Source organism: Haemaphysalis longicornis, unplaced genomic scaffold, assembly GCF_048455015.1.
Source record: "Haemaphysalis longicornis isolate Haplotype H1 unplaced genomic scaffold, Haemaphysalis longicornis Haplotype H1 scaffold_11, whole genome shotgun sequence".
NCBI lineage: Eukaryota > Metazoa > Arthropoda > Arachnida > Ixodida > Ixodidae > Haemaphysalis > Haemaphysalis longicornis.
The window spans coordinates 96,305,089-96,377,177 of NW_027526214.1; the positions used below are offsets into that span (position 1 = coordinate 96,305,089).

Sequence of the window (72,089 nt, forward strand, 5' to 3'; positions counted from 1 at the left end):
GCGACTGTGTTCTCCGTCACTTTCTGGGGTATTTATATTCACTCCAACTGTATCTGACGCTTGAGGGTGGTAGCCAGCGCCACTTAGACTACACGGGGAGAAGGGGACCTTCTTTTTCAACCCCCGGGGCGTGACGCGAACGTCTTCAGCCTGTCATAAGCGGCTAACTGGCGGGAAACCCTCCTATGCAACCTTGGCATCAAGGCTGCCAGAACCGAGGCCCTCGCTAAGCTTTCGCACGAATATAGGGTTCAGAAATGAGGGGCTCGTTAGGAAATACAGAAATAAATGCCGGCAGCCTACAACGCCAAAGAAGGCATAGGGGAATGATTAGACAATTTTTTATCGTTAGTGACGTTACATTTTTTTTGTTATTATTTACATGAGAAAGAAAGAAAGAAAAACACGCGCCCAGAGTGGGGACCGAACCCACGCCTTTCGATTAGATCTCGAATGCCTTACTAATTCGGCTATCTGGGCGACTGTGTTTTCCGTCACTTTCTGGGGTATTTATATTTACTAAAACTGTATCTGACGCTTGAGGGTGGTAGCCAGCACCACTTAAACTACACGGGGAGAAGGGGACCTTATTTTTCAACCCCCGGGACGTGACGCGAACGTCTACAGCCTATCATAAGCCGCTAACTTGCGGGAAACCCTCTCATGCTACCTTGGCATCAAGGCTGCCAGAACCGAGGCCCTCGCTAAGCTTTCGCACGATAATAGGGTTCAGAAATGAGGGGCTCGTTAGGAAATACAGAAATAAATGCCGGCAGCCTACAACGCCAAAGAAGGCATAGGGGAATGATTAGACAATTTTTTATCGTTAGTGACGTTACATTTTTTTTGTTATTATTTACATGAGAAAGAAAGAAAGAAAAACGCGCGCCCAGAGTGGCGACCGAACCCACGCCTTTCGATTAGATCTCGAATGCCTTAACAATTCGGCTATCTGGGCGACTGTGTTCTCCGTCACTTTCTGGGGTATTTATATTTACTACAACTGTATCTGACGCTTGAGGGTGGTAGCCAGCGCCACTTAAACTACACGGGGAGAAGGGGACCTTATTTTTCAACCCCCGGGACGTGACGCGAACGTCTACAGCCTATCATAAGCCGCTAACTTGCGGGAAACCCTCTCATGCTACCTTGGCATCAAGGCTGCCAGAACCGAGGCCCTCGCTAAGCTTTCGCACGATAATAGGGTTCAGAAATGAGGGGCTCGTTAGGAAATACAGAAATAAATGCCGGCAGTCTACAACGCCAAAGAACCCATAGGGGAATGAGTAGACTATTTTTTATCGTTAGTGACGTTACATTTTTTTTTTGTATTATTTACATCAGAAAGAAAGAAAAACACGCGGCCAGAGTGGGGACCGAACCCACGCCTTTCGATTAGATCTCGAATGCCTTACCCATTCGGCTATCTGGGCGACTGTGTTGTCCGTGACTTTCTGGGGTATTTATATTTACTACAACTGTATCTGACGCTTGAGGGTGGTAGCCAGCGCCACTTAGACTACACGGGGAGAAGGGGACCTTCTTTTTCAACCCCCGGGGCGTGACGCGAACGTCTACAGCCTGTCATAAGCGGCTAACTGGCGGGAAACCCTTTTATGCTACCTTGGCATCAAGGCAGCCAGAACCGAGGCCCTCGCTAAGCTTTCGCACGATAATAGGGTTCAGAAATGAGGGGCTCGTTAGGAAATACAGAAATAAATGCCGGCCGTCTACAACGCCAAACAAGGCATAGGGGATGGACTATTTTTTATCGTTAGTGACGTTACATTTTTTTGTTATTATTTACATGAGAAAGAAAGAAAGAAAAACACGCCCCCAGAGTGGTGCCGAACCCACGCCTTTCTATTACATCTCGAATGCCTTACCAATTCGGCTATCTGGGCGACTGTGTTCTCCGTCACTTTCTGGGGTATTTATATTTACTACAACTGTATCTGACGCTTGAGGGTGGTAGCCAGCGCCACTTAGACTACACGGGGAGAAGGGGACCTTTTTTTTCAACCCCCGGGGCGTGACGCGAACGTCTACAGCCTGTCATAAACGGCTATTTGGTGGAAAACCCTCTTATGCTACCTTGGCATCAAGGCTGCCAGAACCGAGGCCCTCGCTAAGCTTTCGCACGATAATAGGGTTCAGAAATGAGGGGCTCGTTCGGAAATACAGAAATAAATGCCGGCAGTCTACAACGCCAAAGAAGGCATAGGGGAATGATTAGAATATTTTTAATTGTTAGTGACGTTACATTTTTTTTGGTATTATTTACATGAGAAAGAAAGAAAAACACGCGCCCAGAGTGGGGACCGAACCCACGCCTTTCGATTAGATCTCGAATGCCTTACCAATTCGGCTTTCTGGGCGACTGTGTTCTCCGTCACTTTCTGGGGTATTTATATTCACTCCAACTGTATCTGACGCTTGAGGGTGGTAGCCAGCGCCACTTAGACTACACGGGGAGAAGGGGACCTTCTTTTTCAACCCCCGGGGCGTGACGCGAACGTCTTCAGCCTGTCATAAGCGGCTAACTGGCGGGAAACCCTCCTATGCAACCTTGGCATCAAGGCTGCCAGAACCGAGGCCCTCGTTAAGCTTTCGCACGATAATAGGGTTCAGAAATGAGGGGCTCGTTAGGAAATACAGAAATAAATGCCGGCAGTCCACAACGCCAAAGAAAGCATAGGGGAATGATTAGACTATTTTGTATCGTTAGTGACGTTACATTTTTTTGGTATTATTTACATGAGAACGAAAGAAAGAAAAACACGTGCCCAGAGTGGGGACCGAACCCACGCCTTTCGATTAGATCTCGAATGCCTTACCAATTCGGCTATCTGGGTGAGTGTGTTCTCCGTCACTTTCTGGGGTATTTATATTAACTACAACTGTATCTGACACTTGAGGGTGGTAGCCAGCGCCACTTAGACTACACGGGGATAAGGGGACCTTCTTTTTCAACCCCCGGGGCGTGACGCGAACGTCTACAGCCTGTCATAAGCGGCTAACTGGCGGAAAACCCTCTTATGCTACCTTGGCATCAAGGCTGCCAGAACCGAGGCCCTCGGTAAGTTATCGCACGATAATAGGGTTCAGAAATGAGGGGCTCGTTAGGAAATACAGAAATAAATGCCGGCAGTCTACAACGCCAAAGAAGACATAGGGGAATGATTAGACTATTTTTTATCGTTAGTGACGTTACATTTTTTTTGTATTATTTACATCAGAAAGAAAGAAAAACACGCGCCCAGAGTGGGGACCGAACCCACGCCTTTCGATTAGATCTCGAATGCCTTACCCATTCCGCTATCTGGGCGACTGTGTTCTCCGTGACTTTCTGGGGTATTTATATTTACTACAACTGTATCTGACGCTTGAGGGTGGTAGCCAGCGCCACTTAGACTACACGGGGAGAAGGGGACCTTCTTTTTCAACCCCCGGGGCGGGACGCGAACGTCTACAGCCTGTCATAAGCGGCTAACTGGCGGGAAACCCTCTTATGCTACCTTGGCATCAAGGCTGCCAGAACCGAGGCCCTCGCTAAGCTTTCGCACGATAATAGGGTTCAGAAATGAGGGGCTCATTAGGAAATACAGAAATAAATGCCGGCAGTCTACAACGCCAAAGAAGGCATAGGGGAATGATTAGAATATTTTTAATTGTTAGTGACGTTACATTTTTTTGGTATTATTTACATGAGAAAGAAAGAAAAACACGCGCCCAGAGTGGGGACCGAACCCACGCCTTTCGATTAGATCTTGAATGCCTTACCAATTCGGCTATCTGGGCGACTGTGTTCTCCGTCACTTTCTCGGGTATTTATATTTACAACTGTATCTGACGCTTGAGGGTGGTAGCCTGCGCCACTTAGACTACACGGGCAGAAGGGGACCTTCTTTTTCAACCCCCGGGGCGTGACGCGAACGTCTACAGCCTGTCATAAGTGGCTATTTGGTGGAAAACCCTCTTATGCTACCTTGGCATCAAGGCTGCCAGAACTGAGGCCCTCGCTAAGCTTTCGCACGATAATAGGGTTCAGAAATGAGGGGCTCGTTCGGAAATACAGAAATAAATGCCGGCAGTCTACAACGCCAAAGAAGGCATAGGGGAATGATTAGAATATTTTTAATTGTTAGTGACGTTACATTTTTTTTGGTATTATTTACATGAGAAAGAAAGAAAAACACGCGCCCAGAGTGGGGACCGAACCCACGCCTTTCGATTAGATCTCGAATGCCTTACCAATTCGGCTTTCTGGGCGACTGTGTTCTCCGTCACTTTCTGGGGTATTTATATTCACTCCAACTGTATCTGACGCTTGAGGGTGGTAGCCAGCGCCACTTAGACTACACGGGGAGAAGGGGACCTTCTTTTTCAACCCCCGGGGCGTGACGCGAACGTCTTCAGCCTGTCATAAGCGGCTAACTGGCGGGAAACCCTCCTATGCAACCTTGGCATCAAGGCTGCCAGAACCGAGGCCCTCGTTAAGCTTTCGCACGATAATAGGGTTCAGAAATGAGGGGCTCGTTAGGAAATACAGAAATAAATGCCGGCAGTCCACAACGCCAAAGAAAGCATAGGGGAATGATTAGACTATTTTGTATCGTTAGTGACGTTACATTTTTTTGGTATTATTTACATGAGAAAGAAAGAAAGAAAAACACGTGCCCAGAGTGGGGACCGAACCCACGCCTTTCGATTAGATCTCGAATGCCTTACCAATTCGGCTATCTGGGTGAGTGTGTTCTCCGTCACTTTCTGGGGTATTTATATTAACTACAACTGTATCTGACACTTGAGGGTGGTAGCCAGCGCCACTTAGACTACACGGGGATAAGGGGACCTTCTTTTTCAACCCCCGGGGCGTGACGCGAACGTCTACAGCCTGTCATAAGCGGCTAACTGGCGGAAAACCCTCTTATGCTACCTTGGCATCAAGGCTGCCAGAACCGAGGCCCTCGGTAAGTTATCGCACGATAATAGGGTTCAGAAATGAGGGGCTCGTTAGGAAATACAGAAATAAATGCCGGCAGTCTACAACGCCAAAGAAGACATAGGGGAATGATTAGACTATTTTTTATCGTTAGTGACGTTACATTTTTTTTGTATTATTTACATCAGAAAGAAAGAAAAACACGCGCCCAGAGTGGGGACCGAACCCACGCCTTTCGATTAGATCTCGAATGCCTTACCCATTCCGCTATCTGGGCGACTGTGTTCTCCGTGACTTTCTGGGGTATTTATATTTACTACAACTGTATCTGACGCTTGAGGGTGGTAGCCAGCGCCACTTAGACTACACGGGGAGAAGGGGACCTTCTTTTTCAACCCCCGGGGCGGGACGCGAACGTCTACAGCCTGTCATAAGCGGCTAACTGGCGGGAAACCCTCTTATGCTACCTTGGCATCAAGGCAGCCAGAACCGAGGCCCTCGCTAAGCTTTCGCACGATAATAGGGTTCAGAAATGAGGGGCTCATTAGGAAATACAGAAATAAATGCCGGCAGTCTACAACGCCAAAGAAGGCATAGGGGAATGATTAGAATATTTTTAATTGTTAGTGACGTTACATTTTTTTGGTATTATTTACATGAGAAAGAAAGAAAAACACGCGCCCAGAGTGGGGACCGAACCCACGCCTTTCGATTAGATCTCGAATGCCTTACCAATTCGGCTATCTGGGCGACTGTGTTCTCCGTCACTTTCTCGGGTATTTATATTTACAACTGTATCTGACGCTTGAGGGTGGTAGCCTGCGCCACTTAGACTACACGGGCAGAAGGGGACCTTCTTTTTCAACCCCCGGGGCGTGACGCGAACGTCTACAGCCTGTCATAAGTGGCTATTTGGTGGAAAACCCTCTTATGCTACCTTGGCATCAAGGCTGCCAGAACTGAGGCCCTCGCTAAGCTTTCGCACGATAATAGGGTTCAGGAATGAGGGGCTCGTTCGGAAATACAGAAATAAATGCCGGCAGTCTACAACGCCAAAGAAGGCATAGGGGAATGATTAGAATATTTTTAATTGTTAGTGACGTTACATTTTTTTTGGTATTATTTACATGAGAAAGAAAGAAAAACACACGCCCAGAGTGGGGACCGAACCCACGCCTTTCGATTAGATCTCGAATGCCTTACCAATTCGGCTTTCTGGGCGACTGTGATCTCCGTCACTTTCTGGGGTATTTATATAATTACTACAACTGTATCTGACGCTTGAGGGTGGTAGCCAGCGCCACTTAGACTACACGTGGAGAAGGGGACCTTCTTTTTCAACCCCCGGGGCGTGACGTTAACGTCTACAGCCTGTCATAGGTGGCTAACTGGCAGGAAACCCTCTTATGCTACCTTGGCATCAAGGCTGCCAGAACCGAGGCCCTCGCTAAGCTTTCGCACGAATATAGGGTTCAGAAATGAGGGGCTCGTTAGGAAATACAGAAATAAATGCCGGCAGTCTACAACGCCAAAGAAGGCATAGGGGAATGATTAGACTATTTTTTATCGTTAGTGACGTTACATTTTTTTTCTTATTTTTACATGAGGAAGAAAGAAAGAAAAACACGCGCCCAGAGTGGGGACCGAACCCACGCCTTTCGATTAGATCTCGAATGCCTTACCAATTCGGCTATCTGGGCGACTGTGTTCTCCGTCACTTTCTGGGGTATTTATATTTACTACAACTGTATCTGATGCTTGAGGGTGGTAGCCATCGCCACTTAGACTACACGGGGAGAAGGGGACCTTCTTTTTCAACCCCCGGGGCGTGACGCGAACGTCTACAGCCTGTCATAAGCGGCTAACTGGCGGGAAACCCTTTTATGCTACCTTGGCATCAAGGCAGCCAGAACCGAGGCCCTCGCTAAGCTTTCGCACGATAATAGGGTTCAGAAATGAGGGGCTCGTTAGGAAATACAGAAATAAATGCCGGCCGTCTACAACGCCAAACAAGGCATAGGGGATGGACTATTTTTTATCGTTAGTGACGTTACATTTTTTTGTTATTATTTACATGAGAAAGAAAGAAAGAAAAACACGCCCCCAGAGTGGTGCCGAACCCACGCCTTTCTATTACATCTCGAATGCCTTACCAATTCGGCTATCTGGGCGACTGTGTTCTCCGTCACTTTCTGGGGTATTTATATTTACTACAACTGTATCTGACGCTTGAGGGTGGTAGCCAGCGCCACTTAGACTACACGGGGAGAAGGGGACCTTTTTTTTCAACCCCCGGGGCGTGACGCGAACGTCTACAGCCTGTCATAAACGGCTAATTGGTGGAAAACCCTCTTATGCTACCTTGGCATCAAGGCTGCCAGAACCGAGGCCCTCGCTAAGCTTTCGCACGATAATAGGGTTCAGAAATGAGGGGCTCGTTCGGAAATACAGAAATAAATGCCGGCAGTCTACAACGCCAAAGAAGGCATAGGGGAATGATTAGAATATTTTTAATTGTTAGTGACGTTACATTTTTTTTGGTATTATTTACATGAGAAAGAAAGAAAAACACGCGCCCAGAGTGGGGACCGAACCCACGCCTTTCGATTAGATCTCGAATGCCTTACCAATTCGGCTTTCTGGGCGACTGTGTTCTCCGTCACTTTCTGGGGTATTTATATTCACTCCAACTGTATCTGACGCTTGAGGGTGGTAGCCAGCGCCACTTAGACTACACGGGGAGAAGGGGACCTTCTTTTTCAACCCCCGGGGCGTGACGCGAACGTCTTCAGCCTGTCATAAGCGGCTAACTGGCGGGAAACCCTCCTATGCAACCTTGGCATCAAGGCTGCCAGAACCGAGGCCCTCGTTAAGCTTTCGCACGATAATAGGGTTCAGAAATGAGGGGCTCGTTAGGAAATACAGAAATAAATGCCGGCAGTCCACAACGCCAAAGAAAGCATAGGGGAATGATTAGACTATTTTGTATCGTTAGTGACGTTACATTTTTTTGGTATTATTTACATGAGAAAGAAAGAAAGAAAAACACGTGCCCAGAGTGGGGACCGAACCCACGCCTTTCGATTAGATCTCGAATGCCTTACCAATTCGGCTATCTGGGTGAGTGTGTTCTCCGTCACTTTCTGGGGTATTTATATTAACTACAACTGTATCTGACACTTGAGGGTGGTAGCCAGCGCCACTTAGACTACACGGGGATAAGGGGACCTTCTTTTTCAACCCCCGGGGCGTGACGCGAACGTCTACAGCCTGTCATAAGCGGCTAACTGGCGGAAAACCCTCTTATGCTACCTTGGCATCAAGGCTGCCAGAACCGAGGCCCTCGGTAAGTTATCGCACGATAATAGGGTTCAGAAATGAGGGGCTCGTTAGGAAATACAGAAATAAATGCCGGCAGTCTACAACGCCAAAGAAGACATAGGGGAATGATTAGACTATTTTTTATCGTTAGTGACGTTACATTTTTTTTGTATTATTTACATCAGAAAGAAAGAAAAACACGCGCCCAGAGTGGGGACCGAACCCACGCCTTTCGATTAGATCTCGAATGCCTTACCCATTCCGCTATCTGGGCGACTGTGTTCTCCGTGACTTTCTGGGGTATTTATATTTACTACAACTGTATCTGACGCTTGAGGGTGGTAGCCAGCGCCACTTAGACTACACGGGGAGAAGGGGACCTTCTTTTTCAACCCCCGGGGCGGGACGCGAACGTCTACAGCCTGTCATAAGCGGCTAACTGGCGGGAAACCCTCTTATGCTACCTTGGCATCAAGGCTGCCAGAACCGAGGCCCTCGCTAAGCTTTCGCACGATAATAGGGTTCAGAAATGAGGGGCTCATTAGGAAATACAGAAATAAATGCCGGCAGTCTACAACGCCAAAGAAGGCATAGGGGAATGATTAGAATATTTTTAATTGTTAGTGACGTTACATTTTTTTGGTATTATTTACATGAGAAAGAAAGAAAAACACGCGCCCAGAGTGGGGACCGAACCCACGCCTTTCGATTAGATCTCGAATGCCTTACCAATTCGGCTATCTGGGCGACTGTGTTCTCCGTCACTTTCTCGGGTATTTATATTTACAACTGTATCTGACGCTTGAGGGTGGTAGCCTGCGCCACTTAGACTACACGGGCAGAAGGGGACCTTCTTTTTCAACCCCCGGGGCGTGACGCGAACGTCTACAGCCTGTCATAAGTGGCTATTTGGTGGAAAACCCTCTTATGCTACCTTGGCATCAAGGCTGCCAGAACTGAGGCCCTCGCTAAGCTTTCGCACGATAATAGGGTTCAGAAATGAGGGGCTCGTTCGGAAATACAGAAATAAATGCCGGCAGTCTACAACGCCAAAGAAGGCATAGGGGAATGATTAGAATATTTTTAATTGTTAGTGACGTTACATTTTTTTTGGTATTATTTACATGAGAAAGAAAGAAAAACACACGCCCAGAGTGGGGACCGAACCCACGCCTTTCGATTAGATCTCGAATGCCTTACCAATTCGGCTTTCTGGGCGACTGTGATCTCCGTCACTTTCTGGGGTATTTATATAATTACTACAACTGTATCTGACGCTTGAGGGTGGTAGCCAGTGCCACTTAGACTACACGTGGAGAAGGGGACCTTCTTTTTCAACCCCCGGGGCGTGACGTTAACGTCTACAGCCTGTCATAGGTGGCTAACTGGCAGGAAACCCTCTTATGCTACCTTGGCATCAAGGCTGCCAGAACCGAGGCCCTCGCTAAGCTTTCGCACAAATATAGGGTTCAGAAATGAGGGGCTCGTTAGGAAATACAGAAATAAATGCCGGCAGCCTACAACGCCAAAGAAGGCATAGGGGAATGATTAGACAATTTTTTATCGTTAGTGACGTTACATTGTTTTTGTTATTATTTACATGAGAAAGAAAGAAAGAAAAACACGCGCCCAGAGTGGGGACCGAACCCACGCCTTTCGATTAGATCTCGAATGCCTTAACAATTCGGCTATCTGGGCGACTGTGTTCTCCGTCACTTTCTGGGGTATTTATATTCACTACAACTGTATCTGACGCTTGAGGGTGGTAGCCAGCGCCACTTAAACTACACGGGGAGAAGGGGACCTTATTTTTCAACCCCCGGGGCGTGACGCGAACGTCTACAGCCTGTCATAAGCGGCTATTTGGTGGAAAACCCTCTTATGCTACCTTGGTATCAAGGCTGCCAGAACCGAGGCCCTCGCTAAGCTTTCGCACGATAATAGGGTTCAGAAGTGAGGGGCTCGTTAGGAAATACAGAAATAAATGCCGGCAGCCTACAACGCCAAAGAAGGCATAGGGGAATGATTAGAATATTTTTAATTGTTAGTGACGTTACATTTTTTTGGTATTATTTACATGAGAAAGAAAGAAAAACACGCGCCCAGAGTGGGGACCGAACCCACGCCTTTCGATTAGATCTCGAATGACTTACCAATTCGGCTTTCTGGGCGACTGTGTTCTCCGTCACTTTCTGGGGTATTTATATTCACTCCAACTGTATCTGACTCTTGAGGGTGGTAGCCAGCGCCACTTAGACTACACGGGGAGAAGGGGACCTTCTTTTTCAACCCCCGGGGCGTGTCGCGAACGTCTACAGCCTGTCATAAGCGGCTAACTGGCGGGAAACCCTCCTATGCAACCTTGGCATCAAGGCTGCCAGAACCGAGGCCCTCGTTAAGCTTTCGCACGATAATAGGGTTCAGAAATGAGGGGCTCGTTAGGAAATACAGAAATAAATGCCGGCAGTCCACAACGCCAAAGAAAGCATAGGGGAATGATTAGACTATTTTGTATCGTTAGTGACGTTACATTTTTTTTGGTATTATTTACATGAGCAAGAAAGAAAGAAAAACACGTGCCCAGAGTGGGGACCGAACCCACGCCTTTCGATTAGATCTCGAATGCCTTACCAATTCGGCTATCTGGGCGACTCTGTTCTCCGTCACTTTCTGGGGTATTTATATTAACTACAACTGTATCTGACACTTGAGGGTGGTAGCCAGCGCCACTTAGACTACACGGGGATAAGGGGACCTTCTTTTTCAACCCCCGGGGCGTGACGCGAACGTCTACAGCCTGTCATAAGCGGCTAACTGGCGGAAAACCCTCTTATGCTACCTTGGCATCAAGGCTGCCAGAACCGAGGCCCTCGGTAAGTTATCGCACGATAATAGGGTTCAGAAATGAGGGGCTCGTTAGGAAATACAGAAATAAATGCCGGCAGTCTACAACGCCAAAGAAGACATAGGGGAATGATTAGACTATTTTTTATCGTTAGTGACGTTACATTTTTTTTGTATTATTTACATCAGAAAGAAAGAAAAACACGCGCCCAGAGTGGGGACCGAACCCACGCCTTTCGATTAGATCTCGAATGCCTTACCCATTCCGCTATCTGGGCGACTGTGTTCTCCGTGACTTTCTGGGGTATTTATATTTACTACAACTGTATCTGACGCTTGAGGGTGGTAGCCAGCGCCAATTAGACTACACGGGGAGAAGGGGACCTTCTTTTTCAACCCCCGGGGCGGGACGCGAACGTCTACAGCCTGTCATAAGCGGCTAACTGGCGGGAAACCCTCTTATGCTACCTTGGCATCAAGGCTGCCAGAACCGAGGCCCTCGCTAAGCTTTCGCACGATAATAGGGTTCAGAAATGAGGGGCTCATTAGGAAATACAGAAATAAATGCCGGCAGTCTACAACGCCAAAGAAGGCATAGGGGAATGATTAGAATATTTTTAATTGTTAGTGACGTTACATTTTTTTGGTATTATTTACATGAGAAAGAAAGAAAAACACGCGCCCAGAGTGGGGACCGAACCCACGCCTTTCGATTAGATCTCGAATGCCTTACCAATTCGGCTATCTGGGCGACTGTGTTCTCCGTCACTTTCTCGGGTATTTATATTTACAACTGTATCTGACGCTTGAGGGTGGTAGCCTGCGCCACTTAGACTACACGGGCAGAAGGGGACCTTCTTTTTCAACCCCCGGGGCGTGACGCGAACGTCTACAGCCTGTCATAAGTGGCTATTTGGTGGAAAACCCTCTTATGCTACCTTGGCATCAAGGCTGCCAGAACTGAGGCCCTCGCTAAGCTTTCGCACGATAATAGGGTTCAGAAATGAGGGGCTCGTTCGGAAATACAGAAATAAATGCCGGCAGTCTACAACGCCAAAGAAGGCATAGGGGAATGATTAGAATATTTTTAATTGTTAGTGACGTTACATTTTTTTTGGTATTATTTACATGAGAAAGAAAGAAAAACACGCGCCCAGAGTGGGGACCGAACCCACGCCTTTCGATTAGATCTCGAATGCCTTACCAATTCGGCTTTCTGGGCGACTGTGTTCTCCGTCACTTTCTGGGGTATTTATATTCACTCCAACTGTATCTGACGCTTGAGGGTGGTAGCCAGCGCCACTTAGACTACACGGGGAGAAGGGGACCTTCTTTTTCAACCCCCGGGGCGTGACGCGAACGTCTTCAGCCTGTCATAAGCGGCTAACTGGCGGGAAACCCTCCTATGCAACCTTGGCATCAAGGCTGCCAGAACCGAGGCCCTCGTTAAGCTTTCGCACGATAATAGGGTTCAGAAATGAGGGGCTCGTTAGGAAATACAGAAATAAATGCCGGCAGTCCACAACGCCAAAGAAAGCATAGGGGAATGATTAGACTATTTTGTATCGTTAGTGACGTTACATTTTTTTGGTATTATTTACATGAGAAAGAAAGAAAGAAAAACACGTGCCCAGAGTGGGGACCGAACCCACGCCTTTCGATTAGATCTCGAATGCCTTACCAATTCGGCTATCTGGGTGAGTGTGTTCTCCGTCACTTTCTGGGGTATTTATATTAACTACAACTGTATCTGACACTTGAGGGTGGTAGCCAGCGCCACTTAGACTACACGGGGATAAGGGGACCTTCTTTTTCAACCCCCGGGGCGTGACGCGAACGTCTACAGCCTGTCATAAGCGGCTAACTGGCGGAAAACCCTCTTATGCTACCTTGGCATCAAGGCTGCCAGAACCGAGGCCCTCGGTAAGTTATCGCACGATAATAGGGTTCAGAAATGAGGGGCTCGTTAGGAAATACAGAAATAAATGCCGGCAGTCTACAACGCCAAAGAAGACATAGGGGAATGATTAGACTATTTTTTATCGTTAGTGACGTTACATTTTTTTTGTATTATTTACATCAGAAAGAAAGAAAAACACGCGCCCAGAGTGGGGACCGAACCCACGCCTTTCGATTAGATCTCGAATGCCTTACCCATTCCGCTATCTGGGCGACTGTGTTCTCCGTGACTTTCTGGGGTATTTATATTTACTACAACTGTATCTGACGCTTGAGGGTGGTAGCCAGCGCCACTTAGACTACACGGGGAGAAGGGGACCTTCTTTTTCAACCCCCGGGGCGGGACGCGAACGTCTACAGCCTGTCATAAGCGGCTAACTGGCGGGAAACCCTCTTATGCTACCTTGGCATCAAGGCAGCCAGAACCGAGGCCCTCGCTAAGCTTTCGCACGATAATAGGGTTCAGAAATGAGGGGCTCATTAGGAAATGCAGAAATAAATGCCGGCAGTCTACAACGCCAAAGAAGGCATAGGGGAATGATTAGAATATTTTTAATTGTTAGTGACGTTACATTTTTTTGGTATTATTTACATGAGAAAGAAAGAAAAACACGCGCCCAGAGTGGGGACCGAACCCACGCCTTTCGATTAGATCTCGAATGCCTTACCAATTCGGCTATCTGGGCGACTGTGTTCTCCGTCACTTTCTCGGGTATTTATATTTACAACTGTATCTGACGCTTGAGGGTGGTAGCCTGCGCCACTTAGACTACACGGGCAGAAGGGGACCTTCTTTTTCAACCCCCGGGGCGTGACGCGAACGTCTACAGCCTGTCATAAGTGGCTATTTGGTGGAAAACCCTCTTATGCTACCTTGGCATCAAGGCTGCCAGAACTGAGGCCCTCGCTAAGCTTTCGCACGATAATAGGGTTCAGGAATGAGGGGCTCGTTCGGAAATACAGAAATAAATGCCGGCAGTCTACAACGCCAAAGAAGGCATAGGGGAATGATTAGAATATTTTTAATTGTTAGTGACGTTACATTTTTTTTGGTATTATTTACATGAGAAAGAAAGAAAAACACACGCCCAGAGTGGGGACCGAACCCACGCCTTTCGATTAGATCTCGAATGCCTTACCAATTCGGCTTTCTGGGCGACTGTGATCTCCGTCACTTTCTGGGGTATTTATATAATTACTACAACTGTATCTGACGCTTGAGGGTGGTAGCCAGCGCCACACTTAGACTACACGGGGAGAAGGGGACCTTCTTTTTCAACCCCCGGGGCGTGACGTTAACGTCTACAGCCTGTCATAGGTGGCTAACTGGCAGGAAACCCTCTTATGCTACCTTGGCATCAAGGCTGCCAGAACCGAGGCCCTCGCTAAGCTTTCGCACGAATATAGGGTTCAGAAATGAGGGGCTCGTTAGGAAATACAGAAATAAATGCCGGCAGTCTACAACGCCAAAGAAGGCATAGGGGAATGATTAAACTATTTTTTATCGTTAGTGACGTTACATTTTTTTTGTTATTTTTACATGAGGAAGAAAGAAAGAAAAACACGCGCCCAGAGTGGGGACCGAACCCACGCCTTTCGATTAGATCTCGAATGCCTTACCAATTCGGCTATCTGGGCGACTGTGTTCTCCGTCACTTTCTGGGGTATTTATATATACTACAACTGTATCTGATGCTTGAGGGTGGTAGCCATCGCCACTTAGACTACACGGGGAGAAGGGGACCTTCTTTTTCAACCCCCGGGGCGTGACGCGAACGTCTACAGCCTGTCATAAGCGGCTAACTGGCGGGAAACCCTTTTATGCTACCTTGGCATCAAGGCAGCCAGAACCGAGGCCCTCGCTAAGCTTTCGCACGATAATAGGGTTCAGAAATGAGGGGCTCGTTAGGAAATACAGAAATAAATGCCGGCCGTCTACAACGCCAAACAAGGCATAGGGGATGGACTATTTTTTATCGTTAGTGACGTTACATTTTTTTGTTATTATTTACATGAGAAAGAAAGAAAGAAAAACACGCCCCCAGAGTGGTGCCGAACCCACACCTTTCTATTACATCTCGAATGCCTTACCAATTCGGCTATCTGGGCGACTGTGTTCTCCGTCACTTTCTGGGGTATTTATATTTACTACAACTGTATCTGACGCTTGAGGGTGGTAGCCAGCGCCACTTAGACTACACGGGGAGAAGGGGACCTTTTTTTTCAACCCCCGGGGCGTGACGCGAACGTCTACAGCCTGTCATAAACGGCTATTTGGTGGAAAACCCTCTTATGCTACCTTGGCATCAAGGCTGCCAGAACCGAGGCCCTCGCTAAGCTTTCGCACGATAATAGGGTTCAGAAATGAGGGGCTCGTTCGGAAATACAGAAATAAATGCCGGCAGTCTACAACGCCAAAGAAGGCATAGGGGAATGATTAGAATATTTTTAATTGTTAGTGACGTTACATTTTTTTTGGTATTATTTACATGAGAAAGAAAGAAAAACACGCGCCCAGAGTGGGGACCGAACCCACGCCTTTCGATTAGATCTCGAATGCCTTACCAATTCGGCTTTCTGGGCGACTGTGTTCTCCGTCACTTTCTGGGGTATTTATATTCACTCCAACTGTATCTGACGCTTGAGGGTGGTAGCCAGCGCCACTTAGACTACACGGGGAGAAGGGGACCTTCTTTTTCAACCCCAGGGGCGTGACGCGAACGTCTTCAGCCTGTCATAAGCGGCTAACTGGCGGGAAACCCTCCTATGCAACCTTGGCATCAAGGCTGCCAGAACCGAGGCCCTCGTTAAGCTTTCGCACGATAATAGGGTTCAGAAATGAGGGGCTCGTTAGGAAATACAGAAATAAATGCCGGCAGTCCACAACGCCAAAGAAAGCATAGGGGAATGATTAGACTATTTTGTATCGTTAGTGACGTTACATTTTTTTGGTATTATTTACATGAGAAAGAAAGAAAGAAAAACACGTGCCCAGAGTGGGGACCGAACCCACGCCTTTCGATTAGATCTCGAATGCCTTACCAATTCGGCTATCTGGGTGAGTGTGTTCTCCGTCACTTTCTGGGGTATTTATATTAACTACAACTGTATCTGACACTTGAGGGTGGTAGCCAGCGCCACTTAGACTACACGGGGATAAGGGGACCTTCTTTTTCAACCCCCGGGGCGTGACGCGAACGTCTACAGCCTGTCATAAGCGGCTAACTGGCGGAAAACCCTCTTATGCTACCTTGGCATCAAGGCTGCCAGAACCGAGGCCCTCGGTAAGTTATCGCACGATAATAGGGTTCAGAAATGAGGGGCTCGTTAGGAAATACAGAAATAAATGCCGGCAGTCTACAACGCCAAAGAAGACATAGGGGAATGATTAGACTATTTTTTATCGTTAGTGACGTTACATTTTTTTTGTATTATTTACATCAGAAAGAAAGAAAAACACGCGCCCAGAGTGGGGACCGAACCCACGCCTTTCGATTAGATCTCGAATGCCTTACCCATTCCGCTATCTGGGCGACTGTGTTCTCCGTGACTTTCTGGGGTATTTATATTTACTACAACTGTATCTGACGCTTGAGGGTGGTAGCCAGCGCCACTTAGACTACACGGGGAGAAGGGGACCTTCTTTTTCAACCCCCGGGGCGGGACGCGAACGTCTACAGCCTGTCATAAGCGGCTAACTGGCGGGAAACCCTCTTATGCTACCTTGGCATCAAGGCTGCCAGAACCGAGGCCCTCGCTAAGCTTTCGCACGATAATAGGGTTCAGAAATGAGGGGCTCATTAGGAAATACAGAAATAAATGCCGGCAGTCTACAACGCCAAAGAAGGCATAGGGGAATGATTAGAATATTTTTAATTGTTAGTGACGTTACATTTTTTTGGTATTATTTACATGAGAAAGAAAGAAAAACACGCGCCCAGAGTGGGGACCGAACCCACGCCTTTCGATTAGATCTCGAATGCCTTACCAATTCGGCTATCTGGGCGACTGTGTTCTCCGTCACTTTCTCGGGTATTTATATTTACAACTGTATCTGACGCTTGAGGGTGGTAGCCTGCGCCACTTAGACTACACGGGCAGAAGGGGACCTTCTTTTTCAACCCCCGGGGCGTGACGCGAACGTCTACAGCCTGTCATAAGTGGCTATTTGGTGGAAAACCCTCTTATGCTACCTTGGCATCAAGGCTGCCAGAACTGAGGCCCTCGCTAAGCTTTCGCACGATAATAGGGTTCAGAAATGAGGGGCTCGTTCGGAAATACAGAAATAAATGCCGGCAGTCTACAACGCCAAAGAAGGCATAGGGGAATGATTAGAATATTTTTAATTGTTAGTGACGTTACATTTTTTTTGGTATTATTTACATGAGAAAGAAAGAAAAACACACGCCCAGAGTGGGGACCGAACCCACGCCTTTCGATTAGATCTCGAATGCCTTACCAATTCGGCTTTCTGGGCGACTGTGATCTCCGTCACTTTCTGGGGTATTTATATAAATACTACAACTGTATCTGACGCTTGAGGGTGGTAGCCAGCGCCACTTAGACTACACGTGGAGAAGGGGACCCTCTTTTTCAACCCCCGGGGCGTGACGTTAACGTCTACAGCCTGTCATAGGTGGCTAACTGGCAGGAAACCCTCTTATGCTACCTTGGCATCAAGGCTGCCAGAACCGAGGCCCTCGCTAAGCTTTCGCACAAATATAGGGTTCAGAAATGAGGGGCTCGTTAGGAAATACAGAAATAAATGCCGGCAGCCTACAACGCCAAAGAAGGCATAGGGGAATGATTAGACAATTTTTTATCGTTAGTGACGTTACATTGTTTTTTGTTATTATTTACATGAGAAAGAAAGAAAGAAAAACACGCGCCCAGAGTGGGGACCGAACCCACGCCTTTCGATTAGATCTCGAATGCCTTAACAATTCGGCTATCTGGGCGACTGTGTTCTCCGTCACTTTCTGGGGTATTTATATTCACTACAACTGTATCTGACGCTTGAGGGTGGTAGCCAGCGCCACTTAAACTACACGGGGAGAAGGGGACCTTATTTTTCAACCCCCGGGGCGTGACGCGAACGTCTACAGCCTGTCATAAGCGGCTATTTGGTGGAAAACCCTCTTATGCTACCTTGGTATCAAGGCTGCCAGAACCGAGGCCCTCGCTAAGCTTTCGCACGATAATAGGGTTCAGAAATGAGGGGCTCGTTAGGAAATACAGAAATAAATGCCGGCAGCCTACAACGCCAAAGAAGGCATAGGGGAATGATTAGAATATTTTTAATTGTTAGTGACGTTACATTTTTTTGGTATTATTTACATGAGAAAGAAAGAAAAACACGCGCCCAGAGTGGGGACCGAACCCACGCCTTTCGATTAGATCTCGAATGACTTACCAATTCGGCTTTCTGGGCGACTGTGTTCTCCGTCACTTTCTGGGGTATTTATATTCACTCCAACTGTATCTGACTCTTGAGGGTGGTAGCCAGCGCCACTTAGACTACACGGGGAGAAGGGGACCTTCTTTTTCAACCCCCGGGGCGTGTCGCGAACGTCTACAGCCTGTCATAAGCGGCTAACTGGCGGGAAACCCTCCTATGCAACCTTGGCATCAAGGCTGCCAGAACCGAGGCCCTCGTTAAGCTTTCGCACGATAATAGGGTTCAGAAATGAGGGGCTCGTTAGGAAATACAGAAATAAATGCCGGCAGTCCACAACGCCAAAGAAAGCATAGGGGAATGATTAGACTATTTTGTATCGTTAGTGACGTTACATTTTTTTTGGTATTATTTACATGAGCAAGAAAGAAAGAAAAACACGTGCCCAGAGTGGGGACCGAACCCACGCCTTTCGATTAGATCTCGAATGCCTTACCAATTCGGCTATCTGGGCGACTCTGTTCTCCGTCACTTTCTGGGGTATTTATATTAACTACAACTGTATCTGACACTTGAGGGTGGTAGCCAGCGCCACTTAGACTACACGGGGATAAGGGGACCTTCTTTTTCAACCCCCGGGGCGTGACGCGAACGTCTACAGCCTGTCATAAGCGGCTAACTGGCGGAAAACCCTCTTATGCTACCTTGGCATCAAGGCTGCCAGAACCGAGGCCCTCGGTAAGTTTTCGCACGATAATAGGGTTCAGAAATGAGGGGCTCGTTAGGAAATACAGAAATAAATGCCGGCAGTCTACAACGCCAAAGAAGGCACAGGGGAATGATTAGACTATTTTTTATCGTTAGTGACGTTACATTTTTTTTTTGTATTATTTACATGAGAAAGAAAGAAAAACACGCGCCCAGAGTGGGGACCGAACCCACGCCTTTCGATTAGATCTCGAATGCCTTACCAATTCGCCTTTCTGGGCGACTGTGATCTCCGTCACTTTCTGGGGTATTTATATTTACTACAACTGTATCTGACGCTTGAGGGTGGTAGCCAGCGCCACTTAGACTACACGTGGAGAAGGGGACCTTCTTTTTCAACCCCCGGGGCGTGACGTTAACGTCTACAGCCTGTCATAAGCGGCTAACTGGCAGGAAACCCTCTTATGCTACCTTGGCATCAAGGCTGCCAGAACCGAGGCCCTCGCTAAGCTTTCGCACGAATATAGGGTTCAGAAATGAGGGGCTCGTTAGGAAATACAGAAATAAATGCCGGCAGCCTACAACGCCAAAGAAGGCATAGGGGAATGATTAGACAATTTTTTATCGTTAGTGACGTTACATTGTTTTTTGTTATTATTTACATGAGAAAGAAAGAAAGAAAAACACGCGCCCAGAGTGGGCACCGAACCCACGCCTTTCGATTAGATCTCGAATGCCTTACCAATTCGGCTATCTGGGCGACTGTGTTCTCCGTCACTTTCTGGGGTATTTATATTTACTACAACTGTATCTGACGCTTGAGGGTGGTAGCCAGCGCCACTTAAACTACACGGGGAGAAGGGGACCCTATTTTTCAACCCCCGGGACGTGACGCGAACGTCTACAGCCTATCATAAGCCGCTAACTTGCGGGAAACCCTCTCATGCTACCTTGGCATCAAGGCTGCCAGAACCGAGGCCCTCGCTAAGCTTTCGCACGATAATAGGGTTCAGAAATGAGGGGCTCGTTCGGAAATACAGAAATAAATGCCGGCAGTCTACAACGCCAAAGAAGGCATAGGGGAATGATTAGAATATTTTTAATTGTTAGTGACGTTACATTTTTTTTGGTATTATTTACATGAGAAAGAAAGAAAAACACGCGCCCAGAGTGGGGACCGAACCCACGCCTTTCGATTAGATCTCGAATGCCTTACCAATTCGGCTTTCTGGGCGACTGTGTTCTCCGTCACTTTCTGGGGTATTTATATTCACTCCAACTGTATCTGACGCTTGAGGGTGGTAGCCAGCGCCACTTAGACTACACGGGGAGAAGGGGACCTTCTTTTTCAACCCCCGGGGCGTGACGCGAACGTCTTCAGCCTGTCATAAGCGGCTAACTGGCGGGAAACCCTCCTATGCAACCTTGGCATCAAGGCTGCCAGAACCGAGGCCCTCGTTAAGCTTTCGCACGATAATAGGGTTCAGAAATGAGGGGCTCGTTAGGAAATACAGAAATAAATGCCGGCAGTCCACAACGCCAAAGAAAGCATAGGGGAATGATTAGACTATTTTGTATCGTTAGTGACGTTACATTTTTTTGGTATTATTTACATGAGAAAGAAAGAAAGAAAAACACGTGCCCAGAGTGGGGACCGAACCCACGCCTTTCGATTAGATCTCGAATGCCTTACCAATTCGGCTATCTGGGTGAGTGTGTTCTCCGTCACTTTCTGGGGTATTTATATTAACTACAACTGTATCTGACCCTTGAGGGTGGTAGCCAGCGCCACTTAGACTACACGGGGATAAGGGGACCTTCTTTTTCAACCCCCGGGGCGTGACGCGAACGTCTACAGCCTGTCATAAGCGGCTAACTGGCGGAAAACCCTCTTATGCTACCTTGGCATCAAGGCTGCCAGAACCGAGGCCCTCGGTAAGTTATCGCACGATAATAGGGTTCAGAAATGAGGGGCTCGTTAGGAAATACAGAAATAAATGCCGGCAGTCTACAACGCCAAAGAAGACATAGGGGAATGATTAGACTATTTTTTATCGTTAGTGACGTTACATTTTTTTTGTATTATTTACATCAGAAAGAAAGAAAAACACGCGCCCAGAGTGGGGACCGAACCCACGCCTTTCGATTAGATCTCGAATGCCTTACCCATTCCGCTATCTGGGCGACTGTGTTCTCCGTGACTTTCTGGGGTATTTATATTTACTACAACTGTATCTGACGCTTGAGGGTGGTAGCCAGCGCCACTTAGACTACACGGGGAGAAGGGGACCTTCTTTTTCAACCCCCGGGGCGGGACGCGAACGTCTACAGCCTGTCATAAGCGGCTAACTGGCGGGAAACCCTCTTATGCTACCTTGGCATCAAGGCAGCCAGAACCGAGGCCCTCGCTAAGCTTTCGCACGATAATAGGGTTCAGAAATGAGGGGCTCGTTAGGAAATACAGAAATAAATGCCGGCAGTCTACAACGCCAAAGAAGGCATAGGGGAATGATTAGAATATTTTTAATTGTTAGTGACGTTACATTTTTTTGGTATTATTTACATGAGAAAGAAAGAAAAACACGCGCCCAGAGTGGGGACCGAACCCACGCCTTTCGATTAGATCTCGAATGCCTTACCAATTCGGCTATCTGGGCGACTGTGTTCTCCGTCACTTTCTCGGGTATTTATATTTACAACTGTATCTGACGCTTGAGGGTGGTAGCCTGCGCCACTTAGACTACACGGGCAGAAGGGGACCTTCTTTTTCAACCCCCGGGGCGTGACGCGAACGTCTACAGCCTGTCATAAGTGGCTATTTGGTGGAAAACCCTCTTATGCTACCTTGGCATCAAGGCTGCCAGAACTGAGGCCCTCGCTAAGCTTTCGCACGATAATAGGGTTCAGGAATGAGGGGCTCGTTCGGAAATACAGAAATAAATGCCGGCAGTCTACAACGCCAAAGAAGGCATAGGGGAATGATTAGAATATTTTTAATTGTTAGTGACGTTACATTTTTTTTGGTATTATTTACATGAGAAAGAAAGAAAAACACACGCCCAGAGTGGGGACCGAACCCACGCCTTTCGATTAGATCTCGAATGCCTTACCAATTCGGCTTTCTGGGCGACTGTGATCTCCGTCACTTTCTGGGGTATTTATATAATTACTACAACTGTATCTGACGCTTGAGGGTGGTAGCCAGAGCCACACTTAGACTACACGGGGAGAAGGGGACCTTCTTTTTCAACCCCCGGGGCGTGACGTTAACGTCTACAGCCTGTCATAGGTGGCTAACTGGCAGGAAACCCTCTTATGCTACCTTGGCATCAAGGCTGCCAGAACCGAGGCCCTCGCTAAGCTTTCGCACGAATATAGGGTTCAGAAATGAGGGGCTCGTTAGGAAATACAGAAATAAATGCCGGCAGTCTACAACGCCAAAGAAGGCATAGGGGAATGATTAAACTATTTTTTATCGTTAGTGACGTTACATTTTTTTTGTTATTTTTACATGAGGAAGAAAGAAAGAAAAACACGCGCCCAGAGTGGGGACCGAACCCACGCCTTTCGATTAGATCTCGAATGCCTTACCAATTCGGCTATCTGGGCGACTGTGTTCTCCGTCACTTTCTGGGGTATTTATATATACTACAACTGTATCTGATGCTTGAGGGTGGTAGCCATCGCCACTTAGACTGCACGGGGAGAAGGGGACCTTCTTTTTCAACCCCCGGGGCGTGACGCGAACGTCTACAGCCTGTCATAAGCGGCTAACTGGCGGGAAACCCTTTTATGCTACCTTGGCATCAAGGCAGCCAGAACCGAGGCCCTCGCTAAGCTTTCGCACGATAATAGGGTTCAGAAATGAGGGGCTCGTTAGGAAATACAGAAATAAATGCCGGCCGTCTACAACGCCAAACAAGGCATAGGGGATGGACTATTTTTTATCGTTAGTGACGTTACATTTTTTTGTTATTATTTACATGAGAAAGAAAGAAAGAAAAACACGCCCCCAGAGTGGTGCCGAACCCACGCCTTTCTATTACATCTCGAATGCCTTACCAATTCGGCTATCTGGGCGACTGTGTTCTCCGTCACTTTCTGGGGTATTTATATTTACTACAACTGTATCTGACGCTTGAGGGTGGTAGCCAGCGCCACTTAGACTACACGGGGAGAAGGGGACCTTTTTTTTCAACCCCCGGGGCGTGACGCGAACGTCTACAGCCTGTCATAAACGGCTATTTGGTGGAAAACCCTCTTATGCTACCTTGGCATCAAGGCTGCCAGAACCGAGGCCCTCGCTAAGCTTTCGCACGATAATAGGGTTCAGAAATGAGGGGCTCGTTCGGAAATACAGAAATAAATGCCGGCAGTCTACAACGCCAAAGAAGGCATAGGGGAATGATTAGAATATTTTTAATTGTTAGTGACGTTACATTTTTTTTGGTATTATTTACATGAGAAAGAAAGAAAAACACGCGCCCAGAGTGGGGACCGAACCCACGCCTTTCGATTAGATCTCGAATGCCTTACCAATTCGGCTTTCTGGGCGACTGTGTTCTCCGTCACTTTCTGGGGTATTTATATTCACTCCAACTGTATCTGACGCTTGAGGGTGGTAGCCAGCGCCACTTAGACTACACGGGGAGAAGGGGACCTTCTTTTTCAACCCCCGGGGCGTGACGCGAACGTCTTCAGCCTGTCATAAGCGGCTAACTGGCGGGAAACCCTCCTATGCAACCTTGGCATCAAGGCTGCCAGAACCGAGGCCCTCGTTAAGCTTTCGCACGATAATAGGGTTCAGAAATGAGGGGCTCGTTAGGAAATACAGAAATAAATGCCGGCAGTCCACAACGCCAAAGAAAGCATAGGGGAATGATTAGACTATTTTGTATCGTTAGTGACGTTACATTTTTTTGGTATTATTTACATGAGAAAGAAAGAAAGAAAAACACGTGCCCAGAGTGGGGACCGAACCCACGCCTTTCGATTAGATCTCGAATGCCTTACCAATTCGGCTATCTGGGTGAGTGTGTTCTCCGTCACTTTCTGGGGTATTTATATTAACTACAACTGTATCTGACACTTGAGGGTGGTAGCCAGCGCCACTTAGACTACACGGGGATAAGGGGACCTTCTTTTTCAACCCCCGGGGCGTGACGCGAACGTCTACAGCCTGTCATAAGCGGCTAACTGGCGGAAAACCCTCTTATGCTACCTTGGCATCAAGGCTGCCAGAACCGAGGCCCTCGGTAAGTTATCGCACGATAATAGGGTTCAGAAATGAGGGGCTCGTTAGGAAATACAGAAATAAATGCCGGCAGTCTACAACGCCAAAGAAGACATAGGGGAATGATTAGACTATTTTTTATCGTTAGTGACGTTACATTTTTTTTGTATTATTTACATCAGAAAGAAAGAAAAACACGCGCCCAGAGTGGGGACCGAACCCACGCCTTTCGATTAGATCTCGAATGCCTTACCCATTCCGCTATCTGGGCGACTGTGTTCTCCGTGACTTTCTGGGGTATTTATATTTACTACAACTGTATCTGACGCTTGAGGGTGGTAGCCAGCGCCACTTAGACTACACGGGGAGAAGGGGACCTTCTTTTTCAACCCCCGGGGCGGGACGCGAACGTCTACAGCCTGTCATAAGCGGCTAACTGGCGGGAAACCCTCTTATGCTACCTTGGCATCAAGGCTGCCAGAACCGAGGCCCTCGCTAAGCTTTCGCACGATAATAGGGTTCAGAAATGAGGGGCTCATTAGGAAATACAGAAATAAATGCCGGCAGTCTACAACGCCAAAGAAGGCATAGGGGAATGATTAGAATATTTTTAATTGTTAGTGACGTTACATTTTTTTGGTATTATTTACATGAGAAAGAAAGAAAAACACGCGCCCAGAGTGGGGACCGAACCCACGCCTTTCGATTAGATCTCGAATGCCTTACCAATTCGGCTATCTGGGCGACTGTGTTCTCCGTCACTTTCTCGGGTATTTATATTTACAACTGTATCTGACGCTTGAGGGTGGTAGCCTGCGCCACTTAGACTACACGGGCAGAAGGGGACCTTCTTTTTCAACCCCCGGGGCGTGACGCGAACGTCTACAGCCTGTCATAAGTGGCTATTTGGTGGAAAACCCTCTTATGCTACCTTGGCATCAAGGCTGCCAGAACTGAGGCCCTCGCTAAGCTTTCGCACGATAATAGGGTTCAGAAATGAGGGGCTCGTTCGGAAATACAGAAATAAATGCCGGCAGTCTACAACGCCAAAGAAGGCATAGGGGAATGATTAGAATATTTTTAATTGTTAGTGACGTTACATTTTTTTTGGTATTATTTACATGAGAAAGAAAGAAAAACACACGCCCAGAGTGGGGACCGAACCCACGCCTTTCGATTAGATCTCGAATGCCTTACCAATTCGGCTTTCTGGGCGACTGTGATCTCCGTCACTTTCTGGGGTATTTATATAATTACTACAACTGTATCTGACGCTTGAGGGTGGTAGCCAGCGCCACTTAGACTACACGTGGAGAAGGGGACCCTCTTTTTCAACCCCCGGGGCGTGACGTTAACGTCTACAGCCTGTCATAGGTGGCTAACTGGCAGGAAACCCTCTTATGCTACCTTGGCATCAAGGCTGCCAGAACCGAGGCCCTCGCTAAGCTTTCGCACAAATATAGGGTTCAGAAATGAGGGGCTCGTTAGGAAATACAGAAATAAATGCCGGCAGCCTACAACGCCAAAGAAGGCATAGGGGAATGATTAGACAATTTTTATCGTTAGTGACGTTACATTGTTTTTTGTTATTATTTACATGAGAAAGAAAGAAAGAAAAACACGCGCCCAGAGTGGGGACCGAACCCACGCCTTTCGATTAGATCTCGAATGCCTTAACAATTCGGCTACCTGGGCGACTGTGTTCTCCGTCACTTTCTGGGGTATTTATATTCACTACAACTGTATCTGACGCTTGAGGGTGGTAGCCAGCGCCACTTAAACTACACGGGGAGAAGGGGACCTTATTTTTCAACCCCCGGGGCGTGACGCGAACGTCTACAGCCTGTCATAAGCGGCTATTTGGTGGAAAACCCTCTTATGCTACCTTGGTATCAAGGCTGCCAGAACCGAGGCCCTCGCTAAGCTTTCGCACGATAATAGGGTTTAGAAATGAGGGGCTCGTTAGGAAATACAGAAATAAATGCCGGCAGCCTACAACGCCAAAGAAGGCATAGGGGAATGATTAGAATATTTTTAATTGTTAGTGACGTTACATTTTTTTGGTATTATTTACATGAGAAAGAAAGAAAAACACGCGCCCAGAGTGGGGACCGAACCCACGCCTTTCGATTAGATCTCGAATGACTTACCAATTCGGCTTTCTGGGCGACTGTGTTCTCCGTCACTTTCTGGGGTATTTATATTCACTCCAACTGTATCTGACTCTTGAGGGTGGTAGCCAGCGCCACTTAGACTACACGGGGAGAAGGGGACCTTCTTTTTCAACCCCCGGGGCGTGTCGCGAACGTCTACAGCCTGTCATAAGCGGCTAACTGGCGGGAAACCCTCCTATGCAACCTTGGCATCAAGGCTGCCAGAACCGAGGCCCTCGTTAAGCTTTCGCACGATAATAGGGTTCAGAAATGAGGGGCTCGTTAGGAAATACAGAAATAAATGCCGGCAGTCCACAACGACAAAGAAAGCATAGGGGAATGATTAGACTATTTTGTATCGTTAGTGACGTTACATTTTTTTTGGTATTATTTACATGAGCAAGAAAGAAAGAAAAACACGTGCCCAGAGTGGGGACCGAACCCACGCCTTTCGATTAGATCTCGAATGCCTTACCAATTCGGCTATCTGGGCGACTCTGTTCTCCGTCACTTTCTGGGGTATTTATATTTACTACAACTGTATCTGACGCTTGAGGGTGGTAGCCAGCGCCACTTAGACTACACGTGGAGAAGGGGACCTTCTTTTTCAACCCCCGGGGCGTGACGTTAACGTCTACAGCCTGTCATAAGCGGCTAACTGGCAGGAAACCCTCTTATGCTACCTTGGCATCAAGGCTGCCAGAACCGAGGCCCTCGCTAAGCTTTCGCACGAATATAGGGTTCAGAAATGAGGGGCTCGTTAGGAAATACAGAAATAAATGCCGGCAGCCTACAACGCCAAAGAAGGCATAGGGGAATGATTAGACAATTTTTTATCGTTAGTGACGTTACATTGTTTTTTGTTATTATTTACATGAGAAAGAAAGAAAGAAAAACACGCGCCCAGAGTGGGCACCGAACCCACGCCTTTCGATTAGATCTCGAATGCCTTACCAATTCGGCTATCTGGGCGACTGTGTTCTCCGTCACTTTCTGGGGTATTTATATTTACTACAACTGTATCTGACGCTTGAGGGTGGTAGCCAGCGCCACTTAAACTACACGGGGAGAAGGGGACCCTATTTTTCAACCCCCGGGACGTGACGCGAACGTCTACAGCCTATCATAAGCCGCTAACTTGCGGGAAACCCTCTCATGCTACCTTGGCATCAAGGCTGCCAGAACCGAGGCCCTCGCTAAGCTTTCGCACGATAATAGGGTTCAGAAATGAGGGGCTCGTTAGGAAATACAGAAATAAATGCCGACAGCCTACAACGCCAAAGAAGGCATAGGGGAATGATTAGACAATTTTTTATCGTTAGTGACGTTACATTTTTTTTGTTATTATTTACATGAGAAAGAAAGAAAGAAAAACACGCGCCCAGAGTGGGGACCGAACCCACGCCTTTCGATTAGATCTCGAATGCCTTAACAATTCGGCTATCTGGGCGACTGTGTTCTCCGTCACTTTCTGGGGTATTTATAATTACTACAACTGTATCTGACGCTTGAGGGTGGTAGCCAGCGCCACTTAAACTACACGGGGAGAAGGTGACCTTATTTTTCAACCCCCGGGACGTGACGCGAACGTCTACAGCCTATCATAAGCCGCTAACTTGCGGGAAACCCTCTCATGCTACCTTGGCATCAAGGCTGCCAGAACCGAGGCCCTCGCTAAGCTTTCGCACGATAATAGGGTTCAGAAATGAGGGGCTCGTTAGGAAATACAGAAATAAATGCCGGCAGTCTACAACGCCAAAGAAGGCATGGGGGAATGATTAGACTATTTTTTATCGTTAGTGACGTTACATTTTTTTTTGTATTATTTACATCAGAAAGAAAGAAAAACACGCGCCCAGAGTGGGGACCGAACCCACGCCTTTCGATTAGATCTCGAATGCCTTACCCATTCGGCTATCTGGGCGACTGTGTTCTCCGTGACTTTCTGGGGTATTTATATTTACTACAACTGTATCTGACGCTTGAGGGTGGTAGCCAGCGCCACTTAGACTACACGGGGAGAAGGGGACCTTCTTTTTCAACCCCCGGGGCGGGACGCGAACGTCTACAGCCTGTCATAAGCGGCTAACTGGCGGGAAACCCTCTTATGCTACCTTGGCATGAAGGCTGCCAGAACCGAGGCCCTCGCTAAGCTTTCGCACGATAATAGGGTTCAGAAATGAGGGGCTCGTTAGGAAATACAGAAATAAATGCCGGCAGTCTACAACGCCAAAGAAGGCATAGGGGAATGATTACAATATTTTTAATTGTTAGTGACGTTACATTTTTTTTTGTATTATTTACATGAGAAAGAAAGAAAAACACGCGCCCAGAGTGGGGACCGAACCCACGCCTTTCGATTAGATCTCGAATGCCTTACCAATTCGGCTATCTGGGCGACTGTGTTCTCCGTCACTTTCTCGGGTATTTATATTTACAACTGTATCTGACGCTTGAGGGTGGTAGCCTGCGCCACTTAGACTACACGGGCAGAAGGGGACCTTCTTTTTCAACCCCCGGGGCGTGACGCGAACGTCTACAGCCTGTCATAAACGGCTATTTGGTGGAAAACCCTCTTATGCTACCTTGGCATCAAGGCTGCCAGAACCGAGGCCCTCGCTAAGCTTTCGCACGATAATAGGGTTCATAAATGAGGGGCTCGTTCGGAAATACAGAAATAAATGCCGGCAGTCTACAACGCCAAAGAAGGCATAGGGGAATGATTAGAATATTTTTAATTGTTAGTGACGTTACATTTTTTTTTGTATTATTTACATGAGAAAGAAAGAAAAACACGCGCCCAGAGTGGGGACCGAACCCACGCCTTTCGATTAGATCTCGAATGCCTTACCAATTCGGCTTTCTGGGCGACTGTGTTCTCCGTCACTTTCTGGGGTATTTATATTCACTCCAACTGTATCTGACGCTTGAGGGTGGTAGCCAGCGCCACTTAGACTACACGGGGAGAAGGGGACCTTCTTTTTCAACCCCCGGGGCGTGACGCGAACGTCTACAGCCTGTCATAAGCGGCTAACTGGCGGGAAACCCTCCTATGCAACCTTGGCATCAAGGCTGCCAGAACCGAGGCCCTCGTTAAGCTTTCGCACGATAATAGGGTTCAGAAATGAGGGGCTCGTTAGGAAATACAGAAATAAATGCCGGCAGTCCACAACGCCAAAGAAAGCATAGGGGAATGATTAGACTATTTTGTATCGTTAGTGACGTTACATTTTTTTTGGTATTATTTACATGAGAAAGAAAGAAAGAAAAACACGTGTCCAGAGTGGGGACCGAACCCACGCCTTTCGATTAGATCTCGAATGCCTTACCAATTCGGCTTTCTGGGCGACTGTGATCTCCGTCACTTTCTGGGGTATTTATATAAATACTACAACTGTATCTGACGCTTGAGGGTGGTAGCCAGCGCCACTTAGACTACACGTGGAGAAGGGGACCTTCTTTTTCAACCCCCGGGGCGTGACGTTAACGTCTACAGCCTGTCATAGGTGGCTAACTGGCAGGAAACCCTCTTATGCTACCTTGGCATCAAGGCTGCCAGAACGGAGGCCCTCGCTAAGCTTTCGCACGAATATAGGGTTCAGAAATGAGGGGCTCGTTAGGAAATACAGAAATAAATGCCGGCAGTCTACAACGCCAAAGAAGGCATAGGGGAATGATTAGACTATTTTTTATCGTTAGTGACGTTACATTTTTTTTGTTATTTTTACATGAGGAAGAAAGAAAGAAAAACACGCGCCCAGAGTGGGGACCGAACCCACGCCTTTCGATTAGATCTCGAATGCCTTACCAATTCGGCTATCTGGGCGACTGTGTTCTCCGTCACTTTCTGGGGTATTTATATTTACTACAACTGTATCTGATGCTTGAGGGTGGTAGCCATCGCCACTTAGACTACACGGGGAGAAGGGGACCTTCTTTTTCAACCCCCGGGGCGTGACGCGAACGTCTACAGCCTGTCATAAGCGGCTAACTGGCGGGAAACCCTTTTATGCTACCTTGGCATCAAGGCAGCCAGAACCGAGGCCCTCGCTAAGCTTTCGCACGATAATAGGGTTCAGAAATGAGGGGCTCGTTAGGAAATACAGAAATAAATGCCGGCCGTCTACAACGCCAAACAAGGCATAGGGGATGGACTATTTTTTATCGTTAGTGACGTTACATTTTTTTGTTATTATTTACATGAGAAAGAAAGAAAGAAAAACACGCCCCCAGAGTGGTGCCGAACCCACGCCTTTCTATTACATCTCGAATGCCTTACCAATTCGGCTATCTGGGCGACTGTGTTCTCCGTCACTTTCTGGGGTATTTATATTTACTACAACTGTATCTGACGCTTGAGGGTGGTAGCCAGCGCCACTTAGACTACACGGGGAGAAGGGGACCTTTTTTTTCAACCCCCGGGGCGTGACGCGAACGTCTACAGCCTGTCATAAACGGCTATTTGGTGGAAAACCCTCTTATGCTACCTTGGCATCAAGGCTGCCAGAACCGAGGCCCTCGCTAAGCTTTCGCACGATAATAGGGTTCAGAAATGAGGGGCTCGTTCGGAAATACAGAAATAAATGCCGGCAGTCTACAACGCCAAAGAAGGCATAGGGGAATGATTAGAATATTTTTAATTGTTAGTGACGTTACATTTTTTTTGGTATTATTTACATGAGAAAGAAAGAAAAACACGCGCCCAGAGTGGGGACCGAACCCACGCCTTTCGATTAGATCTCGAATGCCTTACCAATTCGGCTTTCTGGGCGACTGTGTTCTCCGTCATTTTCTGGGGTATTTATATTCACTCCAACTGTATCTGACGCTTGAGGGTGGTAGCCAGCGCCACTTAGACTACACGGGGAGAAGGGGACCTTCTTTTTCAACCCCCGGGGCGTGACGCGAACGTCTTCAGCCTGTCATAAGCGGCTAACTGGCGGGAAACCCTCCTATGCAACCTTGGCATCAAGGCTGCCAGAACCGAGGCCCTCGTTAAGCTTTCGCACGATAATAGGGTTCAGAAATGAGGGGCTCGTTAGGAAATACAGAAATAAATGCCGGCAGTCCACAACGCCAAAGAAAGCATAGGGGAATGATTAGACTATTTTGTATCGTTAGTGACGTTACATTTTTTTGGTATTATTTACATGAGAAAGAAAGAAAGAAAAACACGTGCCCAGAGTGGGGACCGAACCCACGCCTTTCGATTAGATCTCGAATGCCTTACCAATTCGGCTATCTGGGTGAGTGTGTTCTCCGTCACTTTCTGGGGTATTTATATTAACTACAACTGTATCTGACACTTGAGGGTGGTAGCCAGCGCCACTTAGACTACACGGGGATAAGGGGACCTTCTTTTTCAACCCCCGGGGCGTGACGCGAACGTCTACAGCCTGTCATAAGCGGCTAACTGGCGGAAAACCCTCTTATGCTACCTTGGTATCAAGGCTGCCAGAACCGAGGCCCTCGGTAAGTTATCGCACGATAATAGGGTTCAGAAATGAGGGGCTCGTTAGGAAATACAGAAATAAATGCCGGCAGTCTACAACGCCAAAGAAGACATAGGGGAATGATTAGACTATTTTTTATCGTTAGTGACGTTACATTTTTTTTGTATTATTTACATCAGAAAGAAAGAAAAACACGCGCCCAGAGTGGGGACCGAACCCACGCCTTTCGATTAGATCTCGAATGCCTTTCCCATTCCGCTATCTGGGCGACTGTGTTCTCCGTGACTTTCTGGGGTATTTATATTTACTACAACTGTATCTGACGCTTGAGGGTGGTAGCCAGCGCCACTTAGACTACACGGGGAGAAGGGGACCTTCTTTTTCAACCCCCGGGGCGGGACGCGAACGTCTACAGCCTGTCATAAGCGGCTAACTGGCGGGAAACCCTCTTATGCTACCTTGGCATCAAGGCTGCCAGAACCGAGGCCCTCGCTAAGCTTTCGCACGATAATAGGGTTCAGAAATGAGGGGCTCATTAGGAAATACAGAAATAAATGCCGGCAGTCTACAACGCCAAAGAAGGCATAGGGGAATGATTAGAATATTTTTAATTGTTAGTGACGTTACATTTTTTTGGTATTATTTACATGAGAAAGAAAGAAAAACACGCGCCCAGAGTGGGGACCGAACCCACGCCTTTCGATTAGATCTCGAATGCCTTACCAATTCGGCTATCTGGGCGACTGTGTTCTCCGTCACTTTCTCGGGTATTTATATTTACAACTGTATCTGACGCTTGAGGGTGGTAGCCTGCGCCACTTAGACTACACGGGCAGAAGGGGACCTTCTTTTTCAACCCCCGGGGCGTGACGCGAACGTCTACAGCCTGTCATAAGTGGCTATTTGGTGGAAAACCCTCTTATGCTACCTTGGCATCAAGGCTGCCAGAACTGAGGCCCTCGCTAAGCTTTCGCACGATAATAGGGTTCAGAAATGAGGGGCTCGTTCGGAAATACAGAAATAAATGCCGGCAGTCTACAACGCCAAAGAAGGCATAGGGGAATGATTAGAATATTTTTAATTGTTAGTGACGTTACATTTTTTTGGTATTATTTACATGAGAAAGAAAGAAAAACACACGCCCAGAGTGGGGACCGAACCCACGCCTTTCGATTAGATCTCGAATGCCTTACCAATTCGGCTTTCTGGGCGACTGTGATCTCCGTCACTTTCTGGGGTATTTATATAATTACTACAACTGTATCTGACGCTTGAGGGTGGTAGCCAGCGCCACTTAGACTACACGTGGAGAAGGGGACCTTCTTTTTCAACCCCCGGGGCGTGACGTTAACGTCTACAGCCTGTCATAGGTGGCTAACTGGCAGGAAACCCTCTTATGCTACCTTGGCATCAAGGCTGCCAGAACCGAGGCCCTCGCTAAGCTTTCGCACAAATATAGGGTTCAGAAATGAGGGGCTCGTTAGGAAATACAGAAATAAATGCCGGCAGCCTACAACGCCAAAGAAGGCATAGGGGAATGATTAGACAATTTTTTATCGTTAGTGACGTTACATTGTTTTTTGTTATTATTTACATGAGAAAGAAAGAAAGAAAAACACGCGCCCAGAGTGGGGACCGAACCCACGCCTTTCGATTAGATCTCGAATGCCTTAACAATTCGGCTATCTGGGCGACTGTGTTCTCCGTCACTTTCTGGGGTATTTATATTCACTACAACTGTATCTGACGCTTGAGGGTGGTAGCCAGCGCCACTTAAACTACACGGGGAGAAGGGGACCTTATTTTTCAACCCCCGGGGCGTGACGCGAACGTCTACAGCCTGTCATAAGCGGCTATTTGGTGGAAAACCCTCTTATGCTACCTTGGTATCAAGGCTGCCAGAACCGAGGCCCTCGCTAAGCTTTCGCACGATAATAGGGTTCAGAAATGAGGGGCTCGTTAGGAAATACAGAAATAAATGCCGGCAGCCTACAACGCCAAAGAAGGCATAGGGGAATGATTAGAATATTTTTAATTGTTAGTGACGTTACATTTTTTTGGTATTATTTACATGAGAAAGAAAGAAAAACACGCGCCCAGAGTGGGGACCGAACCCACGCCTTTCGATTAGATCTCGAATGACTTACCAATTCGGCTTTCTGGGCGACTGTGTTCTCCGTCACTTTCTGGGGTATTTATATTCACTCCAACTGTATCTGACTCTTGAGGGTGGTAGCCAGCGCCACTTAGACTACACGGGGAGAAGGGGACCTTCTTTTTCAACCCCCGGGGCGTGTCGCGAACGTCTACAGCCTGTCATAAGCGGCTAACTGGCGGGAAACCCTCCTATGCAACCTTGGCATCAAGGCTGCCAGAACCGAGGCCCTCGTTAAGCTTTCGCACGATAATAGGGTTCAGAAATGAGGGGCTCGTTAGGAAATACAGAAATAAATGCCGGCAGTCCACAACGCCAAAGAAAGCATAGGGGAATGATTAGACTATTTTGTATCGTTAGTGACGTTACATTTTTTTTGGTATTATTTACATGAGCAAGAAAGAAAGAAAAACACGTGCCCAGAGTGGGGACCGAACCCACGCCTTTCGATTAGATCTCGAATGCCTTACCAATTCGGCTATCTGGGCGACTCTGTTCTCCGTCACTTTCTGGGGTATTTATATTAACTACAACTGTATCTGACACTTGAGGGTGGTAGCCAGCGCCACTTAGACTACACGGGGATAAGGGGACCTTCTTTTTCAACCCCCGGGGCGTGACGCGAACGTCTACAGCCTGTCATAAGCGGCTAACTGGCGGAAAACCCTCTTATGCTACCTTGGCATCAAGGCTGCCAGAACCGAGGCCCTCGGTAAGTTATCGCACGATAATAGGGTTCAGAAATGAGGGGCTCGTTAGGAAATACAGAAATAAATGCCGGCAGTCTACAACGCCAAAGAAGACATAGGGGAATGATTAGACTATTTTTTATCGTTAGTGACGTTACATTTTTTTTGTATTATTTACATCAGAAAGAAAGAAAAACACGCGCCCAGAGTGGGGACCGAACCCACGCCTTTCGATTAGATCTCGAATGCCTTACCCATTCCGCTATCTGGGCGACTGTGTTCTCCGTGACTTTCTGGGGTATTTATATTTACTACAACTGTATCTGACGCTTGAGGGTGGTAGCCAGCGCCACTTAGACTACACGGGGAGAAGGGGACCTTCTTTTTCAACCCCCGGGGCGGGACGCGAACGTCTACAGCCTGTCATAAGCGGCTAACTGGCGGGAAACCCTCTTATGCTACCTTGGCATCAAGGCAGCCAGAACCGAGGCCCTCGCTAAGCTTTCGCACGATAATAGGGTTCAGAAATGAGGGGCTCATTAGGAAATACAGAAATAAATGCCGGCAGTCTACAACGCCAAAGAAGGCATAGGGGAATGATTAGAATATTTTTAATTGTTAGTGACGTTACATTTTTTTGGTATTATTTACATGAGAAAGAAAGAAAAACACGCGCCCAGAGTGGGGACCGAACCCACGCCTTTCGATTAGATCTCGAATGCCTTACCAATTCGGCTATCTGGGCGACTGTGTTCTCCGTCACTTTCTCGGGTATTTATATTTACAACTGTATCTGACGCTCGAGGGTGGTAGCCTGCGCCACTTAGACTACACGGGCAGAAGGGGACCTTCTTTTTCAACCCCCGGGGCGTGACGCGAACGTCTACAGCCTGTCATAAGTGGCTATTTGGTGGAAAACCCTCTTATGCTACCTTGGCATCAAGGCTGCCAGAACTGAGGCCCTCGCTAAGCTTTCGCACGATAATAGGGTTCAGGAATGAGGGGCTCGTTCGGAAATACAGAAATAAATGCCGGCAGTCTACAACGCCAAAGAAGGCATAGGGGAATGATTAGAATATTTTTAATTGTTAGTGACGTTACATTTTTTTGGTATTATTTACATGAGAAAGAAAGAAAAACACACGCCCAGAGTGGGGACCGAACCCACGCCTTTCGATTAGATCTCGAATGCCTTACCAATTCGGCTTTCTGGGCGACTGTGATCTCCGTCACTTTCTGGGGTATTTATATAATTACTACAACTGTATCTGACGCTTGAGGGTGGTAGCCAGCGCCACTTAGACTACACGTGGAGAAGGGGACCTTCTTTTTCAACCCCCGGGCCGTGACGTTAACGTCTACAGCCTGTCATAGGTGGCTAACTGGCAGGAAACCCTCTTATGCTACCTTGGCATCAAGGCTGCCAGAACCGAGGCCCTCGCTAAGCTTTCGCACGAATATAGGGTTCAGAAATGAGGGGCTCGTTAGGAAATACAGAAATAAATGCCGGCAGTCTACAACGCCAAAGAAGGCATAGGGGAATGATTAGACTATTTTTTATCGTTAGTGACGTTACATTTTTTTTGTTATTTTTACATGAGGAAGAAAGAAAGAAAAACACGCGCCCAGAGTGGGGACCGAACCCACGCCTTTCGATTAGATCTCGAATGACTTACCAATTCGGCTTTCTGGGCGACTGTGTTCTCCGTCACTTTCTGGGGTATTTATATTCACTCCAACTGTATCTGACTCTTGAGGGTGGTAGCCAGCGCCACTTAGACTACACGGGGAGAAGGGGACCTTCTTTTTCAACCCCCGGGGCGTGTCGCGAACGTCTACAGCCTGTCATAAGCGGCTAACTGGCGGGAAACCCTCCTATGCAACCTTGGCATCAAGGCTGCCAGAACCGAGGCCCTCGTTAAGCTTTCGCACGATAATAGGGTTCAGAAATGAGGGGCTCGTTAGGAAATACAGAAATAAATGCCGGCAGTCCACAACGCCAAAGAAAGCATAGGGGAATGATTAGACTATTTTGTATCGTTAGTGACGTTACATTTTTTTTGGTATTATTTACATGAGCAAGAAAGAAAGAAAAACACGTGCCCAGAGTGGGGACCGAACCCACGCCTTTCGATTAGATCTCGAATGCCTTACCAATTCGGCTATCTGGGCGACTCTGTTCTCCGTCACTTTCTGGGGTATTTATATTAACTACAACTGTATCTGACACTTGAGGGTGGTAGCCAGCGCCACTTAGACTACACGGGGATAAGGGGACCTTCTTTTTCAACCCCCGGGGCGTGACGCGAACGTCTACAGCCTGTCATAAGCGGCTAACTGGCGGAAAACCCTCTTATGCTACCTTGGCATCAAGGCTGCCAGAACCGAGGCCCTCGGTAAGTTATCGCACGATAATAGGGTTCAGAAATGAGGGGCTCGTTAGGAAATACAGAAATAAATGCCGGCAGTCTACAACGCCAAAGAAGACATAGGGGAATGATTAGACTATTTTTTATCGTTAGTGACGTTACATTTTTTTTGTATTATTTACATCAGAAAGAAAGAAAAACACGCGCCCAGAGTGGGGACCGAACCCACGCCTTTCGATTAGATCTCGAATGCCTTACCCATTCCGCTATCTGGGCGACTGTGTTCTCCGTGACTTTCTGGGGTATTTATATTTACTACAACTGTATCTGACGCTTGAGGGTGGTAGCCAGCGCCACTTAGACTACACGGGGAGAAGGGGACCTTCTTTTTCAACCCCCGGGGCGGGACGCGAACGTCTACAGCCTGTCATAAGCGGCTAACTGGCGGGAAACCCTCTTATGCTACCTTGGCATCAAGGCTGCCAGAACCGAGGCCCTCGCTAAGCTTTCGCACGATAATAGGGTTCAGAAATGAGGGGCTCATTAGGAAATACAGAAATAAATGCCGGCAGTCTACAACGCCAAAGAAGGCATAGGGGAATGATTAGAATATTTTTAATTGTTAGTGACGTTACATTTTTTTGGTATTATTTACATGAGAAAGAAAGAAAAACACGCGCCCAGAGTGGGGACCGAACCCACGCCTTTCGATTAGATCTCGAATGCCTTACCAATTCGGCTATCTGGGCGACTGTGTTCTCCGTCACTTTCTCGGGTATTTATATTTACAACTGTATCTGACGCTTGAGGGTGGTAGCCAGCGCCACTTAGACTACACGGGGAGAAGGGGACCTTCTTTTTCAACCCCCGGGGCGTGACGCGAACGTCTTCAGCCTGTCATAAGCGGCTAACTGGCGGGAAACCCTCCTATGCAACCTTGGCATCAAGGCTGCCAGAACCGAGGCCCTCGTTAAGCTTTCGCACGATAATAGGGTTCAGAAATGAGGGGCTCGTTAGGAAATACAGAAATAAATGCCGGCAGTCCACAACGCCAAAGAAAGCATAGGGGAATGATTAGACTATTTTGTATCGTTAGTGACGTTACATTTTTTTGGTATTATTTACATGAGAAAGAAAGAAAGAAAAACACGTGCCCAGAGTGGGGACCGAACCCACGCCTTTCGATTAGATCTCGAATGCCTTACCAATTCGGCTATCTGGGTGAGTGTGTTCTCCGTCACTTTCTGGGGTATTTATATTAACTACAACTGTATCTGACACTTGAGGGTGGTAGCCAGCGCCACTTAGACTACACGGGGATAAGGGGACCTTCTTTTTCAACCCCCGGGGCGTGACGCGAACGTCTACAGCCTGTCATAAGCGGCTAACTGGCGGAAAACCCTCTTATGCTACCTTGGCATCAAGGCTGCCAGAACCGAGGCCCTCGGTAAGTTATCGCACGATAATAGGGTTCAGAAATGAGGGGCTCGTTAGGAAATACAGAAATAAATGCCGGCAGTCTACAACGCCAAAGAAGACATAGGGGAATGATTAGACTATTTTTTATCGTTAGTGACGTTACATTTTTTTTGTATTATTTACATCAGAAAGAAAGAAAAACACGCGCCCAGAGTGGGGACCGAACCCACGCCTTTCGATTAGATCTCGAATGCCTTACCCATTCCGCTATCTGGGCGACTGTGTTCTCCGTGACTTTCTGGGGTATTTATATTTACTACAACTGTATCTGACGCTTGAGGGTGGTAGCCAGCGCCACTTAGACTACACGGGGAGAAGGGGACCTTCTTTTTCAACCCCCGGGGCGGGACGCGAACGTCTACAGCCTGTCATAAGCGGCTAACTGGCGGGAAACCCTCTTATGCTACCTTGGCATCAAGGCAGCCAGAACCGAGGCCCTCGCTAAGCTTTCGCACGATAATAGGGTTCAGAAATGAGGGGCTCATTAGGAAATACAGAAATAAATGCCGGCAGTCTACAACGCCAAAGAAGGCATAGGGGAATGATTAGAATATTATTAATTGTTAGTGACGTTACATTTTTTTGGTATTATTTACATGAGAAAGAAAGAAAAACACGCGCCCAGAGTGGGGACCGAACCCACGCCTTTCGATTAGATCTCGAATGCCTTACCAATTCGGCTATCTGGGCGACTGTGTTCTCCGTCACTTTCTCGGGTATTTATATTTACAACTGTATCTGACGCTTGAGGGTGGTAGCCTGCGCCACTTAGACTACACGGGCAGAAGGGGACCTTCTTTTTCAACCCCCGGGGCGTGACGCGAACGTCTACAGCCTGTCATAAGTGGCTATTTGGTGGAAAACCCTCTTATGCTACCTTGGCATCAAGGCTGCCAGAACTGAGGCCCTCGCTAAGCTTTCGCACGATAATAGGGTTCAGGAATGAGGGGCTCGTTCGGAAATACAGAAATAAATGCCGGCAGTCTACAACGCCAAAGAAGGCATAGGGGAATGATTAGAATATTTTTAATTGTTAGTGACGTTACATTTTTTTTGGTATTATTTACATGAGAAAGAAAGAAAAAAACACGCCCAGAGTGGGGACCGAACCCACGCCTTTCGATTAGATCTCGAATGCCTTACCAATTCGGCTTTCTGGGCGACTGTGATCTCCGTCACTTTCTGGGGTATTTATATAATTACTACAACTGTATCTGACGCTTGAGGGTGGTAGCCAGCGCCACTTAGACTACACGTGGAGAAGGGGACCTTCTTTTTCAACCCCCGGGGCATGACGTTAACGTCTACAGCCTGTCATAGGTGGCTAACTGGCAGGAAACCCTCTTATGCTACCTTGGCATCAAGGCTGCCAGAACCGAGGCCCTCGCTAAGCTTTCGCACGAATATAGGGTTCAGAAATGAGGGGCTCGTTAGGAAATACAGAAATAAATGCCGGCAGTCTACAACGCCAAAGAAGGCATAGGGGAATGATTAGACTATTTTTTATCGTTAGTGACGTTACATTTTTTTTGTTATTTTTACATGAGGAAGAAAGAAAGAAAAACACGCGCCCAGAGTGGGGACCGAACCCACGCCTTTCGATTAGATCTCGAATGCCTTACCAATTCGGCTATCTGGGCGACTGTGTTCTCCGTCACTTTCTGGGGTATTTATATTTACTACAACTGTATCTGATGCTTGAGGGTGGTAGCCATCGCCACTTAGACTACACGGGGAGAAGGGGACCTTCTTTTTCAACCCCCGGGGCGTGACGCGAACGTCTACAGCCTGTCATAAGCGGCTAACTGGCGGGAAACCCTTTTATGCTACCTTGGCATCAAGGCAGCCAGAACCGAGGCCCTCGCTAAGCTTTCGCACGATAATAGGGTTCAGAAATGAGGGGCTCGTTAGGAAATACAGAAATAAATGCCGGCCGTCTACAACGCCAAACAAGGCATAGGGGATGGACTATTTTTTATCGTTAGTGACGTTACATTTTTTTGTTATTATTTACATGAGAAAGAAAGAAAGAAAAACACGCCCCCAGAGTGGTGCCGAACCCACGCCTTTCTATTACATCTCGAATGCCTTACCAATTCGGCTATCTGGGCGACTGTGTTCTCCGTCACTTTCTGGGGTATTTATATATACTACAACTGTATCTGACGCTTGAGGGTGGTAGCCAGCGCCACTTAGACTACACGGGGAGAAGGGGACCTTTTTTTTCAACCCCCGGGGCGTGACGCGAACGTCTACAGCCTGTCATAAACGGCTATTTGGTGGAAAACCCTCTTATGCTACCTTGGCATCAAGGCTGCCAGAACCGAGGCCCTCGCTAAGCTTTCGCACGATAATAGGGTTCAGAAATGAGGGGCTCGTTCGGAAATACAGAAATAAATGCCGGCAGTCTACAACGCCAAAGAAGGCATAGGGGAATGATTAGAATATTTTTAATTGTTAGTGACGTTACATTTTTTTTGGTATTATTTACATGAGAAAGAAAGAAAAACACGCGCCCAGAGTGGGGACCGAACCCACGCCTTTCGATTAGATCTCGAATGCCTTACCAATTCGGCTTTCTGGGCGACTGTGTTCTCCGTCACTTTCTGGGGTATTTATATTCACTCCAACTGTATCTGACGCTTGAGGGTGGTAGCCAGCGCCACTTAGACTACACGGGGAGAAGGGGACCTTCTTTTTCAACCCCCGGGGCGTGACGCGAACGTCTTCAGCCTGTCATAAGCGGCTAACTGGCGGGAAACCCTCCTATGCAACCTTGGCATCAAGGCTGCCAGAACCGAGGCCCTCGTTAAGCTTTCGCACGATAATAGGGTTCAGAAATGAGGGGCTCGTTAGGAAATACAGAAATAAATGCCGGCAGTCCACAACGCCAAAGAAAGCATAGGGGAATGATTAGACTATTTTGTATCGTTAGTGACGTTACATTTTTTTGGTATTATTTACATGAGAAAGAAAGAAAGAAAAACACGTGCCCAGAGTGGGGACCGAACCCACGCCTTTCGATTAGATCTCGAATGCCTTACCAATTCGGCTATCTGGGTGAGTGTGTTCTCCGTCACTTTCTGGGGTATTTATATTAACTACAACTGTATCTGACACTTGAGGGTGGTAGCCAGCGCCACTTAGACTACACGGGGATAAGGGGACCTTCTTTTTCAACCCCCGGGGCGTGACGCGAACGTCTACAGCCTGTCATAAGCGGCTAACTGGCGGAAAACCCTCTTATGCTACCTTGGCATCAAGGCTGCCAGAACCGAGGCCCTCGGTAAGTTTTCGCACGATAATAGGGTTCAGAAATGAGGGGCTCGTTAGGAAATACAGAAATAAATGCCGGCAGTCTACAACGCCAAAGAAGGCATAGGGGAATGATTAGACTATTTTTTATCGTTAGTGACGTTACATTTTTTTTTGTATTATTTACATGAGAAAGAAAGAAAAACACGCGCCCAGAGTGGGGACCGAACCCACGCCTTTCGATTAGATCTCGAATGCCTTACCAATTCGCCTTTCTGGGCGACTGTGATCTCCGTCACTTTCTGGGGTATTTATATTTACTACAACTGTATCTGACGCTTGAGGGTGGTAGCCAGCGCCACTTAGACTACACGTGGAGAAGGGGACCTTCTTTTTCAACCCCCGGGGCGTGACGTTAACGTCTACAGCCTGTCATAAGCGGCTAACTGGCAGGAAACCCTCTTATGCTACCTTGGCATCAAGGCTGCCAGAACCGAGGCCCTCGCTAAGCTTTCGCACGAATATAGGGTTCAGAAATGAGGGGCTCGTTAGGAAATACAGAAATAAATGCCGGCAGCCTACAACGCCAAAGAAGGCATAGGGGAATGATTAGACAATTTTTTATCGTTAGTGACGTTACATTGTTTTTTGTTATTATTTACATGAGAAAGAAAGAAAGAAAAACACGCGCCCAGAGTGGGCACCGAACCCACGCCTTTCGATTAGATCTCGAATGCCTTACCAATTCGGCTATCTGGGCGACTGTGTTCTCCGTCACTTTCTGGGGTATTTATATTTACTACAACTGTATCTGACGCTTGAGGGTGGTAGCCAGCGCCACTTAAACTACACGGGGAGAAGGGGACCCTATTTTTCAACCCCCGGGACGTGACGCGAACGTCTACAGCCTATCATAAGCCGCTAACTTGCGGGAAACCCTCTCATGCTACCTTGGCATCAAGGCTGCCAGAACCGAGGCCCTCGCTAAGCTTTCGCACGATAATAGGGTTCAGAAATGAGGGGCTCGTTAGGAAATACAGAAATAAATGCCGGCAGCCTACAACGCCAAAGAAGGCATAGGGGAATGATTAGACAATTTTTTATCGTTAGTGACGTTACATTTTTTTTGTTATTATTTACATGAGAAAGAAAGAAAGAAAAACACGCGCCCAGAGTGGGGACCGAACCCACGCCTTTCGATTAGATCTCGAATGCCTTAACAATTCGGCTATCTGGGCGACTGTGTTCTCCGTCACTTTCTGGGGTATTTATAATTACTACAACTGTATCTGACGCTTGAGGGTGGTAGCCAGCGCCACTTAAACTACACGGGGAGAAGGTGACCTTATTTTTCAACCCCCGGGACGTGACGCGAACGTCTACAGCCTATCATAAGCCGCTAACTTGCGGGAAACCCTCTCATGCTACCTTGGCATCAAGGCTGCCAGAACCGAGGCCCTCGCTAAGCTTTCGCACGATAATAGGGTTCAGAAATGAGGGGCTCGTTAGGAAATACAGAAATAAATGCCGGCAGTCTACAACGCCAAAGAAGGCATGGGGGAATGATTAGACTATTTTTTATCGTTAGTGACGTTACATTTTTTTTTTGTATTATTTACATCAGAAAGAAAGAAAAACACGCGCCCAGAGTGGGGACCGAACCCACGCCTTTCGATTAGATCTCGAATGCCTTACCCATTCGGCTATCTGGGCGACTGTGTTCTCCGTGACTTTCTGGGGTATTTATATTTACTACAACTGTATCTGACGCTTGAGGGTGGTAGCCAGCGCCACTTAGACTACACGGGGAGAAGGGGACCTTCTTTTTCAACCCCCGGGGCGGGACGCGAACGTCTACAGCCTGTCATAAGCGGCTAACTGGCGGGAAACCCTCTTATGCTACCTTGGCATGAAGGCTGCCAGAACCGAGGCCCTCGCTAAGCTTTCGCACGATAATAGGGTTCAGAAATGAGGGGCTCGTTAGGAAATACAGAAATAAATGCCGGCAGTCTACAACGCCAAAGAAGGCATAGGGGAATGATTACAATATTTTTAATTGTTAGTGACGTTACATTTTTTTTTGTATTATTTACATGAGAAAGAAAGAAAAACACGCGCCCAGAGTGGGGACCGAACCCACGCCTTTCGATTAGATCTCGAATGCCTTACCAATTCGGCTATCTGGGCGACTGTGTTCTCCGTCACTTTCTCGGGTATTTATATTTACAACTGTATCTGACGCTTGAGGGTGGTAGCCTGCGCCACTTAGACTACACGGGCAGAAGGGGACCTTCTTTTTCAACCCCCGGGGCGTGACGCGAACGTCTACAGCCTGTCATAAACGGCTATTTGGTGGAAAACCCTCTTATGCTACCTTGGCATCAAGGCTGCCAGAACCGAGGCCCTCGCTAAGCTTTCGCACGATAATAGGGTTCATAAATGAGGGGCTCGTTCGGAAATACAGAAATAAATGCCGGCAGTCTACAACGCCAAAGAAGGCATAGGGGAATGATTAGAATATTTTTAATTGTTAGTGACGTTACATTTTTTTTGTATTATTTACATGAGAAAGAAAGAAAAACACGCGCCCAGAGTGGGGACCGAACCCACGCCTTTCGATTAGATCTCGAATGCCTTACCAATTCGGCTTTCTGGGCGACTGTGTTCTCCGTCACTTTCTGGGGTATTTATATTCACTCCAACTGTATCTGACGCTTGAGGGTGGTAGCCAGCGCCACTTAGACTACACGGGGAGAAGGGGACCTTCTTTTTCAACCCCCGGGGCGTGACGCGAACGTCTACAGCCTGTCATAAGCGGCTAACTGGCGGGAAACCCTCCTATGCAACCTTGGCATCAAGGCTGCCAGAACCGAGGCCCTCGTTAAGCTTTCGCACGATAATAGGGTTCAGAAATGAGGGGCTCGTTAGGAAATACAGAAATAAATGCCGGCAGTCCACAACGCCAAAGAAAGCATAGGGGAATGATTAGACTATTTTGTATCGTTAGTTACGTTACATTTTTTTTGGTATTATTTACATGAGAAAGAAAGAAAGAAAAACACGTGCCCAGAGTGGGGACCGAACCCACGCCTTTCGATTAGATCTCGAATGCCTTACCAATTCGGCTTTCTGGGCGACTGTGATCTCCGTCACTTTCTGGGGTATTTATATAATTACTACAACTGTATCTGACGCTTGAGGGTGGTAGCCAGCGCCACTTAGACTACACGTGGAGAAGGGGACCTTCTTTTTCAACCCCCGGGGCGTGACGTTAACGTCTACAGCCTGTCATAGGTGGCTAACTGGCAGGAAACCCTCTTATGCTACCTTGGCATCAAGGCTGCCAGAACCGAGGCCCTCGCTAAGCTTTCGCACGAATATAGGGTTCAGAAATGAGGGGCTCGTTAGGAAATACAGAAATAAATGCCGGCAGTCTACAACGCCAAAGAAGGCATAGGGGAATGATTAGACTATTTTTTATCGTTAGTGACGTTACATTTTTTTTGTTATTTTTACATGAGGAAGAAAGAAAGAAAAACACGCGCCCAGAGTGGGGACCGAACCCACGCCTTTCGATTAGATCTCGAATGCCTTACCAATTCGGCTATCTGGGCGACTGTGTTCTCCGTCACTTTCTGGGGTATTTATATTTACTACAACTGTATCTGATGCTTGAGGGTGGTAGCCATCGCCACTTAGACTACACGGGGAGAAGGGGACCTTCTTTTTCAACCCCCGGGGCGTGACGCGAACGTCTACAGCCTGTCATAAGCGGCTAACTGGCGGGAAACCCTTTTATGCTACCTTGGCATCAAGGCAGCCAGAACCGAGGCCCTCGCTAAGCTTTCGCACGATAATAGGGTTCAGAAATGAGGGGCTCGTTAGGAAATACAGAAATAAATGCCGGCCGTCTACAACGCCAAACAAGGCATAGGGGATGGACTATTTTTTATCGTTAGTGACGTTACATTTTTTTGTTATTATTTACATGAGAAAGAAAGAAAGAAAAACACGCCCCCAGAGTGGTGCCGAACCCACGCCTTTCTATTACATCTCGAATGCCTTACCAATTCGGCTATCTGGGCGACTGTGTTCTCCGTCACTTTCTGGGGTATTTATATTTACTACAACTGTATCTGACGCTTGAGGGTGGTAGCCAGCGCCACTTAGACTACACGGGGAGAAGGGGACCTTTTTTTTCAACCCCCGGGGCGTGACGCGAACGTCTACAGCCTGTCATAAACGGCTATTTGGTGGAAAACCCTCTTATGCTACCTTGGCATCAAGGCTGCCAGAACCGAGGCCCTCGCTAAGCTTTCGCACGATAATAGGGTTCAGAAATGAGGGGCTCGTTCGGAAATACAGAAATAAATGCCGGCAGTCTACAACGCCAAAGAAGGCATAGGGGAATGATTAGAATATTTTTAATTGTTAGTGACGTTACATTTTTTTTGGTATTATTTACATGAGAAAGAAAGAAAAACACGCGCCCAGAGTGGGGACCGAACCCACGCCTTTCGATTAGATCTCGAATGCCTTACCAATTCGGCTTTCTGGGCGACTGTGTTCTCCGTCACTTTCTGGGGTATTTATATTCACTCCAACTGTATCTGACGCTTGAGGGTGGTAGCCAGCGCCACTTAGACTACACGGGGAGAAGGGGACCTTCTTTTTCAACCCCCGGGGCGTGACGCGAACGTCTTCAGCCTGTCATAAGCGGCTAACTGGCGGGAAACCCTCCTATGCAACCTTGGCATCAAGGCTGCCAGAACCGAGGCCCTCGTTAAGCTTTCGCACGATAATAGGGTTCAGAAATGAGGGGCTCGTTAGGAAATACAGAAATAAATGCCGGCAGTCCACAACGCCAAAGAAAGCATAGGGGAATGATTAGACTATTTTGTATCGTTAGTGACGTTACATTTTTTTGGTATTATTTACATGAGAAAGAAAGAAAGAAAAACACGCGCCCAGAGTGGGGACCGAACCCACGCCTTTCGATTAGATCTCGAATGCCTTAACAATTCGGCTATCTGGGCGACTGTGTTCTCCGTCACTTTCTGGGGTATTTATAATTACTACAACTGTATCTGACGCTTGAGGGTGGTAGCCAGCGCCACTTAAACTACACGGGGAGAAGGTGACCTTATTTTTCAACCCCCGGGACGTGACGCGAACGTCTACAGCCTATCATAAGCCGCTAACTTGCGGGAAACCCTCTCATGCTACCTTGGCATCAAGGCTGCCAGAACCGAGGCCCTCGCTAAGCTTTCGCACGATAATAGGGTTCAGAAATGAGGGGCTCGTTAGGAAATACAGAAATAAATGCCGGCAGTCTACAACGCCAAAGAAGGCATGGGGGAATGATTAGACTATTTTTTATCGTTAGTGACGTTACATTTTTTTTTGTATTATTTACATCAGAAAGAAAGAAAAACACGCGCCCAGAGTGGGGACCGAACCCACGCCTTTCGATTAGATCTCGAATGCCTTACCCATTCGGCTATCTGGGCGACTGTGTTCTCCGTGACTTTCTGGGGTATTTATATTTACTACAACTGTATCTGACGCTTGAGGGTGGTAGCCAGCGCCACTTAGACTACACGGGGAGAAGGGGACCTTCTTTTTCAACCCCCGGGGCGGGACGCGAACGTCTACAGCCTGTCATAAGCGGCTAACTGGCGGGAAACCCTCTTATGCTACCTTGGCATGAAGGCTGCCAGAACCGAGGCCCTCGCTAAGCTTTCGCACGATAATAGGGTTCAGAAATGAGGGGCTCGTTAGGAAATACAGAAATAAATGCCGGCAGTCTACAACGCCAAAGAAGGCATAGGGGAATGATTACAATATTTTTAATTGTTAGTGACGTTACATTTTTTTTTGTATTATTTACATGAGAAAGAAAGAAAAACACGCGCCCAGAGTGGGGACCGAACCCACGCCTTTCGATTAGATCTCGAATGCCTTACCAATTCGGCTATCTGGGCGACTGTGTTCTCCGTCACTTTCTCGGGTATTTATATTTACAACTGTATCTGACGCTTGAGGGTGGTAGCCTGCGCCACTTAGACTACACGGGCAGAAGGGGACCTTCTTTTTCAACCCCCGGGGCGTGACGCGAACGTCTACAGCCTGTCATAAACGGCTATTTGGTGGAAAACCCTCTTATGCTACCTTGGCATCAAGGCTGCCAGAACCGAGGCCCTCGCTAAGCTTTCGCACGATAATAGTGTTCATAAATGAGGGGCTCGTTCGGAAATACAGAAATAAATGCCGGCAGTCTACAACGCCAAAGAAGGCATAGGGGAATGATTAGAATATTTTTAATTGTTAGTGACGTTACATTTTTTTTGTATTATTTACATGAGAAAGAAAGAAAAACACGCGCCCAGAGTGGGGACCGAACCCACGCCTTTCGATTAGATCTCGAATGCCTTACCAATTCGGCTTTCTGGGCGACTGTGTTCTCCGTCACTTTCTGGGGTATTTATATTCACTCCAACTGTATCTGACGCTTGAGGGTGGTAGCCAGCGCAACTTAGACTACACGGGGAGAAGGGGACCTTCTTTTTCAACCCCCGGGGCGTGACGCGAACGTCTACAGCCTGTCATAAGCGGCTAACTGGCGGGAAACCCTCCTATGCAACCTTGGCATCAAGGCTGCCAGAACCGAGGCCCTCGTTAAGCTTTCGCACGATAATAGGGTTCAGAAATGAGGGGCTCGTTAGGAAATACAGAAATAAATGCCGGCAGTCCACAACGCCAAAGAAAGCATAGGGGAATGATTAGACTATTTTGTATCGTTAGTGACGTTACATTTTTTTTGGTATTATTTACATGAGAAAGAAAGAAAGAAAAACACGTGCCCAGAGTGGGGACCGAACCCACGCCTTTCGATTAGATCTCGAATGCCTTACCAATTCGGCTTTCTGGGCGACTGTGATCTCCGTCACTTTCTGGGGTATTTATATAATTACTACAACTGTATCTGACGCTTGAGGGTGGTAGCCAGCGCCACTTAGACTACACGTGGAGAAGGGGACCTTCTTTTTCAACCCCCGGGGCGTGACGTTAACGTCTACAGCCTGTCATAGGTGGCTAACTGGCAGGAAACCCTCTTATGCTACCTTGGCATCAAGGCTGCCAGAACCGAGGCCCTCGCTAAGCTTTCGCACGAATATAGGGTTCAGAAATGAGGGGCTCGTTAGGAAATACAGAAATAAATGCCGGCAGTCTACAACGCCAAAGAAGGCATAGGGGAATGATTAGACTATTTTTTATCGTTAGTGACATTACATTTTTTTTGTTATTTTTACATGAGGAAGAAAGAAAGAAAAACACGCGCCCAGAGTGGGGACCGAACCCACGCCTTTCGATTAGATCTCGAATGCCTTACCAATTCGGCTATCTGGGCGACTGTGTTCTCCGTCACTTTCTGGGGTATTTATATTTACTACAACTGTATCTGATGCTTGAGGGTGGTAGCCATCGCCACTTAGACTACACGGGGAGAAGGGGACCTTCTTTTTCAACCCCCGGGGCGTGACGCGAACGTCTACAGCCTGTCATAAGCGGCTAACTGGCGGGAAACCCTTTTATGCTACCTTGGCATCAAGGCAGCCAGAACCGAGGCCCTCGCTAAGCTTTCGCACGATAATAGGGTTCAGAAATGAGGGGCTCGTTAGGAAATACAGAAATAAATGCCGGCCGTCTACAACGCCAAACAAGGCATAGGGGATGGACTATTTTTTATCGTTAGTGACGTTACATTTTTTTGTTATTATTTACATGAGAAAGAAAGAAAGAAAAACACGCCCCCAGAGTGGTGCCGAACCCACGCCTTTCTATTACATCTCGAATGCCTTACCAATTCGGCTATCTGGGCGACTGTGTTCTCCGTCACTTTCTGGGGTATTTATATTTACTACAACTGTATCTGACGCTTGAGGGTGGTAGCCAGCGCCACTTAGACTACACGGGGAGAAGGGGACCTTTTTTTTCAACCCCCGGGGCGTGACGCGAACGTCTACAGCCTGTCATAAACGGCTATTTGGTGGAAAACCCTCTTATGCTACCTTGGCATCAAGGCTGCCAGAACCGAGGCCCTCGCTAAGCTTTCGCACGATAATAGGGTTCAGAAATGAGGGGCTCGTTCGGAAATACAGAAATAAATGCCGGCAGTCTACAACGCCAAAGAAGGCATAGGGGAATGATTAGAATATTTTTAATTGTTAGTGACGTTACATTTTTTTTGGTATTATTTACATGAGAAAGAAAGAAAAACACGCGCCCAGAGTGGGGACCGAACCCACGCCTTTCGATTAGATCTCGAATGCCTTACCAATTCGGCTTTCTGGGCGACTGTGTTCTCCGTCACTTTCTGGGGTATTTATATTCACTCCAACTGTATCTGACGCTTGAGGGTGGTAGCCAGCGCCACTTAGACTACACGGGGAGAAGGGGACCTTCTTTTTCAACCCCCGGGGCGTGACGCGAACGTCTTCAGCCTGTCATAAGCGGCTAACTGGCGGGAAACCCTCCTATGCAACCTTGGCATCAAGGCTGCCAGAACCGAGGCCCTCGTTAAGCTTTCGCACGATAATAGGGTTCAGAAATGAGGGGCTCGTTAGGAAATACAGAAATAAATGCCGGCAGTCCACAACGCCAAAGAAAGCATAGGGGAATGATTAGACTATTTTGTATCGTTAGTGACGTTACATTTTTTTGGTATTATTTACATGAGAAAGAAAGAAAGAAAAACACGTGCCCAGAGTGGGGACCGAACCCACGCCTTTCGATTAGATCTCGAATGCCTTACCAATTCGGCTATCTGGGTGAGTGTGTTCTCCGTCACTTTCTGGGGTATTTATATTAACTACAACTGTATCTGACACTTGAGGGTGGTAGCCAGCGCCACTTAGACTACACGGGGATAAGGGGACCTTCTTTTTCAACCCCCGGGGCGTGACGCGAACGTCTACAGCCTGTCATAAGCGGCTAACTGGCGGAAAACCCTCTTATGCTACCTTGGCATCAAGGCTGCCAGAACCGAGGCCCTCGGTAAGTTATCGCACGATAATAGGGTTCAGAAATGAGGGGCTCGTTAGGAAATACAGAAATAAATGCCGGCAGTCTACAACGCCAAAGAAGACATAGGGGAATGATTAGACTATTTTTTATCGTTAGTGACGTTACATTTTTTTTGTATTATTTACATCAGAAAGAAAGAAAAACACGCGCCCAGAGTGGGGACCGAACCCACGCCTTTCGATTAGATCTCGAATGCCTTACCCATTCCGCTATCTGGGCGACTGTGTTCTCCGTGACTTTCTGGGGTATTTATATTTACTACAACTGTATCTGACGCTTGAGGGTGGTAGCCAGCGCCACTTAGACTACACGGGGAGAAGGGGACCTTCTTTTTCAACCCCCGGGGCGGGACGCGAACGTCTACAGCCTGTCATAAGCGGCTAACTGGCGGGAAACCCTCTTATGCTACCTTGGCATCAAGGCTGCCAGAACCGAGGCCCTCGCTAAGCTTTCGCACGATAATAGGGTTCAGAAATGAGGGGCTCATTAGGAAATACAGAAATAAATGCCGGCAGTCTACAACGCCAAAGAAGGCATAGGGGAATGATTAGAATATTTTTAATTGTTAGTGACGTTACATTTTTTTGGTATTATTTACATGAGAAAGAAAGAAAAACACGCGCCCAGAGTGGGGACCGAACCCACGCCTTTCGATTAGATCTCGAATGCCTTACCAATTCGGCTATCTGGGCGACTGTGTTCTCCGTCACTTTCTCGGGTATTTATATTTACAACTGTATCTGACGCTTGAGGGTGGTAGCCTGCGCCACTTAGACTACACGGGCAGAAGGGGACCTTCTTTTTCAACCCCCGGGGCGTGACGCGAACGTCTACAGCCTGTCATAAGTGGCTATTTGGTGGAAAACCCTCTTATGCTACCTTGGCATCAAGGCTGCCAGAACTGAGGCCCTCGCTAAGCTTTCGCACGATAATAGGGTTCAGAAATGAGGGGCTCGTTCGGAAATACAGAAATAAATGCCGGCAGTCTACAACGCCAAAGAAGGCATAGGGGAATGATTAGAATATTTTTAATTGTTAGTGACGTTACATTTTTTTTGGTATTATTTACATGAGAAAGAAAGAAAAACACACGCCCAGAGTGGGGACCGAACCCACGCCTTTCGATTAGATCTCGAATGCCTTACCAATTCGGCTTTCTGGGCGACTGTGATCTCCGTCACTTTCTGGGGTATTTATATAATTACTACAACTGTATCTGACGCTTGAGGGTGGTAGCCAGCGCCACTTAGACTACACGTGGAGAAGGGGACCTTCTTTTTCAACCCCCGGGGCGTGACGTTAACGTCTACAGCCTGTCATAGGTGGCTAACTGGCAGGAAACCCTCTTATGCTACCTTGGCATCAAGGCTGCCAGAACCGAGGCCCTCGCTAAGCTTTCGCACAAATATAGGGTTCAGAAATGAGGGGCTCGTTAGGAAATACAGAAATAAATGCCGGCAGCCTACAACGCCAAAGAAGGCATAGGGGAATGATTAGACAATTTTTTATCGTTAGTGACGTTACATTGTTTTTTGTTATTATTTACATGAGAAAGAAAGAAAGAAAAACACGCGCCCAGAGTGGGGACCGAACCCACGCCTTTCGATTAGATCTCGAATGCCTTAACAATTCGGCTATCTGGGCGACTGTGTTCTCCGTCACTTTCTGGGGTATTTATATTCACTACAACTGTATCTGACGCTTGAGGGTGGTAGCCAGCGCCACTTAAACTACACGGGGAGAAGGGGACCTTATTTTTCAACCCCCGGGGCGTGACGCGAACGTCTACAGCCTGTCATAAGCGGCTATTTGGTGGAAAACCCTCTTATGCTACCTTGGTATCAAGGCTGCCAGAACCGAGGCCCTCGCTAAGCTTTCGCACGATAATAGGGTTCAGAAATGAGGGGCTCGTTAGGAAATACAGAAATAAATGCCGGCAGCCTACAACGCCAAAGAAGGCATAGGGGAATGATTAGAATATTTTTAATTGTTAGTGACGTTACATTTTTTTTGGTATTATTTACATGAGAAAGAAAGAAAAACACGCGCCCAGAGTGGGGACCGAACCCACGCCTTTCGATTAGAACTCGAATGACTTACCAATTCGGCTTTCTGGGCGACTGTGTTCTCCGTCACTTTCTGGGGTATTTATATTCACTCCAACTGTATCTGACTCTTGAGGGTGGTAGCCAGCGCCACTTAGACTACACGGGGAGAAGGGGACCTTCTTTTTCAACCCCCGGGGCGTGTCGCGAACGTCTACAGCCTGTCATAAGCGGCTAACTGGCGGGAAACCCTCCTATGCAACCTTGGCATCAAGGCTGCCAGAACCGAGGCCCTCGTTAAGCTTTCGCACGATAATAGGGTTCAGAAATGAGGGGCTCGTTAGGAAATACAGAAATAAATGCCGGCAGTCCACAACGCCAAAGAAAGCATAGGGGAATGATTAGACTATTTTGTATCGTTAGTGACGTTACATTTTTTTTGGTATTATTTACATGAGCAAGAAAGAAAGAAAAACACGTGCCCAGAGTGGGGACCGAACCCACGCCTTTCGATTAGATCTCGAATGCCTTACCAATTCGGCTATCTGGGCGACTCTGTTCTCCGTCACTTTCTGGGGTATTTATATTAACTACAACTGTATCTGACACTTGAGGGTGGTAGCCAGCGCCACTTAGACTACACGGGGATAAGGGGACCTTCTTTTTCAACCCCCGGGGCGTGACGCGAACGTCTACAGCCTGTCATAAGCGGCTAACTGGCGGAAAACCCTCTTATGCTACCTTGGCATCAAGGCTGCCAGAACCGAGGCCCTCGGTAAGTTATCGCACGATAATAGGGTTCAGAAATGAGGGGCTCGTTAGGAAATACAGAAATAAATGCCGGCAGTCTACAACGCCAAAGAAGACATAGGGGAATGATTAGACTATTTTTTATCGTTAGTGACGTTACATTTTTTTGTATTATTTACATCAGAAAGAAAGAAAAACACGCGCCCAGAGTGGGGACCGAACCCACGCCTTTCGATTAGATCTCGAATGCCTTACCCATTCCGCTATCTGGGCGACTGTGTTCTCCGTGACTTTCTGGGGTATTTATATTTACTACAACTGTATCTGACGCTTGAGGGTGGTAGCCAGCGCCACTTAGACTACACGGGGAGAAGGGGACCTTCTTTTTCAACCCCCGGGGCGGGACGCGAACGTCTACAGCCTGTCATAAGCGGCTAACTGGCGGGAAACCCTCTTATGCTACCTTGGCATCAAGGCTGCCAGAACCGAGGCCCTCGCTAAGCTTTCGCACGATAATAGGGTTCAGAAATGAGGGGCTCATTAGGAAATACAGAAATAAATGCCGGCAGTCTACAACGCCAAAGAAGGCATAGGGGAATGATTAGAATATTTTTAATTGTTAGTGACGTTACATTTTTTTGGTATTATTTACATGAGAAAGAAAGAAAAACACGCGCCCAGAGTGGGGACCGAACCCACGCCTTTCGATTAGATCTCGAATGCCTTACCAATTCGGCTATCTGGGCGACTGTGTTCTCCGTCACTTTCTCGGGTATTTATATTTACAACTGTATCTGACGCTTGAGGGTGGTAGCCTGCGCCACTTAGACTACACGGGCAGAAGGGGACCTTCTTTTTCAACCCCCGGGGCGTGACGCGAACGTCTACAGCCTGTCATAAGTGGCTATTTGGTGGAAAACCCTCTTATGCTACCTTGGCATCAAGGCTGCCAGAACTGAGGCCCTCGCTAAGCTTTCGCACGATAATAGGGTTCAGAAATGAGGGGCTCGTTCGGAAATACAGAAATAAATGCCGGCAGTCTACAACGCCAAAGAAGGCATAGGGGAATGATTAGAATATTTTTAATTGTTAGTGACGTTACATTTTTTTTGGTATTATTTACATGAGAAAGAAAGAAAAACACGCGCCCAGAGTGGGGACCGAACCCACGCCTTTCGATTAGATCTCGAATGCCTTACCAATTCGGCTTTCTGGGCGACTGTGTTCTCCGTCACTTTCTGGGGTATTTATATTCACTCCAACTGTATCTGACGCTTGAGGGTGGTAGCCAGCGCCACTTAGACTACACGGGGAGAAGGGGACCTTCTTTTTCAACCCCCGGGGCGTGACGCGAACGTCTTCAGCCTGTCATAAGCGGCTAACTGGCGGGAAACCCTCCTATGCAACCTTGGCATCAAGGCTGCCAGAACCGAGGCCCTCGTTAAGCTTTCGCACGATAATAGGGTTCAGAAATGAGGGGCTCGTTAGGAAATACAGAAATAAATGCCGGCAGTCCACAACGCCAAAGAAAGCATAGGGGAATGATTAGACTATTTTGTATCGTTAGTGACGTTACATTTTTTTGGTATTATTTACATGAGAAAGAAAGAAAGAAAAACACGTGCCCAGAGTGGGGACCGAACCCACGCCTTTCGATTAGATCTCGAATGCCTTACCAATTCGGCTATCTGGGTGAGTGTGTTCTCCGTCACTTTCTGGGGTATTTATATTAACTACAACTGTATCTGACACTTGAGGGTGGTAGCCAGCGCCACTTAGACTACACGGGGATAAGGGGACCTTCTTTTTCAACCCCCGGGGCGTGACGCGAACGTCTACAGCCTTTCATAAGCGGCTAACTGGCGGAAAACCCTCTTATGCTACCTTGGCATCAAGGCTGCCAGAACCGAGGCCCTCGGTAAGTTATCGCACGATAATAGGGTTCAGAAATGAGGGGCTCGTTAGGAAATACAGAAATAAATGCCGGCAGTCTACAACGCCAAAGAAGACATAGGGGAATGATTAGACTATTTTTTATCGTTAGTGACGTTACATTTTTTTTGTATTATTTACATCAGAAAGAAAGAAAAACACGCGCCCAGAGTGGGGACCGAACCCACGCCTTTCGATTAGATCTCGAATGCCTTACCCATTCCGCTATCTGGGCGACTGTGTTCTCCGTGACTTTCTGGGGTATTTATATTTACTACAACTGTATCTGACGCTTGAGGGTGGTAGCCAGCGCCACTTAGACTACACGGGGAGAAGGGGACCTTCTTTTTCAACCCCCGGGGCGGGACGCGAACGTCTACAGCCTGTCATAAGCGGCTAACTGGCGGGAAACCCTCTTATGCTACCTTGGCATCAAGGCAGCCAGAACCGAGGCCCTCGCTAAGCTTTCGCACGATAATAGGGTTCAGAAATGAGGGGCTCATTAGGAAATACAGAAATAAATGCCGGCAGTCTACAACGCCAAAGAAGGCATAGGGGAATGATTAGAATATTTTTAATTGTTAGTGACGTTACATTTTTTTGGTATTATTTACATGAGAAAGAAAGAAAAACACGCGCCCAGAGTGGGGACCGAACCCACGCCTTTCGATTAGATCTCGAATGCCTTACCAATTCGGCTATCTGGGCGACTGTGTTCTCCGTCACTTTCTCGGGTATTTATATTTACAACTGTATCTGACGCTTGAGGGTGGTAGCCTGCGCCACTTAGACTACACGGGCAGAAGGGGACCTTCTTTTTCAACCCCCGGGGCGTGACGCGAACGTCTACAGCCTGTCATAAGTGGCTATTTGGTGGAAAACCCTCTTATGCTACCTTGGCATCAAGGCTGCCAGAACTGAGGCCCTCGCTAAGCTTTCGCACGATAATAGGGTTCAGGAATGAGGGGCTCGTTCGGAAATACAGAAATAAATGCCGGCAGTCTACAACGCCAAAGAAGGCATAGGGGAATGATTAGAATATTTTTAATTGTTAGTGACGTTACATTTTTTTTGGTATTATTTACATGAGAAAGAAAGAAAAACACACGCCCAGAGTGGGGACCGAACCCACGCCTTTCGATTAGATCTCGAATGCCTTACCAATTCGGCTTTCTGGGCGACTGTGATCTCCGTCACTTTCTGGGGTATTTATATAATTACTACAACTGTATCTGACGCTTGAGGGTGGTAGCCAGCGCCACTTAGACTACACGTGGAGAAGGGGACCTTCTTTTTCAACCCCCGGGGCGTGACGTTAACGTCTACAGCCTGTCATAGGTGGCTAACTGGCACGAAACCCTCTTATGCTACCTTGGCATCAAGGCTGCCAGAACCGAGGCCCTCGCTAAGCTTTCGCACGAATATAGGGTTCAGAAATGAGGGGCTCGTTAGGAAATACAGAAATAAATGCCGGCAGTCTACAACGCCAAAGAAGGCATAGGGGAATGATTAGACTATTTTTTATCGTTAGTGACGTTCCATTTTTTTGTTATTTTTACATGAGGAAGAAAGAAAGAAAAACACGCGCCCAGAGTGGGGACCGAACCCACGCCTTTCGATTAGATCTCGAATGCCTTACCAATTCGGCTATCTGGGCGACTGTGTTCTCCGTCACTTTCTGGGGTATTTATATTTACTACAACTGTATCTGATGCTTGAGGGTGGTAGCCATCGCCACTTAGACTACACGGGGAGAAGGGGACCTTCTTTTTCAACCCCCGGGGCGTGACGCGAACGTCTACAGCCTGTCATAAGCGGCTAACTGGCGGGAAACCCTTTTATGCTACCTTGGCATCAAGGCAGCCAGAACCGAGGCCCTCGCTAAGCTTTCGCACGATAATAGGGTTCAGAAATGAGGGGCTCGTTAGGAAATACAGAAATAAATGCCGGCCGTCTACAACGCCAAACAAGGCATAGGGGATGGACTATTTTTTATCGTTAGTGACGTTACATTTTTTTGTTATTATTTACATGAGAAAGAAAGAAAGAAAAACACGCCCCCAGAGTGGTGCCGAACCCACGCCTTTCTATTACATCTCGAATGCCTTACCAATTCGGCTATCTGGGCGACTGTGTTCTCCGTCACTTTCTGGGGTATTTATATTTACTACAACTGTATCTGACGCTTGAGGGTGGTAGCCAGCGCCACTTAGACTACACGGGGAGAAGGGGACCTTTTTTTTCAACCCCCGGGGCGTGACGCGAACGTCTACAGCCTGTCATAAACGGCTATTTGGTGGAAAACCCTCTTATGCTACCTTGGCATCAAGGCTGCCAGAACCGAGGCCCTCGCTAAGCTTTCGCACGATAATAGGGTTCAGAAATGAGGGGCTCGTTCGGAAATACAGAAATAAATGCCGGCAGTCTACAACGCCAAAGAAGGCATAGGGGAATGATTAGAATATTTTTAATTGTTAGTGACGTTACATTTTTTTTGGTATTATTTACATGAGAAAGAAAGAAAAACACGCGCCCAGAGTGGGGACCGAACCCACGCCTTTCGATTAGATCTCGAATGCCTTACCAATTCGGCTTTCTGGGCGACTGTGTTCTCCGTCACTTTCTGGGGTATTTATATTCACTCCAACTGTATCTGACGCTTGAGGGTGGTAGCCAGCGCCACTTAGACTACACGGGGAGAAGGGGACCTTCTTTTTCAACCCCCGGGGCGTGACGCGAACGTCTTCAGCCTGTCATAAGCGGCTAACTGGCGGGAAACCCTCCTATGCAACCTTGGCATCAAGGCTGCCAGAACCGAGGCCCTCGTTAAGCTTTCGCACGATAATAGGGTTCAGAAATGAGGGGCTCGTTAGGAAATACAGAAATAAATGCCGGCAGTCCACAACGCCAAAGAAAGCATAGGGGAATGATTAGACTATTTTGTATCGTTAGTGACGTTACATTTTTTTGGTATTATTTACATGAGAAAGAAAGAAAGAAAAACACGTGCCCAGAGTGGGGACCGAACCCACGCCTTTCGATTAGATCTCGAATGCCTTACCAATTCGGCTATCTGGGTGAGTGTGTTCTCCGTCACTTTCTGGGGTATTTATATTAACTACAACTGTATCTGACACTTGAGGGTGGTAGCCAGCGCCACTTAGACTACACGGGGATAAGGGGACCTTCTTTTTCAACCCCCGGGGCGTGACGCGAACGTCTACAGCCTGTCATAAGCGGCTAACTGGCGGAAAACCCTCTTATGCTACCTTGGCATCAAGGCTGCCAGAACCGAGGCCCTCGGTAAGTTATCGCACGATAATAGGGTTCAGAAATGAGGGGCTCGTTAGGAAATACAGAAATAAATGCCGGCAGTCTACAACGCCAAAGAAGACATAGGGGAATGATTAGACTATTTTTTATCGTTAGTGACGTTACATTTTTTTTGTATTATTTACATCAGAAAGAAAGAAAAACACGCGCCCAGAGTGGGGACCGAACCCACGCCTTTCGATTAGATCTCGAATGCCTTACCCATTCCGCTATCTGGGCGACTGTGTTCTCCGTGACTTTCTGGGGTATTTATATTTACTACAACTGTATCTGACGCTTGAGGGTGGTAGCCAGCGCCACTTAGACTACACGGGGAGAAGGGGACCTTCTTTTTCAACCCCCGGGGCGGGACGCGAACGTCTACAGCCTGTCATAAGCGGCTAACTGGCGGGAAACCCTCTTATGCTACCTTGGCATCAAGGCTGCCAGAACCGAGGCCCTCGCTAAGCTTTCGCACGATAATAGGGTTCAGAAATGAGGGGCTCATTAGGAAATACAGAAATAAATGCCGGCAGTCTACAACGCCAAAGAAGGCATAGGGGAATGATTAGAATATTTTTAATTGTTAGTGACGTTACATTTTTTTGGTATTATTTACATGAGAAAGAAAGAAAAACACGCGCCCAGAGTGCGGACCGAACCCACGCCTTTCGATTAGATCTCGAATGCCTTACCAATTCGGCTATCTGGGCGACTGTGTTCTCCGTCACTTTCTCGGGTATTTATATTTACAACTGTATCTGACGCTTGAGGGTGGTAGCCTGCGCCACTTAGACTACACGGGCAGAAGGGGACCTTCTTTTTCAACCCCCGGGGCGTGACGCGAACGTCTACAGCCTGTCATAAGTGGCTATTTGGTGGAAAACCCTCTTATGCTACCTTGGCATCAAGGCTGCCAGAACTGAGGCCCTCGCTAAGCTTTCGCACGATAATAGGGTTCAGAAATGAGGGGCTCGTTCGGAAATACAGAAATAAATGCCGGCAGTCTACAACGCCAAAGAAGGCATAGGGGAATGATTAGAATATTTTTAATTGTTAGTGACGTTACATTTTTTTTGGTATTATTTACATGAGAAAGAAAGAAAAACACACGCCCAGAGTGGGGACCGAACCCACGCCTTTCGATTAGATCTCGAATGCCTTACCAATTCGGCTTTCTGGGCGACTGTGATCTCCGTCACTTTCTGGGGTATTTATATAATTACTACAACTGTATCTGACGCTTGAGGGTGGTAGCCAGCGCCACTTAGACTACACGTGGAGAAGGGGACCTTCTTTTTCAACCCCCGGGGCGTGACGTTAACGTCTACAGCCTGTCATAGGTGGCTAACTGGCAGGAAACCCTCTTATGCTACCTTGGCATCAAGGCTGCCAGAACCGAGGCCCTCGCTAAGCTTTCGCACAAATATAGGGTTCAGAAATGAGGGGCTCGTTAGGAAATACAGAAATAAATGCCGGCAGCCTACAACGCCAAAGAAGGCATAGGGGAATGATTAGACAATTTTTTATCGTTAGTGACGTTACATTGTTTTTTGTTATTATTTACATGAGAAAGAAAGAAAGAAAAACACGCGCCCAGAGTGGGGACCGAACCCACGCCTTTCGATTAGATCTCGAATGCCTTAACAATTCGGCTATCTGGGCGACTGTGTTCTCCGTCACTTTCTGGGGTATTTATATTCACTACAACTGTATCTGACGCTTGAGGGTGGTAGCCAGCGCCACTTAAACTACACGGGGAGAAGGGGACCTTATTTTTCAACCCCCGGGGCGTGACGCGAACGTCTACAGCCTGTCATAAGCGGCTATTTGGTGGAAAACCCTCTTATGCTACCTTGGTATCAAGGCTGCCAGAACCGAGGCCCTCGCTAAGCTTTCGCACGATAATAGGGTTCAGAAATGAGGGGCTCGTTAGGAAATACAGAAATAAATGCCGGCAGCCTACAACGCCAAAGAAGGCATAGGGGAATGATTAGAATATTTTTAATTGTTAGTGACGTTACATTTTTTTGGTATTATTTACATGAGAAAGAAAGAAAAACACGCGCCCAGAGTGGGGACCGAACCCACGCCTTTCGATTAGATCTCGAATGACTTACCAATTCGGCTTTCTGGGCGACTGTGTTCTCCGTCACTTTCTGGGGTATTTATATTCACTCCAACTGTATCTGACTCTTGAGGGTGGTAGCCAGCGCCACTTAGACTACACGGGGAGAAGGGGACCTTCTTTTTCAACCCCCGGGGCGTGTCGCGAACGTCTACAGCCTGTCATAAGCGGCTAACTGGCGGGAAACCCTCCTATGCAACCTTGGCATCAAGGCTGCCAGAACCGAGGCCCTCGTTAAGCTTTCGCACGATAATAGGGTTCAGAAATGAGGGGCTCGTTAGGAAATACAGAAATAAATGCCGGCAGTCCACAACGCCAAAGAAAGCATGGGGGAATGATTAGACTATTTTGTATCGTTAGTGACGTTACATTTTTTTTGGTATTATTTACATGAGGAAGAAAGAAAGAAAAACACGTGCCCAGAGTGGGGACCGAACCCACGCCTTTCGATTAGATCTCGAATGCCTTACCAATTCGGCTATCTGGGCGACTCTGTTCTCCGTCACTTTCTGGGGTATTTATATTAACTACAACTGTATCTGACACTTGAGGGTGGTAGCCAGCGCCACTTAGACTACACGGGGATAAGGGGACCTTCTTTTTCAACCCCCGGGGCGTGACGCGAACGTCTACAGCCTGTCATAAGCGGCTAACTGGCGGAAAACCCTCTTATGCTACCTTGGCATCAAGGCTGCCAGAACCGAGGCCCTCGGTAAGTTTTCGCACGATAATAGGGTTCAGAAATGAGGGGCTCGTTAGGAAATACAGAAATAAATGCCGGCAGTCTACAACGCCAAAGAAGGCATAGGGGAATGATTAGACTATTTTTTATCGTTAGTGACGTTACATTTTTTTTGTATTATTTACATGAGAAAGAAAGAAAAACACGCGCCCAGAGTGGGGACCGAACCCACGCCTTTCGATTAGATCTCGAATGCCTTACCAATTCGCCTTTCTGGGCGACTGTGATCTCCGTCACTTTCTGGGGTATTTATATTTACTACAACTGTATCTGACGCTTGAGGGTGGTAGCCAGCGCCACTTAGACTACACGTGGAGAAGGGGACCTTCTTTTTCAACCCCCGGGGCGTGACGTTAACGTCTACAGCCTGTCATAAGCGGCTAACTGGCAGGAAACCCTCTTATGCTACCTTGGCATCAAGGCTGCCAGAACCGAGGCCCTCGCTAAGCTTTCGCACGAATATAGGGTTCAGAAATGAGGGGCTCGTTAGGAAATACAGAAATAAATGCCGGCAGCCTACAACGCCAAAGAAGGCATAGGGGAATGATTAGACAATTTTTTATCGTTAGTGACGTTACATTGTTTTTTGTTATTATTTACATGAGAAAGAAAGAAAGAAAAACACGCGCCCAGAGTGGGCACCGAACCCACGCCTTTCGATTAGATCTCGAATGCCTTACCAATTCGGCTATCTGGGCGACTGTGTTCTCCGTCACTTTCTGGGGTATTTATATTTACTACAACTGTATCTGACGCTTGAGGGTGGTAGCCAGCGCCACTTAAACTACACGGGGAGAAGGGGACCCTATTTTTCAACCCCCGGGACGTGACGCGAACGTCTACAGCCTATCATAAGCCGCTAACTTGCGGGAAACCCTCTCATGCTACCTTGGCATCAAGGCTGCCAGAACCGAGGCCCTCGCTAAGCTTTCGCACGATAATAGGGTTCAGAAATGAGGGGCTCGTTAGGAAATACAGAAATAAATGCCGGCAGCCTACAACGCCAAAGAAGGCATAGGGGAATGATTAGACAATTTTTTATCGTTAGTGACGTTACATTTTTTTTGTTATTATTTACATGAGAAAGAAAGAAAGAAAAACACGCGCCCAGAGTGGGGACCGAACCCACGCCTTTCGATTAGATCTCGAATGCCTTAACAATTCGGCTATCTGGGCGACTGTGTTCTCCGTCACTTTCTGGGGTATTTATAATTACTACAACTGTATCTGACGCTTGAGGGTGGTAGCCAGCGCCACTTAAACTACACGGGGAGAAGGTGACCTTATTTTTCAACCCCCGGGACGTGACGCGAACGTCTACAGCCTATCATAAGCCGCTAACTTGCGGGAAACCCTCTCATGCTACCTTGGCATCAAGGCTGCCAGAACCGAGGCCCTCGCTAAGCTTTCGCACGATAATAGGGTTCAGAAATGAGGGGCTCGTTAGGAAATACAGAAATAAATGCCGGCAGTCTACAACGCCAAAGAAGGCATGGGGGAATGATTAGACTATTTTTTATCGTTAGTGACGTTACATTTTTTTTTTGTATTATTTACATCAGAAAGAAAGAAAAACACGCGCCCAGAGTGGGGACCGAACCCACGCCTTTCGATTAGATCTCGAATGCCTTACCCATTCGGCTATCTGGGCGACTGTGTTCTCCGTGACTTTCTGGGGTATTTATATTTACTACAACTGTATCTGACGCTTGAGGGTGGTAGCCAGCGCCACTTAGACTACGCGGGGAGAAGGGGACCTTCTTTTTCAACCCCCGGGGCGGGACGTTAACGTCTACAGCCTGTCATAAGCGGCTAACTGGCAGGAAACCCTCTTATGCTACCTTGGCATCAAGGCTGCCAGAACCGAGGCCCTCGCTAAGCTTTCGCACGAATATAGGGTTCAGAAATGAGGGGCTCGTTAGGAAATACAGAAATAAATGCCGGCAGCCTACAACGCCAAAGAAGGCATAGGGGAATGATTAGACAATTTTTTATCGTTAGTGACGTTACATTGTTTTTTGTTATTATTTACGTGAGAAAGAAAGAAAGAAAAACACGCGCCCAGAGTGGGCACCGAACCCACGCCTTTCGATTAGATCTCGAATGCCTTACCAATTCGGCTATCTGGGCGACTGTGTTCTCCGTCACTTTCTGGGGTATTTATATTTACTACAACTGTATCTGACGCTTGAGGGTGGTAGCCAGCGCCACTTAAACTACACGGGGAGAAGGGGACCCTATTTTTCAACCCCCGGGACGTGACGCGAACGTCTACAGCCTATCATAAGCCGCTAACTTGCGGGAAACCCTCTCATGCTACCTTGGCATCAAGGCTGCCAGAACCGAGGCCCTCGCTAAGCTTTCGCACGATAATAGGGTTCAGAAATGAGGGGCTCGTTAGGAAATACAGAAATAAATGCCGGCAGCCTACAACGCCAAAGAAGGCATAGGGGAATGATTAGACAATTTTTTATCGTTAGTGACGTTACATTTTTTTTGTTATTATTTACATGAGAAAGAAAGAAAGAAAAACACGCGCCCAGAGTGGGGACCGAACCCACGCCTTTCGATTAGATCTCGAATGCCTTAACAATTCGGCTATCTGGGCGACTGTGTTCTCCGTCACTTTCTGGGGTATTTATAATTACTACAACTGTATCTGACGCTTGAGGGTGGTAGCCAGCGCCACTTAAACTACACGGGGAGAAGGTGACCTTATTTTTCAACCCCCGGGACGTGACGCGAACGTCTACAGCCTATCATAAGCCGCTAACTTGCGGGAAACCCTCTCATGCTACCTTGGCATCAAGGCTGCCAGAACCGAGGCCCTCGCTAAGCTTTCGCACGATAATAGGGTTCAGAAATGAGGGGCTCGTTAGGAAATACAGAAATAAATGCCGGCAGTCTACAACGCCAAAGAAGGCATGGGGGAATGATTAGACTATTTTTTATCGTTAGTGACGTTACATTTTTTTTTTGTATTATTTACATCAGAAAGAAAGAAAAACACGCGCCCAGAGTGGGGACCGAACCCACGCCTTTCGATTAGATCTCGAATGCCTTACCCATTCGGCTATCTGGGCGACTGTGTTCTCCGTGACTTTCTGGGGTATTTATATTTACTACAACTGTATCTGACGCTTGAGGGTGGTAGCCAGCGCCACTTAGACTACACGGGGAGAAGGGGACCTTCTTTTTCAACCCCCGGGGCGGGACGCGAACGTCTACAGCCTGTCATAAGCGGCTAACTGGCGGGAAACCCTCTTATGCTACCTTGGCATGAAGGCTGCCAGAACCGAGGCCCTCGCTAAGCTTTCGCACGATAATAGGGTTCAGAAATGAGGGGCTCGTTAGGAAATACAGAAATAAATGCCGGCAGTCTACAACGCCAAAGAAGGCATAGGGGAATGATTACAATATTTTTAATTGTTAGTGACGTTACATTTTTTTTTGTATTATTTACATGAGAAAGAAAGAAAAACACGCGCCCAGAGTGGGGACCGAACCCACGCCTTTCGATTAGATCTCGAATGCCTTACCAATTCGGCTATCTGGGCGACTGTGTTCTCCGTCACTTTCTCGGGTATTTATATTTACAACTGTATCTGACGCTTGAGGGTGGTAGCCTGCGCCACTTAGACTACACGGGCAGAAGGGGACCTTCTTTTTCAACCCCCGGGGCGTGACGCGAACGTCTACAGCCTGTCATAAACGGCTATTTGGTGGAAAACCCTCTTATGCTACCTTGGCATCAAGGCTGCCAGAACCGAGGCCCTCGCTAAGCTTTCGCACGATAATAGGGTTCATAAATGAGGGGCTCGTTCGGAAATACAGAAATAAATGCCGGCAGTCTACAACGCCAAAGAAGGCATAGGGGAATGATTAGAATATTTTTAATTGTTAGTGACGTTACATTTTTTTTTGTATTATTTACATGAGAAAGAAAGAAAAACACGCGCCCAGAGTGGGGACCGAACCCACGCCTTTCGATTAGATCTCGAATGCCTTACCAATTCGGCTTTCTGGGCGACTGTGTTCTCCGTCACTTTCTGGGGTATTTATATTCACTCCAACTGTATCTGACGCTTGAGGGTGGTAGCCAGCGCCACTTAGACTACACGGGGAGAAGGGGACCTTCTTTTTCAACCCCCGGGGCGTGACGCGAACGTCTACAGCCTGTCATAAGCGGCTAACTGGCGGGAAACCCTCCTATGCAACCTTGGCATCAAGGCTGCCAGAACCGAGGCCCTCGTTAAGCTTTCGCACGATAATAGGGTTCAGAAATGAGGGGCTCGTTAGGAAATACAGAAATAAATGCCGGCAGTCCACAACGCCAAAGAAAGCATAGGGGAATGATTAGACTATTTTGTATCGTTAGTGACGTTACATTTTTTTTGGTATTATTTACATGAGAAAGAAAGAAAGAAAAACACGTGCCCAGAGTGGGGACCGAACCCACGCCTTTCGATTAGATCTCGAATGCCTTACCAATTCGGCTATCTGGGCGACTGTGTTCTCCGTCACTTTCTGGGGTATTTATATTAACTACAACTGTATCTGACACTTGAGGGTGGTAGCCAGCGCCACTTAGACTACACGGGGATAAGGGGACCTTCTTTTTCAACCCCCGGGGCGTGACGCGAACGTCTACAGCCTGTCATAAGCGGCTAACTGGCGGAAAACCCTCTTATGCTACCTTGGCATCAAGGCTGCCAGAACCGAGGCCCTCGGTAAGTTTTCGCACGATAATAGGGTTCAGAAATGAGGGGCTCGTTAGGAAATACAGAAATAAATGCCGGCAGTCTACAACGCCAAAGAAGGCATAAGGGAATGATTAGACTATTTTTTATCGTTAGTTACGTTACATTTTTTTTTGTATTATTTACATCAGAAAGAAAGAAAAACACGCGCCCAGAGTGGGGACCGAACCCACGCCTTTCGATTAGATCTCGAATGCCTTACCCATTCGGCTACCTGGGCGACTGTGTTCTCCGTGACTTTCTGGGGTATTTATATTCACTACAACTGTATCTGACGCTTGAGGGTGGTAGCCAGCGCCACTTAGACTACACGGGGAGAAGGGGACCTTCTTTTTCAACCCCCGGGGCGGGACGCTAACGTCTACAGCCTGTCATAAGCGGCTAACTGGCGGGAAACCCTCTTATGCTACCTTGGCATCAAGGCTGCCAGAACCGAGGCCCTCGCTAAGCTTTCGCACGATAATAGGGTTCAGAAATGAGGGGCTCGTTAGGAAATACAGAAATAAATGCCGGCATTCTACAACGCCAAAGAAGGCATAGGGGAATGATTAGACTATTTTGTATCGTTAATGACGTTACATTTTTTTTGGTATTATTTACATGAGAAAGAAAGAAAGAAAAACACGTGCCCAGAGTGGGGACCGAACCCACGCCTTTCGATTAGATCTCGAATGTCTTACCAATTCGGCTATCTGGGCGACTGTGTTCTCCGTCACTTTCTCGGGTATTTATATTTACTACTGTATCTGACGCTTGAGGGTGGTAGCCTGCGCCACTTAGACTACACGGGCAGAAGGGGACCTTCTTTTTCAACCCCCGGGGCGTGACGCGAACGTCTACAGCCTGTCATAAGTGGCTATTTGGTGGAAAACCCTCTTATGCTACCTTGGCATCAAGGCTGCCAGAACCGAGGCCCTCGCTAAGCTTTCGCACGATAATAGGGTTCAGAAATGAGGGGCTCGTTCGGAAATACAGAAATAAATGCCGGCAGTCTACAATGCCAAAGAAGGCATAGGGGAATGATTAGAATATTTTTAATTGTTAGTGACGTTACATTTTTTTTGGTATTATTTACATGAGAAAGAAAGAAAAACACACGCCCAGAGTGGGGACCGAACCCACGCCTTTCGATTAGATCTCGAATGCCTTACCAATTCGGCTTTCTGGGCGACTGTGATCTCCGTCCCTTTCTGGGGTATTTATATTTACTACAACTGTATCTGACGCTTGAGGGTGGTAGCCAGCGCCACTTAGACTACACGTGGAGTAGGGGACCTTCTTTTTCAACCCCCGGGGCGTGACGTTAACGTCTACAGCCTGTCATAGGTGGCTAACTGGCAGGAAACCCTCTTATGCTACCTTGGCATCAAGGCTGCCAGAACCGAGGCCCTCGCTAAGCTTTCGCACGAATATAGGGTTCAGAAATGAGGAGCTCGTTAGGAAATACAGAAATAAATGCCGGCAGCATACAACGCCAAAGAAGGCATAGGGGAATGATTAGACAATTTTTTATCGTTAGTGACGTTACATTGTTTTTTGTTATTATTTACATGAGAAAGAAAGAAAAACACGCGCCCAGAGTGGGGACCGAACCCGCGCCTTTCGATTAGATCTCGAATGCCTTACCAATTCGGCTATCTGGGCGCCTGTGTTCTCCGTCACTTTCTGGGGTATTTATATTTACTACAACTGTATCTTACGCTTGAGGGTGGTAGCCAGCGCCACTTAAACTACACGGGGAGAAGGGGACCCTATTTTTCAACCCCCGGGACGTGACGCGAACGTCTACAGCCTATCATAAGCCGCTAACTTGCGGGAAACCCTCTCATGCTACCTTGGCATCAAGGCTGCCAGAACAGAGGCCCTCGCTAAGCTTTCGCACGATAATAGGGTTCAGAAATGAGGGGCTCGTTCGGAAATACAGAAATAAATGCCGGCAGTCTACAACGCCAAAGAAGGCATAGGGGAATGATTAGAATATTTTTAATTGTTAGTGACGTTACATTTTTTTTGGTATTATTTACATGAGAAAGAAAGAAAAACACGAGCCCAGAGTGGGGACCGAACCCACGCCTTTCGATTAGATCTCGAATGCCTTACCCATTCGGCTATCTGGGCGACTGTGTTCTCCGTGACTTTCTGGGGTATTTATATTCACTACAACTGTATCTGACGCTTGAGGGTGGTAGCCAGCGCCACTTAGACTACACGGGGAGAAGGGGACCTTCTTTTTCAACCCCCGGGGCGGGACGCGAACGTCTACAGCCTGTCATAAGCGGCTAACTGGCGGGAAACCCTCTTATGCTACCTTGGCATCAAGGCTGCCAGAACCGAGGCCCTCGCTAAGCTTTCGCACGATAATAGGGTTCAGAAATGAGGGGCTCGTTAGGAAATACAGAAATAAATGCCGGCAGTCTACTACGCCAAAGAAGGCATAGGGGAATGATTAGACTATTTTGTATCGTTAATGACGTTACATTTTTTTTGGTATTATTTACATGAGAAAGAAAGAAAGAAAAACACGTGCCCAGAGTGGGGACCGAACCCACGCCTTTCGATTAGATCTCGAATGTCTTACCAATTCGGCTATCTGGGCGACTGTGTTCTCCGTCACTTTCTCGGGTATTTATATTTACTACTGTATCTGACGCTTGAGGGTGGTAGCCTGCGCCACTTAGACTACACGGGCAGAAGGGGACCTTCTTTTTCAACCCCCGGGGCGTGACGCGAACGTCTACAGCCTGTCATAAGTGGCTATTTGGTGGAAAACCCTCTTATGCTACCTTGGCATCAAGGCTGCCAGAACCGAGGCCCTCGCTAAGCTTTCGCACGATAATAGGGTTCAGAAATGAGGGGCTCGTTCGGAAATACAGAAATAAATGCCGCAGTCTACAATGCCAAAGAAGGCATAGGGGAATGATTAGAATATTTTTAATTGTTAGTGACGTTACATTTTTTTGGTATTATTTACATGAGAAAGAAAGAAAAACACACGCCCAGAGTGGGGACCGAACCCACGCCTTTCGATTAGATCTCGAATGCCTTACCAATTCGGCTTTCTGGGCGACTGTGATCTCCGTCCCTTTCTGGGGTATTTATATTTACTACAACTGTATCTGACGCTTGAGGGTGGTAGCCTGCGCCACTTAGACTACACGTGGAGAAGGGGACCTTCTTTTTCAACCCCCGGGGCGTGACGTTAACGTCTACAGCCTGTCATAGGTGGCTAACTGGCAGGAAACCCTCTTATGCTACCTTGGCATCAAGGCTGCCAGAACCGAGGCCCTCGCTAAGCTTTCGCACGAATATAGGGTTCAGAAATGAGGGGCTCGTTAGGAAATACAGAAATAAATGCTGGCAGCCTACAACGCCAAAGAAGGCATAGGGGAATGATTAGACAATTTTTTATCGTTAGTGACGTTACATTGTTTTTTGTTATTATTTACATGAGAAAGAAAGAAAAACACGCGCCCAGAGTGGGGACCGAACCCGCGCCTTTCGATTAGATCTCGAATGCCTTACCAATTCGGCTATCTGGGCGACTGTGTTCTCCGTCACTTTCTGGGGTATTTATATTTACTACAACTGTATCTGACGCTTGAGGGTGGTAGCCAGCGCCACTTAAACTACACGGGGAGAAGGGGACCCTATTTTTCAACCCCCGGGACGTGACGCGAACGTCTACAGCCTATCATAAGCCGCTAACTTGCGGGAAACCCTCTCATGCTACCTTGGCATCAAGGCTGCCAGAACAGAGGCCCTCGCTAAGCTTTCGCACGATAATAGGGTTCAGAAATGAGGGGCTCGTTCGGAAATACAGAAATAAATGCCGGCAGTCTACAACGCCAAAGAAGGCATAGGGGAATGATTAGAATATTTTTAATTGTTAGTGACGTTACATTTTTTTTGGTATTATTTACATGAGAAAGAAAGAAAAACACGAGCCCAGAGTGGGGACCGAACCCACGCCTTTCGATTGGATCTCGAATGCCTTACCAATTCGGCTTTCTGGGCGACTGTGTTCTCCGTCACTTTCTGGGGTATTTATATTCACTCCAACTGTATCTGACGCTTCAGGGTGGTAGCCAGCGCCACTTAGACTACACGGGGAGAAGGGGACCTTCTTTTTCAACCCCCGGGGCGTGACGCGAACGTCTACAGCCTGTCATAAGCGGCTAACTGGCGGGAAACCCTCCTATGCAACCTTGGCATCAAGGTTGCCAGAACCGAGGCCCTCGTTAAGCTTTCGCACGATAATAGGGTTCAGAAATGAGGGGCTCGTTAGGAAATACAGAAATAAATGCCGGCAGTCCACAACGCCAAAGAAAGCATAGGGGAATGATTAGACTATTTTGTATGGTTAGTGACGTTACATTTTTTTTGTATTATTTACATGAGAAAGAAAGAAAAACACGTGCCCAGAGTGGGGACCGAACCCACGCCTTTCGATTAGATCTCGAATGCCTTACCAATTCGGCTATCTGGGCGACTGTGTTCTCCGTCACTTTCTGGGGTATTTATAATAACTACAACTGTATCTGACACTTGAGGATGGTAGCCAGCGCCACTTAGACTACACGGGGATAAGGGGACCTTCTTTTTCAACCCCCGGGGCGTGACGCGAACGTCTACAGCCTGTCATAAGCGGCTAACTGGCGGAAAACCCTCTTATGCTACCTTGGCATCAAGGCTGCCAGAACCGAGGCCCTCAGTAAGTTTTCGCACGATAATAGGGTTCATAAATGAGGGGCTCGTTAGGAAATACAGAAATAAATGCCGGCAGTCTACAACGCCAAAGAAGGCATAGGGGAATGATTAGACTATTTTTTATCGTTAGTGATGTTACATTTTTTTTGTATTATTTACATCAGAAAGAAAGAAAAACACGCGCCCAGAGTGGGGACCGAACCCACGCCTTTCGATTAGATCTCGAATGCCTTACCCATTCGGCTATCTGGGCGACTGTGTTCTCCGTGACGTTCTGGGGTATTTATATTTACTACAACTGTATCTGACGCTTGAGGGTGGTAGCCAGCGCCACTTAGACTACACGGGGAGAAGGGGACCTTCTTTTTCAACCCCCGGGGCGGGACAGGAACGTCTACAGCCTGTCATAAGCGGCTAACTGGCGGGAAACCCTCTTATGCTACCTTGGCATCAAGGCTGCCAGAACCGAGGCCCTCGCTAAGCTTTCGCACGATAATAGGGTTCAGAAATGAGGGGCTCGTTAGGAAATACAGAAATAAATGCCGGCAGTCTACAACGCCAAAGAAGGCATAGGGGAATGATTAGAATATTTTTAATTGTTAGTGACGTTACATTTTTTTGGTATTATTTACATGAGAAAGAAAGAAAAACACGCGCCCAGAGTGGGG

General features: G+C 47.6%; 9 non-coding genes across 9 annotated transcripts; all 9 read right to left on the reverse strand.

Moving 5' to 3' along the window:
* Positions 1 to 10,843: 10,843 nt before the first annotated feature.
* On the reverse strand, positions 10,844 to 10,915 carry Trnar-ucu (transfer RNA arginine (anticodon UCU)). Its single transcript has one exon. It is a non-coding gene; the product is annotated as a tRNA-Arg (tRNA).
* Positions 10,916 to 18,906: 7,991 nt separating this feature from the next.
* Trnar-ucu (transfer RNA arginine (anticodon UCU)) lies at positions 18,907 to 18,978 on the reverse strand. The gene has a single exon. It is a non-coding gene; the product is annotated as a tRNA-Arg (tRNA).
* An 8,001-nt stretch (positions 18,979 to 26,979) lies between these two features.
* Trnar-ucu (transfer RNA arginine (anticodon UCU)) lies at positions 26,980 to 27,051 on the reverse strand. The gene has a single exon. It is a non-coding gene; the product is annotated as a tRNA-Arg (tRNA).
* Positions 27,052 to 34,582: 7,531 nt separating this feature from the next.
* Trnar-ucu (transfer RNA arginine (anticodon UCU)) lies at positions 34,583 to 34,654 on the reverse strand. The gene has a single exon. It is a non-coding gene; the product is annotated as a tRNA-Arg (tRNA).
* A 2,301-nt stretch (positions 34,655 to 36,955) lies between these two features.
* Trnar-ucu (transfer RNA arginine (anticodon UCU)) lies at positions 36,956 to 37,027 on the reverse strand. Its single transcript has one exon. It is a non-coding gene; the product is annotated as a tRNA-Arg (tRNA).
* Positions 37,028 to 53,569: 16,542 nt separating this feature from the next.
* On the reverse strand, positions 53,570 to 53,641 carry Trnar-ucu (transfer RNA arginine (anticodon UCU)). The gene has a single exon. It is a non-coding gene; the product is annotated as a tRNA-Arg (tRNA).
* Positions 53,642 to 61,628: 7,987 nt separating this feature from the next.
* On the reverse strand, positions 61,629 to 61,700 carry Trnar-ucu (transfer RNA arginine (anticodon UCU)). Its single transcript has one exon. It is a non-coding gene; the product is annotated as a tRNA-Arg (tRNA).
* Positions 61,701 to 66,388: 4,688 nt separating this feature from the next.
* Positions 66,389 to 66,460, reverse strand: Trnar-ucu (transfer RNA arginine (anticodon UCU)). Its single transcript has one exon. It is a non-coding gene; the product is annotated as a tRNA-Arg (tRNA).
* A 4,669-nt stretch (positions 66,461 to 71,129) lies between these two features.
* On the reverse strand, positions 71,130 to 71,201 carry Trnar-ucu (transfer RNA arginine (anticodon UCU)). The gene has a single exon. It is a non-coding gene; the product is annotated as a tRNA-Arg (tRNA).
* Positions 71,202 to 72,089: the final 888 nt, after the last annotated feature.